The sequence below is a fragment of the Bos javanicus genome, chromosome 7 (genome assembly GCF_032452875.1).
Source record: "Bos javanicus breed banteng chromosome 7, ARS-OSU_banteng_1.0, whole genome shotgun sequence".
NCBI classification, from domain to species: domain Eukaryota; kingdom Metazoa; phylum Chordata; class Mammalia; order Artiodactyla; family Bovidae; genus Bos; species Bos javanicus.
The window spans coordinates 66,092,392-66,164,480 of NC_083874.1; the positions used below are offsets into that span (position 1 = coordinate 66,092,392).

Below are 72,089 nucleotides of genomic sequence, written 5' to 3' on the forward strand. Positions count from 1 at the left end.
AGAGTTTGAGAAGGATAGATGTTAACACTTCTCTAAATGTTCGGTAGAACACACCTGTAAAGCCATCTGGCCCTAGATGGCTTTGTTTGTTGGGAGATTTTGATTACAGTTTTGATTTCCATGCTTGTGATTGGTCTGTTCATATTTTCTATTTTTTCCTCGTTCAGTTGCAGAAGGTTATACTTTTCTAAGAATTTGTGCATTTCTTCCAGGTTGTCCATTTTATTGGCATATAGTTGCTGATAGTAGTCTCTTATGATCCTTTGTATTTATGTGTTGTCGGCTGTAACTTCTCCTTATTTGTTTCTTATTTTATTGACTTGAGTCTTCTCCCTTTTTTCCTTGATGAATCTGCTTAATGGTTTATTACTTTGATTTCAATTTTGTATTTTTTAGTTGCATTTTAGAAACAGCTTTACTGAGGTATGATTAACATACAAAAATTTGCAATACTTAATGTAAACAACCTGATTAAGTTTTGAGATAAATATACATCTGTGAAACTTTCACCACAATCTGCCACAAATGTATTTATCACCTCCAAAAGTATAATTTTTGGAAGTTTAAATGATATGGTTGTTGTCACACTATAACTTATTTTTTGGTCTGCCTATTTTTCTTTAGTATTGTAACTAATATTTCCCAAGGTTCTTGAAGAATATAATATTTAATATACTTGTCATATAAAATAGAAAGTTCTTTTAGACTTAATTTACCTTAAAATTCCTCAACTGGACCTTTGGGTGATTATTTGTTATGAGTATTTCCAGTTTTCTTTGAGAAATAACACTGCAGTGAACAATCTTTAAACAATAGGTGTACATTAATTTTTACTAATAGTTTTTTACTCATAAAAATGTAGTATTTTCTGAAATCCTGATGTGATATTTTCTCCAAGTCTTTACAAAGTTGTGTAACACAAAATTTCTTCTTTACTTTCTCTTCCTGAAGAAATGCTTCTTCAGATGCCTTCATTTGTGAAGTTTTCCTAGGTCTTATAAGATTGATAACTCCCTCCTATAGGCTCACACAGGCCTTTGTTTAGCCACAAATCACAGAATCACATTGTGATGACTTAGCCCAAAACTTACTTCTTGGAGATCCCCATGATCTCTTTGTCTAACTCTAGATAAGTACCTTTGTTTAATGTTCATGTAGTGGCTCTAGACTTACCCTGCATGGCATGTACTATAATTACAGTTAATTAGCTAGTTGGGTGAGCCTTTATTCAGGCTTGCCTACTTCACTGGAATGTAAGTTGACTGTTTCCCTCCTTGTTCCTGCTCTGTCCTCAGAGCTTCACACCAATGCTCAGGAAATAGCTGCTAAATGAATGAAAGGATTGGAAGGAAGGACTTTCCAAAACCCTTTAAACAAGAAGTTAACATATGATCCTGCAATTCCACTTCTGGGTATATATCTGGAGAAAACGCTAATTCAAAAAGATGCATGCACCTCTGTGTTCATTACAGCACTATTTACGATAGCCAACACATATTCAGTTCAGTTGCTCAGTTGTGTCCGACTCTTTGTAACCCCATGGACTGCTGCACACCAGGCTTCCCTGTCCATCACCAACCCCCAAAGCTTGCTCAAACTCATGTCCATTGAGTCAGTGATGCCATCCAACCATCTCATCCTCCATCCTCCTCTTCTCCTCCTGCCTTCAATCATTCCCAGCATCAAGGTCTTTTCCAATGAGTCAATTTTTCACATCAGGTTACCAAAATACTGGAGTTTCAGCTTCAGCATCAGTCCTTCCAATGAATATTCAGGACTGATTTCCTTTAGTATTGACTGGTTGGATCCCCTTGCAGTCCAAGGGACTCTCAAGAGTCTTTTCCAACACCACAGTTCAAAAGCCAACACATGGAAGCAACCTAAATATCCATTGACAGATGAATGGCTAAAGAAGATGTGATATACACACACAATTGGATACCACTCAATAGTGAAAAAGAATGAAATAGTGCCACTTGCAGCAACGTGGATGGACCTAGAGATTATTATACTCAGTGAAGTAAGTAAGACAGAGAAAGATAAATATATGATATCGCTCATATATGGAATTTAAAAATGTTACAGATTAACTTATTTGCAAAACAGAAATAGACTCATAGACATAGAAAACAAACTTATGGTTACCAAAGGGGACAGTGGGGAGTAGGAGCAGAGATAAATCAGAAGTTTGGGATTAGCATATACACACTGCTATGTATAAAGTAGAAGAATAACTGTATAGCACAGGGAACTATATTCATTGTCTTGTAGTAACTTATAATGGAAAGGAATCTGGAAAAGATACACACACACACACACACATATTATACATATACATATATAACTTAGTCACTTTGCTATACAACTGAGACTATTAATAACACATTATAAATTAACTGTACTTCAATAAAAATGATTAATAAAAATGCATGTATTTTTAAAAAGGGGACAAAAGTAAAAGGTCTCTAGAGAAGAAGAAAATATAAATAATATCTGTATTCCTTCATAATCCAGATCAGTTTATAGACATGCACTGAGGGCTAAGCTATGCTAACCTTTTTACATATTTTACCTATTTAAACCTTGCATTAGTTTTACAAGTTGGGTATTGCTCAGCCCTCCTCAGTAATAGATAAAGAAATGGAGGCTTAGTTAGAGAGGTCATATAACTTGTCCTAAGTCACACAAATTGTAAGAGGGGAGCTGGGATTTGTCTGATTGAATTTGAGTTCTTAGTCACTATGAAAGATTCCTGTTATGTTCTTTTCACATTGGACTGGAATTTCTCTCCTCATAACCTCTTGCTTGGTGGAACTAGATCTCTGTCTTGAGCCCTGGGAAATGGGCTGATCCTCCTTCTTCATCCCAGCTCTCCCCACACACAGATTTACCCCTGCTGAAGTATCCCCTGTGTGCTCAGTCACTTCAGTCATGTCCAACTCTTTGCAATCCTATGGACTGTAGCCCTCCAGGCTCCTCAATCCAAGCGATTCTCCAGACAAGAATACTGGCGTGGGTTGCTATGCCCTCCTTCAGGGGATCTTCTCCACCCAGGGATCGAACCCGCATCTCCTGCATCTCTTGCCTTTAGGCATATTTTTTTTTTACCACTGAGCCACTGGGGAAGCCCAAAATATCCCCTACTCCAGGCATAATCGTTTCCATTCCTCCAGCCATTTCAATTTGGCTATAGCATAAGCTTTCCTCCCCTTGTCTGATGCTTTTATTTTCACTTGAGCACTTTATTTGCTGTGGAGAATCAGTCAATTCCTGTACCTGGAGGAGAGTAAGGTGACTAGCAGGGAAAGAAAGAATAAAAGAAAAAAAAAATGGAAGTGATATGTTAAGAGAGAAGTAAAGATTAAAGTCATCAACTCTGGAGGCAGACCACTTAGGCTTAAATCTAAGCTCTGCCTCTTCCTGGCTGTGTGAGCTGGACAGACAGTTAAATAAGTTCTAAATCAGCTGATCAGATTCTTGGGTAACTGAGTTGAGTGCACGACAGCAAATAGATTGTATACCACCCTCAAGCCATCATCATTAAAAAAAAAAATTATATTTAGTTTTAGTTGATTGATGATTGCTTTACAATATTGGTTTGATTTCTGCCATACATCAGCATGAATTAGCCATAGTTGAATTTTTGTCCCCTCCCTCTTGCCCTCTTCTTGCAACCGAGAGAGGCTATTATCTTCCACTATCCTAGAGATGTTTACTGAGAAACTTTCTAAGTCCCCATTCCTGTTAAAAACACTTTGCCTGTATTGACTAGCCTGATCCTCATAGCAACCTATGAAGTGGATTATGCTATTATCCTCACATCACAGATGGAGCTGGAATTGTCTTTCCCAACCTCCCATAACTGGCAAATGGAGGAGCAGGTGGTCCAGCTGCAGAGACTGTGTTCCTAACCATGCTACCTTTCTGCCTCAGCTTCATAAACTTATCTTCAGGGCCGTTCACAGCCTGCACGCATGGACAACTCACCTTATGTTCCTCCACTTCGAGACATTTGATTCCTCTGGCAAACTCTTGTTTCCTGGCCAGTGTTGGCTGTCCTTGCCTGCCCTCTCTTACGAGAGTTGTTAAAATGGGAGCATGGCCCACAGTGATTGATGGCCTGAATGCTGATCATTCCCTACCTCTCCAGGCTCACGGTAAATATTTACTTTTTGTTACACAGGAACAATGAGGTTTCATACAGGAGATGGATGTCGGGTGTATATATAATATTATGCTTGTCTGACTCCTTTGAACACCCAACTCTCATTTCCCAGGCTTACTCAGGCAAGGGAAGCAGACACTGCAGGGTGAGCTGTTTGACTTTTCAGAGGACACTCTGAAAGTTTGCAAGCTAGATGGAGTTTTTGGTCTTTTTTTTTTCCTTACTGAAAGACTAAGAAACATGATCTCTCTCAATAATCTGGTCAGGAGCTACTAGCTATCCGTGTATCAAGAATTCTACTTGACCCAATATTGTCCGTAATATTGATTCACATTTTTAAATGTTAATTTTGTTTTTTATTATTTTTATTTTTACATTTTTTTGGCGTGCTGTGTCTTCGTTGCCATGCATGGGCTTTCTCTAGTTGCAGTGAGTGGGGGCTACTCTCTAGCAGCTGTGCGTGGGCTTCTCATTGAGGTGGCCTCTCTTGTGGAGCTTGGCCTCCAGGGTGGGCAGGCTTCAATAGGTTTGGTGAGTGGGGTTAGCTGCTCCGCAGCATGTGGAATCTCCCTGGAGCAGGGATAGAACCCATGTCCCTTGCATTGACAGGCAGATTCTTAACCACTGGACCACCAGGGAAGTCCTTTAACATAGATACATAATTTAGCTTAACCGTAAGCCATGACGTCCCCCAAATCATGGATGCCCTGTGGTGATTTTCCTAATACTTATTGCAGGATGTATGTAAGTGTGAGAATGCAAAATGCTCCCTCATGTCCTTGGGACCATGTTACTAGGACTAGTTGACAGGTAACTTGTATGCAGCTCTCAGCGCTGCCACGTCCTTGCTCAGTGACCCTAGGCAAATCACAGCTCTTTTGGGGACCCTTTCTCTCCATCTGCAAAATGAGGCAGGCTCTTAACATTCCATCTTTCTACTCTTGTGTTTTGTCTTTCCAGCTCAAAGTAATGTTTATAATGGAGAAGAGTTCATATAGGTAGACAGGCTAATCTAAAATGTTTTCTCACTTACATAAAGGCAATTTCCAATCTTTACCTTGAGAGTAGGTTGGTAGTTCTTGTCATTCATCTATTATTGCTACTCAGGAAATACACGAGGAGGGATGAAGCTGCTGAAAGATTTGGTAATGCAGTTAGAATGGAATCTAAGTTGAGGGGAGCAGAGCAAAGGAGCAGCTCTGAGTGAGCTAGGAAATTGCAAACTCCACCTTTTAATGATGTTGCCCCAACTTTGAGCGAATTCTCTCCTTGTATTTTCTTCCTCCTTGCTTGTCCCTCTCCTCTCTTCCATCTGTGGATCTCCTTCCCCTTCCTGTCTCCTTTCCCTCCCTTTGTTTCTCAAATGCTTTTCCATTACTTATGACAATGTGAAAACGCGCATTTCTCTCCACATTGGGATCCTCTGGCTCTCACAGCCTGGCTCTGGTGCTCCAGTCTCTGCAAAGCTTACCTCTTATCTGTCCTGCTGCTTTGCCACAGCCAGAAGGGCCTCGGAAATCATCTCAACCACACCCTCATTTTATAGGAGGGGAAACTGACCAAAGGGATAAACTTGCCTTGGATTCCTATACTTTCACTTAAAGGCAGGAATAGGGCTAAGCTTTTTTTTTAGTATAAACATATATTTTTAAAAAACAGAAAACAATTTATAAGAACTTTCAAGTAAAATGCACAATACTCATAATTTTTTTCTGAGGACTGTCTTACCAGATCTTTAAAGGTCAAAGAGTAAAATGCTAAGACTCACAGAACCTGGTTCTTGCTACTCATGGCTTTTACCAAATAATTTCCTGCCTCAGGTAATGCAATCCTTATGGATCCCAGTTAGGACCAAGGTCTTGTATATGCTAATAACCCCAAGTAATTCTCCCTCAAGGATTCTCACACTTATATTTAGTTAATGCATTGTTAAGAGATTGTATTTTATGCTTGCATTTCCTGTTAATTTTGAAACATCAAGAAGACAGGTATCTGTCTCTTTTTCTGTAGATTATCCCCAGTTCCTGTGACATAGAATAATAATACTAAATCTTAGTGGGCACTTACCATGAGCCTGGCTCTGTCTTAACCCTCAAATGAGAGGTGCTGTGGTTACCACTCTCATTTGACAAATAGGAAACTAAAGTGTGGGGAGGCTAATTAACTTGCTGAAGTCACACAGCGAGTAAGTGGCAGAGCTGGGCTTTGAGCTCAGACAGCCTCATACCAGGGCACACAGCTTACCCATTGCCTGTCACACAACAGATATGCAACACATGTGTACTGACTCAGAACTTTTTCTTAACTATGCTACCATCTATTCCACCGTCACTGTGAGACTCATGGAGGAGGAGGGACAGATTTATTTTTGAGTCACAGATCTCTAGCTTCAGGGAGCTAGTGAGTTGTCTAGGGTTCTTGTTAATGCAGACTCTTTGAACCTATCTCAGATCTATGACCTGAATCACTGGTGGCAGGGCCAGGAATCTGAATTGCTAACTGCCATCCAGATAATGTCAATGGAGTTGGCCTGGGGATGACCCTTTTGAGGGGTATCCTTTTAAAAAGTCTTTCTTAAACAGGTCAGCTTGAACAATGGCCTAACACTTGGTAGAAATGTGAAGCTTCTACAATAACTTTTACCATTTCTTTTTTCTTTAATTAAAAAAAAATTATTTGTTTGGCTACATTGGGTCTTAGTTGCAGCTTCTCCACTGAATCATGTGGGATCTTTTGTTGAGGTGTATGTACTTTCTAGTTGTGGTGCGCAGGCTTAGTTGCTCCACAGTATTTGGGTTCTTAGTTCCCCGACCAGGGACAGAACACACGTCCCCTGCTTTGCAAGGTGGTTTCTTAACCACTGGACCACAAGGGAAGTCCCGCTTTTACCATTTCTCTTTCCCTCACTTAGGAAAAGAATTTCAACTCATTAAGTAGAAAAGCCTGGTGCACAGGATCTCTAGTGTGGGGGTAGCAGAGAACCAGCAGGGTCAGCAGTCTCTGATTGAATGATTGCAACTAAACCTGAACTGGAGCCATTGCATTAGAGTGTGAAATTAGCCCTCACTTTGATGTTAAAGCAGTGGGGTGACTTCTTCTCTTGGGAGCACTTCAGTACTGAGTCTGATTGTCAGAGGGTCAATGCTCTTCTGAGATCTGTATGTTACCAAGTCCAAGCTTGTACTGCTCACTGCACAATAGGCCGATAAATCAAGAAACAAGTTGTTGGGGCAAGAAACAGTGACTTCATTCAGAAAGCCATCAACTTGAGAGGATAGGGGGACTAGGGCTCCAAAAAACCATCTCCCTGAGGAAGAATCCAGGCTTCTTTTATACATAAGGAGGAACAGTGTAGTTGGTTGTTGCAAACTTCTTGGTTCCAGTGTCCTTTGTTCTGTGAGCTGTCCACACAGGTCTGGCCATAGAGTTCTTATAAACCTCCAACAAAGGCAAATGTTATTTTCTCTCCTGCAACTTTTTACCTCTGTATGAATGGAAGTGCCATACTTTTAATGGTCAGAGCCTTGAGAATGGAGACAAAAGTCTTCTCCTATCCAAAAACTTGTTCCAAAGTCATTTGAATGCTAGTCCCCTGTTATGTGTGACCAGAGGGGATCCTGTTGCTTTAGTATACACATATTCTCCACTGTCCATGTAAACCATTCACAGAAAACTCAAAATGGACCTCCTACTTCTCCTACTCATAATACGAATTTCTCTCGCTTACCCATGCATGCATGCATGCATCCAACTATCAAACACTCGTCAAATACCTGCGGTATTCTAGACTCTGTTTCAGGCACTAGAGCCTAGTGATGAATATACAGAGAGGCTGCCCTCATGAAGTTTTCTCTGTAACACAGCTTCATGGTCCTTTGGGTTTCCTGTCACCTGTTTCCCAATCGCTCCTCCATAACAGGTTAATATTTTATTGTCCCATTCATTTTTTTTTTTGCAAGACAAATAGGTCAGTATCCCACTCTTGCTCAGATATTTTTTATATATGTATGTGTATACGTAGTAGAAGTGTATATCTACACATGTATATACATACATATATATACACACACACATGTATATACATTGGTACAACACACACATACACAATAAATATGTAAACTTAGCAAGCAAAGATGGATTCTCAAAGGTCAGAGCCATAATTTACTCTTTCAACAAATATTTAGGTGCTACTGTGTGCTAGTCACTGAGTAAAGCCAGTTTTGCGTTCAAAGAACCTTCACCCAACTCCTCAGTATGGGCTCTGTTCCATTTTCAGGGCAGGTATGTGAGAAAGAACTGCCAGGTGAATGCCTGCCTGTTTTTCTTTGTTTGTGTCATTTATTAGAGTCATGGAAAGAGAAAAGGTCCCGTTATGTTTTCAACTGAAAAAACAGATAATTAACCCCACTGGAGAATCATGTTCTATGTAAATGTCAATAAATTGTTTCACGTTAGAAGATCCAAAAAACCAACAAGGTAAACCCCAGATACCATCTTGATGCTGAAATGAAATTCTTGCCATACCCTCCAATATCCCTAGTTGCAAAACACAGCCTTTGGGGAGATTTATTGGCAACAAATTAGCTTAAATTTATTGCAGATTATTGATTTCTACATTCAAAGGTTAATGAGGTTTGTGCCTTCATTCAACACTTCTGCTCTGGGGAGGATAATGAGATTGCCTGAAGACACAAACCATTCAATCAAAATAAACAGAAGACTGTAATGTGCATCCTGGCTATATCCTGATACTTTTCCCACTTGTCTTGTCTTTCTCAACTGTATTTCTAAGGTGATTTTCATTTTTGCATGTCAGCAGATGATAAAGATGATCCCAGGCAGCACTCTACCAATCATAGATGGTTCCCTCATGGACCCTTACGTGGAGAAGGAGAACTAATCTGTACAATCTATCAAGGTTTCTTTCCTCTGATATGCCTACACACATTTCGGTGTCTCAGTGATAGAAATTCAAATTGATTGATGCTCAATTAGAAACCTCAGACTGACAGGAAGATCCAACTATCAGGCTGGCAACAAGTTCATTCAGTTTTTCCACAAGATGTTATAGGAAAACCTGAATGAGCTTTTTGGCCAAGCCAGTACATTATTTGAAGCATGAGGTATTGTGCCCCTAGATACTGGCTAACAGCCTTTTAGCCAATACAATGCTGGGCTTAAGTAATTTCAAAGTATTGTTTCTCTGACCATTACAGATTTTCTGGCTTAATAATTTATCTGTAAGTAGTTTTGGTTCCATCTTTATCTGCATGCTAGCACACATGTTTTACAAATCACTAACTTAGTTCATTTATTTAACTCTAGATGAGACTGTAAACTTTGCAGAGAGCTCAGGGTCTGTATTCTTTTCAAGGGCTTTTGTGAAGCAGGCCACAGCCTGAGTTAACTAGGAAGAACTTCTCTATTGTCTGTATCTGACCCAAAGCCTTAATGAAATGAAAACCTGGCTCCCCTGGAGAGACACTTATGAAGAACACAGGAAATTGTTCTCTCAGCAGTAACTTTATGTCTATCCAAAGACGAATTACATCTTTGCTTGTGTATTCCTTTGATAGTTTCTCTTTGATTTAGTTCTCTGGGGGCACAGACGGAAAGCAAGTTACTAGACCTAGTTCACTTTTAAGTCATGAAGTGTAAGGGCTGAGAGGAAGCCTAAAGTTCATTTGAATCCTTTCCCTCATTTGTCACTGGGGAAATAAAGCCCAGAAGGGAGCATTCAAGTCCAAGGTTGTGCAAAGCCAGCTCTCTGATTCTTCTTAACCACCAGAAAATCCAGGCATTCCGGTCTCATCCTGATAAGAATGGACCTCAAAACCCTGAGGCTGTCTTCACACCTAGATTGATTTCTTGGGGACATAAGGGACATAGGATACCCTGTAGCTCCTTCTTCTGTCAGTCAGACACAGTTCTTGTTGTGAAACCACTCAGAATACATTTTGATTACAAAGCCATGCACTGATTTGTTGACAAAGGTCAGCTTAAACATTCTTCTTTAAAGTATAAGTCATGAGTGAAACTAAAATTTGTAAAATGTTAAAGAACCTATTGGATCCTTGGGAATCTTACACTTGGAAAACATCCTAGAAATAACTTGACTCTTAACATACCTCAATCCACTTTATAACAGAAACATTTGGATATGACTGAATACACTAAATCCAGTAAAGCACATTTCTTAAGTTTTTAGTGTTGGATGACCTTCTGTAATGATTTTCCTTTCCTGGGATTTCCCCCCTATTCTCTTTCTTTAAAATGGCATTTGGGAGACAAGCTTATTACCAATAGAGCTTACACTAATGTAACATAGTCACCAAAAACTTGCCTTATTTGGAGTGAACTTTCAGTTCAGTTCAGTTCAGTTCAGTTGCTCAGTCGTGTCCGACTCTTTGCGACCCCATGAATCGCAGCATGCCAGGCCTCCCTGTCCATCACCAACTCCTGGAGTTGACTCAGACTCACGTCCATTGAGTCAGTGATGCCATCCAGCCATCTCATCCTCTGTCGTCCCCTTCTCCTCCTGCCCCCAATCCCTCCCAGCATCAGTCTTTTCCATGAGTCAACGCTTCACATGAGGTGGCCAAAGTACTGGAGTTTCAGCTTTAGCATCATTCCTTCCAAAGAAATCCCAGGGCCGATCTCCTTCAGAATGGACAGGTTGGATCTCCTTGCAGTCCAAGGGACTCTAGAGAGTCTTCTCTAACACCACAGTTCAAAAGCATCAATTCTTTGGCGCTCAGCTTTCTTCACAGTCCAACTCTCACATCCATACATAACCACAGGAAAAACCATAGCCTTGACTAGACGGACCTTTAAGCAATGTCTTAAAAAAGTTTTGGACATGACCCCTAGCCATATTGCCGTTCTTGTCCACCAGGGATTGGAGTTTGGGATGCAACATGAGAAAGCAATTAACCAGAGTGATCTGACTTTCCCCATGTTCTTTCAGAGAAAATGTCGGGGGATATGCTAAGATTTTAAAAATCTGGGTGCTGTGATGTTAGAAACTTTTAAAATAAGCATTTTATGCAGATGGAACCTTGACCTGAAACAAATAGTAGCTTTTTGAATAGAGAACTAAATCTCAAGGGAGAGTATGGTAGATGGTCCTGATTTTCCTTCAGGAATGAACGGCATCTTCCTACAGCTGTTGGGAGCTCTGCAGACTGCCAGTTCTTATAGGAATTTCCCAGTTGAAAAGCTCCTCCTTGCCCAGGGTCGTGCCCCCTTCTTGGGAGAGACCCTAACCAAAGACCAGAAGGTATGGGGTATATATAAAGGTTTGTCCCCTGCTCACAACCCGGTACAACTCTGAAGCGTCACCAACTGAGACTTTTATTGGGAACGCATCACACTGAGCTTCCTGCTTTGTCCAGTCTTGCTTCCCGCCTTTCCAAAGGTGTCGACCAATGAGAACTCATCTTACTAAACCCCTTACAGGCCAATTTCTATGTCAGAAACTACTTCCAAGGAAACTCAACCTGTAACAGAGAGATTGCTCTTTCAGGATCTCTCTAGAACGGGGATCAGCAAATTCTGGCTCACAAAAATAATGTTGTTCACTGTCTGTTTTTATAAATAAAGTTTTATTAGCACATAGGCATAGTTATGTGTTTACATGTCTTCTATGCTGCCTTGTTGCAGAGTTGAGTAGTTGTTAAAGAGACCACATGGCCCTCAAAATCTAAAACATTTATTACCTGATCTTTTACAGAAAAGTTTGCCAGTTGCTGCTATTGAATACTGGAAGACACACAGATAGTAGATGATAGAGAAATCCAGGACAGGAGTCTATCAGAACATGATGCATTCTGGATGGAGTTTTAAGCATCTGTTTTCTGTCTTTGATCTGTTCTTTTCTAGTCATATTCATGTCTGAACTTTGCTCTATCTCTCTCCTGGGTTGATATGGAGAAAGTAAAGAACATGAATTTATGATCTTGAGTTTGAGTTTTAGCATAATAAAAATGAACTTCTCTTCTCTTGTGCTTTAGTGTTTACAAAAACATTTTTATACTCACCTGTTTATCTTGAGGTGTACAGAGCACGGTCTGCCACCTTCATTTGATAAAGACTCTGAGGTCCAAGAAAGTTAAGTTGTTGCCTATTATCATGTTTTTAAAATCCAGAACTATGGTCTCATATTTCACTTCTTTTTATATTTCTTAGCAAAATAAATGGAAAAGCATGAAAGAGTCATTGTTGGGCAATGAAGTAGTGAGTGGAAAAAAAAAAAGCTGTAGTGATTTTTTGCAAGAGAAAAATATCCTTCTCTGATGATTGTTTATATATTAATCCACCAAATGTTTATTGTAGCACACTTAGTTGGCATGTGAAAAAAATCTGGTATCTCGAAAAAGTTCTACAGACAGTTTTAATTTGAATTCATAGTTTGGAACCAGAGGTCATGCCCTGATTGTAATGCCTAGTACCTTTCAATGCGTCTTGTGCTCATAAAGGAGGCAAATTTATTTTTCTTCTTTTTAAAAAATTGTTAATGTAAAATTTACATACAGTGAAATGCATAGAACTTAAGGGTATAATTTGAAGAGTTTTGACAAATTCACATATCATTTTCAAGATAGAATTTTTCCTTCCTACCATAGAATTCCTTCTTATCCCTTGCCAGTCAACACTCTTAAGGAGGCAACTTTAACACCCCCAAATAATACTTTTATGTTTTCTTCTTTTGGTTATTAATTTCTTTCTTTACCCAACAAGTAATTATTAAGTACCTATCATGTACTAGGCAGTGTATGAGAACATAAATGATGAACAAGCTAAATGTGGTTCCTGTCTATGTGGAGCACATAGTGCGTCAGGGAGAGACACAATTAAGAAAGTGATAAATACAAAGTGGAGAGGGGCTCAAAGAGGGGAAAGTACAGGCTGCTGTGTATGTATCTATGTGGGGTCCAGTAAAGAAGTCACATTTAAACGAGACCCAAAATATGAGTAAGAATCAGCCAGGTGGAGAGGCTGGAGTGTGTGTTAAATAGAAAGAACAGAATAGAATAGTCAAAGGCCCAAGAATGAGAGAGAACATGATGGAGTAGAGGCCGTGACAGAGGCTCATTTAGAACAGGGGAGAAAGCTGGTGAGAGACGAAGCTGAAGGTACACAGTACAGAGGGCAGTTCATGAGGGCTTACCTGCAGGTCACAGGACATAATTTCAACTTTACTCCAAGGGTATCAGGAGTCATTGAAAGGGATTAAACAACAGAAGGGAGCTAAGTTTTCCATCAAAACATAACCATTAGCTAGAACCAGGTAGCTGTCTTCCACACAGGAGCCAATGGTACATGAAGCCTGATTAGAGAAGCCAAAGTTAGAGGCTCAGACCCTCTCAGTCTAGGCAGGAATGAACAATTCAAGTCCTACCTGCCCTGCAGTTGGCAAAACAATTCAAGTCCTACCTCTGTAACACCACAGTCTTGTTTTCTGAGGCTCCTCTCCTTGAGTTCTGAGACCCGAGTGAAAAGGGCATTGCTGTCTGCACTCTTTTTCTGGCCATCAGCATTTTGATGAAAGTCACTTACAGGTCCTTAGCTTTGAATGAATCAGATTGAAGTCTCGACTAACCAGGCCCAGTCCTTCAAGGAGTAAGAGTGAATCATTTCTGCTAGATTCATGCATTACTCCTTGACTCTGAAAAAGGGCAAGATGCAATTTTCTGATAAAATTACACTTGATTGCAGATCATCACACTGCTGCCCATTGGACCCATTTCTCCCTTACTTACACACCCTACAGTTGTGTGTCGTCAGGAAGTAGTAGATAGCCAAGGGAAAGGGCAGGTTTACCTTTGATGCCTAAAGTCTCAGTTGAATAAGTTGAAGATCCTACATTACTTATGAATTGCAGGCATAACTCAGGCATAGGCTAAAGCTCTGGGGGTTCATAAGTGGCCTCCAGTTTCCATAAAATGAGATGGTCGGAATAAGGTTTTTAAGTTGGAGGTGTAATTTCACTTTTCTGTGCTTTCATTTATTTTACTTCTTTTCCTTAGATCTTGAAAGACAAATACACGGGTAAGTGATGGACAGGACAATTTTTATTATCAACAATCTACTGAAGTGATATAAGCAAAGAGTCTTAGGGGAGGATTTAGAAGATCCTTAATTTTCACATGTTTGAAGATTTTCCTATTGTTTTTCTGTTATTGATTTCCAGTTTGATTCTATTTTGGTCAAAAAAATAGCCATGTGATTTAAATTCTCTTAAGTTTAAGACTTGTTTTGTGACTTAGGATGTGGTTTGTCTTGGAGAATATTCCATGAATGTATATTCTTGAAAAGAGGTATATTACATTGTTAGGAAGACTATTCTATTCAACATTTTTGTCAGTTAGATACAGACAAAATATGGTGTTGTTAAATTGTATATGCTTGCTGATTTTCTTGGGCTTCCCTGGTGGCTCAATGGTGAAATATTCACCTACAATGTAGGGGACACAGGTTTGATCCTGGGCTGGGAAGATCCCCTGAAGGAGGAAATGGTAACCCAATCCAGTATTTGTGCTGGGAAAATTCCATGAAGAGAGGGGCCTGGTGGGGTACAATGCATAGAGTTGCAAAGAGTCGCCTGTGACTGAGCATGCACACTAATTTTCTGTTTAATACTTCTGCTAATTGCTGAAGGTAAGGTATAGAAGTCTCCAAGAATAATTAAAATTTTGCCTATTTATCTTTTTAGCTCTATCAGTTTTTGCTTCAGTTTTTTTTTTTTTTTTTTGCAACTCTATTGTTTGTTATATCCATACTTAGCATTGCTATGTATTCTTACTGGATCAACCTTTTAATCATTATGTAAATGTCCTCTCTGTCTCTTATAATTTTCTGAGCCCTGAGGTCTACATTGTCTTATACCAGTATAACCATTCCTGCATTTATAAAAAAAAAATCAGTATATGCACAATTTTTTGCAATAATAATTTGCATCTATCCTTTTCTCATCCTTTTGCTTTTAACCTGCTCATGTTATGTATGAAGTGAGTTTCTTATGGATAGCATAATTTGGTCATAATTTTTTATTCATTCACTTTTCATTGATACAGACAAATAAATCCTGTCTTTTAATTAGTGTATTCAAACCATCTACAGTTACAGTGATTACTGATGTGTTAGGGCTCCCACTACTGTCTGTTTTCTCCTTCTTGTTCCTCTGTTCTCTCTTCTTACTTTCCTGTAGATTACTTGAATGTAGTACTGGAAACTCTACCCAGAGAAATAGGCAAGAAAAAGAAAGAAAAGGCATGTAGACTGGAAAGGAAGAAATAATACATCTGCATATAATACAGATAACACAATTGTGATAACACTGAATATTGGCAGGGAGGAAGAGAAACTGGATTACTTACATATTGTTGATGGGAATGTAAAATGGTACCATTGCTCTAGAGAACAGTTTGGCAGTTCCCCTTAAAACTAAAAATTGACTTACTGTACGACTCCATGATTACAATTGTGAATATTTATCCCCAAGAAATTAAAACTATGTTTATAAAGAAATTGTACATGAATGTTCACAGCAGTTTTATTCAGTCCCAAACTGAAAACTACCCAAATGTCTTTAAATGAATAAATGATTAAACAAACTACATTTTATCTAATCACAAAATACTACTCAGAAATAAGAAGAAATGAACTATTAATAAATAGATACAGCAAATCAGTATGTCTTGGATAAACCTCAAGAAAATTGTGCTGAGTAAAAAAAGGCAATTACAAAAGGCTACATACTTTATGATTCCATTTATATAATATCCTTAAAAGAACACAATTGTAGATAAACAATTAGTGCTTTCCAGGAGTGAAGGATGGGAGGGCATACGGCTACAAAGGTGTAACACGATGGAGCTTTGGGATGATTTTGTCTTGATTGTAGTGTCAGTTACAGGAAGCTACACATGTGACAAAACTGCATAGACCCCTCCCCCCCCACCCCCACACACACTAACAAGTTCATATATTTGATTAATGTCAACCACATAATTTTGGTATAGTACTATGCTATGCTATGCTATGCTAAGTCACTTCAGTCATGTCCGACTCTGTGCGACCCCAGAGACGGCAGCCCACCAGGCTCCTCCGTCCATGGGATTCTCAAGGCAAGAGTACTGGAGTGGGGTGCCATTGCCTTCTCCGATATAGTACTATAGTTACACAAAATGTTAACACTGGGGGAGCCTGGGTAAAATATGCACTGATGCTCCCTGAACATTTCTTTGCAACCTCTTGTGAATCTATAATTACTTCAAACTAAGAAGTTAAAGAAGATATTTATTTATGAATATGTATTCACACACATGTATGTGAAAATCCACCAGTTTGTTTTGTTCTTCCCAGTTCATTATTCTTATCAGACCAATTGGGGTTACATATGGGTTCTAGAAGCTAAAATAAGGAGAGATTATCCCTTTCAGAGTGGTCATAGGTCCATTTTTAAGGATATGGCAAGCAGAGAGATCTTAACAAACTGAGGCAATAGCTTTGAGACAATTTATGGAAAGAGTGCAGTTTGGTGACCGTTCTGAAATACGAAAGTGCATTAAGGGGAAACTTAATGGACCCCACTCAGAGAGATTCTAATTTCAGTCTTTGTAGGGTATGTATCAGAAGCCTGCATTTTAAATAAACACAGGTAAACCTGAGGTTTGTGGTTCTTTGACCACACTTAGCCGCCCGCACTAAACCCCATATCCAAGGTCATGTCTGGTGGCTGGGAGGAGCTACCCCACGCCTGAAGCCAGGGGCGGCAGCCGGGAGGACCTACCCCACCTCCAACAAGCGGTGGCTGCGCGGGCACAGGAGGGCCTAGAGGAGCTATTTCACGTTCAAGGTCAGAAGGGGCGGTGGTGAGGAGATACCCCTCATCCAAGGTAAGGAGCAGCAGCTGCACTTTGCTGGAGCAGCCGTGAAGAGATACCCCATGTCCAAGGTAAGAGAACCCCAAGTAACACGGTAGGTGTTGCAAGAGGGCATCAGAAGGCAGATACACTGAAACCATACTCACAGAAAACTAGTCAATCTAATCACACTAGGACCACAGCCTTATCTGACTCAATGAAACTAAGCCATGCCTGTGGGGCCAAGACAGGCAAGTCATGGTGGAGAGGTCTGACAGAATGTGGTCCACTGGAGAAGGGAATGGCAAACCACTTCAGTATTCTTGCCTTGAGAACCCCACGAACAGTATGAAAAGACAGAATGATAGGATACTGAAAGAGAAACTCCCCAGGTCAGTAGGTGCCCAACATGCTACTGGAAATCAGTGGAGAAATAACTCCAGAAAGAATGAAGGGATGGAGCCAAAGCAAAAACAATACCCACTTGTGGATGTGACTGGTGATAGAAGCAAGGTCTAATGCTGTAAAGAGCAATATCACATAGGAATCTGGAATGTCAGGTCCATGAATCAACGCAAATTGGAAGTGGTCAAACAAGAGACGGCAAGGGTGAATGTCGACATTCTAGGAATCAGCGAACTCAAATGGACTGAAATGGGTGAATTTAACTCAGATGACCATTATATCTACTACTGTGGGCAGGAATCCCTCAGAAGACATGGAGTAGCCATCATGGTCAATGAAAGTGTCTGAAATGCAGTACTTGGATGCAATCTCAAAAATGACAGAATGATCTCTGTTCATTTCCAAGGCAAACCATTCATTATCACAATAATCCAAGTCTATGCCCCAACCAGTAATGCTGAAGAAGCTGAAGTTGAACGGTTCTATGAAGACCTACAAGACCTTTTAGAACTAACACCCAAAAAAGATGTCCTTTTCATTATAGGGGACTGGAATGCAAAAGTAGGAAGTCAAGAAACACCTGGAGTAACAGGCAAATTTGGCCTTGGAATACAGAATGAAGCAGGGCAAAGACTAATAGAGTTTTGCCAAGAAAATGCACTGATCATAGCAAACACCCTCTTCCAACAGCACAAGAGAAGACTATACACATGGACATCATCAGATGGTGAACACCAACATCAGATTGATTATATTCTTTGCAGCCAAAGATGGAGAAGCTCTATACAGTCAGCAAAAACAAGACCAGGAGCTGACTGTGGCTCAGATCATGAACTCCTTATTGCCAAATTCAGACTTAAATTGAAGAAAGTAGGGAAAACCACTAGACCATTCAGCTATGACCTAAATCAAATCCCTTATGATTATACATGGAAGTGAGAAATAGATTTAAGGGACTAGATCTGATAGATAGAGTGCCTGATGAACTATGGACTGAGGTTCGTGACATAGTAGAGGAGACAGGGATCAAGACCATCCCCATGGAAAAGAAATGCAAAAAAGCAAAATGGCTGTCTGAGAGGCCTTACAAATAGCTGTGAAAAGAAGAGAAGCAAAAGGCAAAGGTGAAAAGGAAAGATAAGCATCTGAATGCAGAGTTCCAAAGAATAGCAAGAAGAGATAAGAAAGCCTTCCTCAGCGATCAATGCAAAGAAATAGAGGAAAACAACAGAATGGGAAAGACTAGGGATCTCTTCAAGAAAATTAGAGATACCAAGGGAACATTTCATGCAAAGATGGGCTCAAAAGGACAGAAATGATATGGACCTAACAGAAGCAGAAGATATTAAGAAGAGGTGGCAAGAATACACAGAAGAACTGTACAAAAAGATCTTCACGACTCAGATAATCACGATGGTGTGATCACTGACCTAGAGCCAGACATCCTGGAATATGAAGTCAAGTGGGCCTTAGAAAGCATCACTACGAACAAAGCTAGTGGAGGTGACAGGATTCCAGTTGAGCTACTTCAAATCCTGAAAGATGATGCTGTGAAAGTGCTGCACTCAATATACCAGCAAATTTGGAAAACTCAGCAGTGGTCACAGAACTGGAAAAGGTCAGTTTTCATTCCAATCCCAAAGAAAGGCAATGCCAAAGAATGTTCAAAGTAACACACAATTACACTCATCTCACATACTAGTAAAGTAATGCTCAAAATTCTCCAAGCCAGGCTTCAGCAATACGTAAACCATGAACTTCCAAATGTTCCAGCTGCTTTTAGAAAGGCAGAGGAACCAGAGATCAAATTGCCAACATCCACTGGATCATGGAAAAAGCAAGAGAGTTTCAGAAAAACATCTATTTCTGCTTTATTGACTATGCCAAAGCCTTTGACTATGTGGATCACAATAAACTGTGGAAAATTCTGAAAGAATGGGAATACCAGACCACCTGACCTGCCTCTTGAGAAATCTGCATGCAGGTCAGGAAGCAACAGTTAGAACTGGACATGGAACAACAGACTGGTTCCAAATAGGAAAAGGGTACATCAAGGCTGTATACTGTCACCCTGCTTATTTAACTTATATGCAGAGTACATCATGAGAAATGCTGGGCTGGAAGAAGCACAAGCTGGAATCAAGATTTCAGGGAGAAATATCAATAACCTCAGATATGCAGATGACACCACCCTTATGGCAGAAAGTGAAGAGGAACTAAAAAGCCTCTTGATGAAAGTGAAAGAGGAGAGTGAAAAAGTTGGCTTAAAGCTCAGCATTCAGAAAACGAAGATCATGGCATCTGGTCCCATCACTTCATGGCAAATAGATGAGGAAACAGGTGAAATAGTGTCAGATTTTATTTTTGGGGCTCCAAAATCTCTGCAGATGGTGACTGCAGCCATGAAATTAAAAGACGCTTACTCCTTGAAAGGAAATTATGACCAACCTAGACAGCATATTGAAAAGCAGAGACGTTACTTAGCCAACAAAGGTCCATCTAACCAAGGCTATGGTTTTCCAGTGGTCATGTATGGATGTGAGAGTTGGACTGTGAAGAAGGCTGAGCGCTGAAGAATTGATGCTTTTGAACTGTGGTGTTGGAGAAGACTCTTGAGAGTCCCTTGGACTACAAGGAGATCCAACCAGTCCATTCTGAAGGAGATCAGCCCTGGGATTTCTTTGGAAGGAATGATGCTAAAGCTGAAACTCCAGTACTTTGGCCACCTCATGCGAAGAGTTGACTCCTTGGAAAAGACTCTGATGCTGGGAGGGATTGGGGGCAGGAGGAGAAGGGGACGACAGAGGATGAAATGGCTGGATGGCATCACTGACTCGATGGACATGAGTCTGAGTCAACTCCGGGAGTTGGTGATGGACAGGGAGGCCTGGCGTGCTGTGATTCATGGAGTCACAAAGAGCTGGACACTACTGAGCTACTGAACTGAACTGAACTGAACTGACCACACTTAGAACCACATGGATGACTGGATTAAAATTCTATACTTGCCCTTATTTACTGAGTGAACTTCAGCAAATTACAAGTCTTATTTTCCTTATCTATAAAAGAAAAGCATTGTCCTCCTAGAATTAGAAAGGGCTGGTGCTTAGGAAATGATTGTGATGTCACTGTCATCAGCATCGTCATAATTGTTATGTCATTAACGATAGTTCCACTTGGTAGATCCCAGTGATGCCCTGTTTGTAGTGTTGCACGAAGATGCATCTCATGCCATTTAGTACCACCAGGGCTTTTGACTAATTGCATTTTATAGGAGCTTCCCTGGTGGTTCAGTGGTTAAGATTAGCCACCAGGGGCTTCCTGGTGGCTCAGTGTTAGAGTCCACCTGTCAGTGCAAAAGACACAAGTTTGATCCCTGATCTAGGAAGATCCCACATGCTGCAGAGCAACTAAGCCTGTGCACCAACTATTGAGCCTGTGCGCTAAAGCCTGGGAGCCAAAACTACTGAGACCACGTGCCACTACTGCTGAAGCCTGAGCACCTTGGAGCCAGTACTCCACAACAAGAGAAGCCGCAGCAGTGAGAAGCCCACACACAAGTAAGAGTAGTCCCCACTCTTGGCAACTAGTGCTTTCTTTGACCTTGCCATTTTTATTGTTAATCATAAGGGCAGTTAGAAGTCTTTGAGGGTTTAAGGTGATAGAATGACTTGATGAGATTTTCATTTTAGGTTTTTTAAATTCACTTCTTGGGGATTGTGTCCTTATGCTGTACTGAGATGTGAAAAGGCGAGGAATTCAATTGCTTCTCTGCTTTCCAAGAGTATTCTAGCAGGATCTTGAGGTGAAGTTCATCCCTGCTTCTTCTTGGTGCTGACATTCCAAGTTCAGAAAGCCTAACATAAATCCTGCCATTAACCTTTAGAAAAGTACCCCTTCTTCCCTCACTCCTTTATCTCCCTAGGATAGCTCCTGATGTACAGAGTTTCTACTTGATCCTTGCCACTGAGGGAAGAAATTCACAAGTGTATTTCCCTTCAAATATGGGGAAGAAAAGACTTGGGCCAATTTGTAAATTAGTGAACTTACTCTTCACTTGATGTTACCTGAAATTGACCATGGGCCATATACTGTGCTCTCAGGGTGTTCTTTAGGGAAGCAGCTAACCCCCCACCCCCAAACTCCCTATCCAGTTCCTTACAGAGGTCATACTTGCAGCTCCTATTGTATATGACTAAATGGTATCCAGGGCCTAGAAGACACAATCATATATACCATTATACTCCTCTGGCATGCTGCTGTCTGATCTTTGCTCTATATCAGAGACGGTGGGTCTAAAACCCTGTGACTTCTGATAAAACAGGTGATGCATGTGAGAAGTCAGGAGGAACCATCATCCCAGTAAGTCAAGGGTGCCTTCTACACTAGGGATTATATCTTCTGGATATGGTAACCTATAGGTACTCCAAGGTGTGTCTAATTGGAAAACAGAACAACTATTGTCTAATTGGAAAATGGAACAACTATTAGGGAAAATATGGAAAAATACTATAGAAAGAAAAACAGAAAAAATTTAAAGGTGTGAGTATAAATATGAATATTGTGGATTTTATTCCAAAAACATGAATACAAACTTGCTTGTATTAAACCAAGCTAAAGCATAATCCAGAGAAACCCAAATATTTCTTTGAAATATGTGACATCCAAACCACAAAGCAAACAATGCTGTTAAAGAAGGAAGGCAGAAGATGGCAGAGGATTATGTGGATGTGGAGTACATCTCTCTCCATGGGTACATTAGGAAAACACCTTTAGACACAGAAGTGCATGCAGAGCACCAGCTGAGAGAGGACAGGAGGACCTGACCAGTGGAAAAGAATGTATAGAACCATACAAAAGGAACTAGGGGGAAAACCCAGAATATTAGTAGGGTTGGACCAGCCCTTGGCAGGTGGGGGAACTGAGGCAGGGCAATTGTCTGAGTCAGAGGAGAAACATTTAAGGCTGAGAGTGAAACAGCTGATCTGTGGCAGCCTAAATGGAATGAGAATCAGACAGTCCTTGCCACAGCCATACATACCCCAGACAGGGACACAGGTCCCCTGGAAGGTGCAGCAGCTAGGAGCTGGAGTGTAGGGATTGTGGAGCAATCCCAGGGCAAGGGCTGCTGTTGACTGTGGAGAAATGTATCGAGGGGATATGAGGGAGGAAATTGTGGTGGTAAATGCCTGTGGAGGAAAGCCAGGCAGCCATGGAAGCAAGACATTACTACTGAGTCACGTGTAGAGGGTGGAGTCATCACCGTAGCTTCTCTCTCCATGCGCCAGTATCAGCAGCTGAACAGTAGAGAGGCTGGCCTATCAAATGCCTGACGCACCGAACTACAGAGTAGGACCCCACCAACGGTGCTCCTGTAAGTGCCTGATGCGCTGGTCTACAGAGTAGGACCACAGTCAGGGGTCCCCTTCTATGTGTCTGATGCACCAAACAACAGAGAAGGACCCCAGGCAAGAGAGCCCTCCAAGTGCCTGAACAGGCAGAGCTACAGAGAAAGACTGGCCAAAGAGGCCTCCTGACTGCCAGCTACAAGAGGCTCAAAAAAAGACTCTGACAGGGCCATAACTCCTGTGGTGGAGGCAGTCCATGTCCCTGCACACTTGGTACCACCATGGTCCCCACAAGCCAAGCAGCTGTGCCACCTTCACGCTCAACTCTCACTGGGGCAGAGCTGCCACAGGCAAAAAATGTCTTGTGTCTATGCCCACAGGGTCACTTTGGTCGTGTCCAACTCTTTGCAGTCCTGTAGATTGTGGCCTGCTAGGCTTATCTGTTGTGGGGGTGGGGCGGGATGGAGTTCTCCAGGCAAGAATACTGGAGCATATTGGTCAATACTGGTTGCCATACCCTTCTAGAGCGCTATATTTCCTGCTTCCCTAGCTGCCAACTCCCCTGAGTACCTGGTGCTGCCAGAACCCCTGCAACCCAAGCAGTTGCACCACCTCCACACCTGGCCCTCACAGGGGCAAGCCCAAGCCCTCCAGGGCAGCCTCAGGAGCAACCCCCAGTGGACAACCCACATGCAGAGGTGAAAGTAAAACCACAATTGAAAACCACGGGCAGTGTGGCTAAGGAAGAAGACCCAAAACCTTCCCACCAGTTGTACAAGCTGCAGATTAAATCCACATGATCAATTAGGCAGACTCTGGGTCTATGCAGTATAGAAAAGGACATTGAGAGCTACCACAAAAGAAAATGCACTAGTTCTCATAACTATGGACATTGGAGGCAAGAGCACAGGAGTAGGAGCATATTAGAATCTGAGCTTAGAATCTGAGCTGCCCCCACAGCAGGTTCAGAGATCAGCACAGTGTTGGAGGGCATCCTAGGGAGGTGAGGTGGACTGTGACTCCCAGCGAGGGAAAGGACTCTGACAGCAGTGACTCAAGAAAAACATTTATTACTCTTATGTTTTGACTTGTTCTGTAGATTCTTTGGGATTCCTCCCCCACACAAACACCCAGCCCCTGCCTGTTGTAGTTGTCAATTTTATTGGCACTATGAAATCTAATTAAGCTTTTGAGCTTTATTTTTCTTTTTTTTTTGCAGTCACAATTTTTTATTGTTGTTATAAACCTCTGCCTTTATGTTGGGCTTTTGCAGTTCTGTGGAGTTCCCCTTCTTATTTTTTTCAACTTTAATTTTTCAGACCTATTATTTTTTCTACATTTATTCCTTTGATTGCTTTTCCCTCTGTTCTTTTCCCTTGCAGTTAGTCTTTAATGTAGATAAATCTTCTTTATCTACCTCTATTTAACTTTGCATATCTATTCTTTCTTTCTTTTCTCTCTTTCCTTTCCTCTCAACATATTTGTTAGTTTTGTTTTCATTGCTTTATTCCCCACTTGGCACCTTGCTTTAGTTTTGTTTTCCAGTTTGTGCTTTATTTAGTTTTGTTGTTAACTGGTAGATATAATTTTGGGTTTCCTTTGTTTGCCAGGTCAATGTATTGTACTTTATTTTTGTTGAACTGTTTTGATTTTGCTTATGGCTGTATATGTGTATATTCAGTCACACTTTTTATTGTTGTCATAAACCTCTGCCTCTACGTTGGGCTTTTGCAGTTCTGTGGAGTTTTCTTTTTTTTCTTTCTTCTTCCTTTTTTTTCTTTCCTCTTTTTTATAATTTTTAATTTTTTAAATCTATTATATTTTTTCTACATTTATGCCTTTGTTTGCCTTAACTACTGTTCTCTTCCCCTTGCAGTTAACCTTTAATGTATATAAATCTTCAGCTATGTGTATTTAACTTAGCATAATTATTCTTTCTTTCCTTTCCTCTCAACATATTTGTTAGTTTTGTTTTCATTGCTTTATTCCCCACTTGGCACCTTGCTTTAGTTTTGTTTTCCAGTTTGTGCTTTAGTTAGCTTTGTTCTTAACTGGTAAATATAATTTTTGATTTCCTTTGTTCACCAGGTCAATATACTGTACTTTATTTTTGTTGGACTGTTTTGACTTTGCTTACGGGTGTATATGTATATGTGTATATTCCATTATTTTAGTTATTATTTGCCTGATTTTGTAATTGCCATTTGTCTGGGGTTCATCTTTGGTTTCTTATTTTTGAATATTTGTTTTAATCTCACTTAATGCCATAACAAACCACTTGTGGAATCTTCATTCCTGACCAGAGATCAAGCCCTGAGCCTTTGGAGTGGGAGTACTGACTCTAAGGGAATATCTTTCCTTTTCTCCTTTGCTTTTTGCTTCTCTTCTTTTCACAGCTATTTGTAAGGCCTACCCAGGCAGCCATTTTGCTTTTTGCACTTCTTTTCCATGGGGATGGTCTTGATCCCTGTCTCCTGTACAATGTCATGAACCTCTGTCCATAGTTCATCAGGCACCCTATCAGATCTAGTCCCTTAAATCTATTTCTCACTTCCACTGTGTAATCATAAGGGATTTGATTTAGGTCATACCTGAATGGTCTAGTTGTTTTCCCTACTTTCTTCAATTTAAGTCAGAATTTGGCAATAAGGAGTTCATGATCTGAGCCACAGTCAGCTCCTGGTCTTGTTTTTGCTGACTCTATAGAGCTTCTCTTTGGCTGCAAAGAATATAATCAATCTGATTTCGGTGTTGACCATCCAGTGATGTCCATCTGGTCCCATCACTTCATGGGAAATAGATGGGGAAACAGTGGAAATAGTGCAATACTTTATTTTTTGGAACTCCAAAATCACTGCAGATGGTGATTGCAGCCATGACATTAAAAGACACTTCTTGAAGGAGAGTTATGGCCAAACTAGATAGCATATTGTAAAGCAGAGACATTACTTTGCCAACAAAGGTCCATCTAGTCAAGGCTATGGTTTTTCCAGTAGTCATATATGGATGTGAGAGTTGGATTGTGAAGAAAGCCGAGTGCCAAAGAATTGATGCTTTTGAACTGTGGTGTTGGAGAAGACTCTTGAGAGTCCCTTGGACTGCAAGGAGATCCAACCAGTCCATCCTAAAGAGATCAGACCTGGGTGTTCATTGGAAGGACTGATGTTGAAGCTGAAACTCCAATACTTTGGCCACCTCATGTAAAGAGTTGACTCATTTGAAAAGACCCTAATGCTGGGAAGGATTGAGGGCAGGAGAAGGGGAGGACAGAGGACGAGATGGTTGGATGGCATCACCGACTCGATGGACATGGGTTTGGGTGAACTCTGGGAATTGGTGATGGACAGGGAGGCCTGGCGTGCTGTGATTCATGGGGTCACAAAGAGTCAGACATGACTGAGAGACTGAACTGAACTGAACTGACTCCAAGACCCTAGACTACCAGAGAACTAACCCTAGGAAGTATCAGATAGTAAGAACTCACACAAAGGAAACCACCTGAATACAAGAGCCAGCATCACCCAACCACCAGTAGAACCCTGTGCAGGATGCCTCATCTAAACAACAAGCAAAACTAAATTTAAGCCCAATCATCAGCAGATAGGACTACCACCTCACTCAGCCTTGTCTATCAGAGGAAAAACAAACAAACAAACAACAAGAAAAAAAACTCAGCACACATCCCACCCTATATGAAGCTTACACAAACCAATGGACCAACCTTAGGAGGGCAGAAACCAACAGGAAGAAATAATTCAACCTTGAATTCTGGGTAAAGGAGACCTCAAACACAGTAAGTTAAAAAAAAATAATGAAAAGGCAGAGAAATACTATACAAATGAAAGAACAAACTAGAAACACAGAAGTACAAATAAATGAAGGGGGAAATAGGCAAACTGCCTGAAAAAGAATTCAGAATAATGCCAGTAAAGATGATCAGAAACCTTGAAAACAAAATGGAGAAAATACAAGAATCAATTAACAAAGACCTGCTGCTGCTGCTAAGTCGCTTCAGTCATGTCTGACTCTGTGCAACCCCATAGATGGCAGCCCACCAGGCTCCTCTGTCCATGGGATTCTCCAGGCAAGAACACTGGAGTGGGTTGCCATTTCCTCTTCCAAGGCATGAAAGTGAAAAGTGAAAGTGAAGTCACTCAGTCGTGTCCGACTCTTAGCGACCTCATGGACTGTAGCCTACCAGGCTCCTCCATCCATGGGATTTTCCAGGCAAGAGTACTGGAGTGGGGTGCCATTGCCTTCTCCAAACAAAGACCTAGAAGAATGAAAGAATAAACATGCAGGGACAACACAATTACTGAAATTAAAAATACTCTAGAAGGAATCAATAGCAGAATATCTGAAGCAAAAGAACGAATCAGTGAGCTGTAAGATAAAATGGTGGAAATAACTTCTGAAGAGCAGAATAAAGTAAAAAGAATGAAAAGAACTGAGGATAGTCTCAGAGACCTCTGGGAGGATATCAGATGCACCAACATTCGAATTATAGGGATCCCAGAAGAAGAAGAGAAAAAGAAAGGGTATGAGAAAATTTTTGAAGAGATTATAGATGATAATTTCCTCAACATGGAAAAGGAAATAATCAATCAAGTCTAAGAGGCACAAAGAGCCCCATACAGGATAAACCCAAGGAGAAACATGCCAAGACACATACTAATCAAGTTGCTGCTGCTGCTAAGTCGCTTCAGTCGTGTCCAACTCTGTGCAACCCCATAGACGGCAGCCCACCAGGCTCCCCCGTCCCTGGGATTCTCCAGGCACGAACACTCGAGTGCGTTGCCATTTCCTTCTCCAGTGCATGAAAGTGAAAAGTGAAAGTGAAGTAGCTCAGATGTGTCTGACTCTTAGCAAGCTAACAAAGATTAAACACAAAGAAAGAATATTAGAAGCAAGAAGGGAAAAGCAACAAATAACATATAAGGGAAACCCCATATGCTTAATAGCTGATCTTTCAGCAGAAACTCTGCATGCCAGAAAGGGATGGCAGGATGTATTTAAAGTACTGAAAGAGAAGAATCCACAACCAAGATTACTGTACCTGGCAAGGATCTCATTCAAAATTGATGGAGAAATAAACTTTTCAGACAAGCAAAAGTTAAGAGAATTCAGTACCACCAAACCGGCTTTATAACAAATGGACTTATATAGTCAAGAAATACAAGAGAAGAAAAAAGATCTACAAAATCAACTCCAAACAATTAAGAAAATGGCAATAGGAACATATATATCAATAATTGCTTTAAATGTAAATGGATTAAATGCTCCAACCAAAGACACAGACTGGCTGAATGGATAGAAAGACAAGACCTATATATATGCTTTCTACAAGAAACCCACTTCAGACCTCAAGACACATATAGACTGAAAGTGGGAGGATTGAAAAGTATATTCCTTGCAAATGGGAAGCAAAAGAAAGCTGGAGTAGCAATCCTCATATCAGATAAAATAGACCTTAAAGAATATTGCAAGAGATAAGGAAGGACACTACATAAATGCTCAAGGGGTCAATCCAAGAAGAAGACATAACAATTGTAAATATCTATGCACCCAATATAGGAGCACCTCAATACATAAGACAAACACTAACAGACATAAAAGGAGAAACTGACAGTAACACAATAATAGTATGAGACTTTAACACCCACTCACACCAATGGACGTATCTTCAAAACAGAAAATTAATAAGGAAACACAAGTCTTAAATGATACATTAGATGAGCTGGATCTCACAAGACATTCCATCCAAATCCAGAAGAATACACTTTCTCAAGTGCACATGGAACATTTTTCAGGATAGACTACATCTTGGGTCACAAATCAAACCTCAGTAAATTTAAGAAAATTGAAATCATATCAAGCATTTTCTCTGACCACAATGCTATGAGACTAGATATCAATTAAAAGAAAAACACTGTAAGAAACACAAACACATGGAGATTAAACGATATGCTTCTAAATAACCAACAGGTTACTGAAGAAATCAAAAGGGAAATAAAAAAATTTCTAGAAACAGATGACAATGAAAACATGAAAACTCAAAACTTATGGGATGCAGCAAAAGCAGTTCTAAGAGGGAAGTTTATAGCAAGACAATCCTACCTCAAGAAATAAGAGAAACATCAAATAGACAACCTAACTTTATACCTAGAACAACTGGTAAAAGAAGAAAAAAAGCACAAAATTAGTAGAAGGAAAGAAATCATAAAGATCTGAGCAGAAATAAATGAAAAAGAAATTAAAGAAACAATAGTAAAGATTAATAAAACTAAAAACTGGTTCTTTGAGAAAATAAACAAAATTGCAAACCTTTAGCCAGACTAATCAAGAAAAAAAGAATAATCAAATCAATAAAATTGGAAATGAAAAAGGAGAGGTTACAACAGACAATGCAGAAATACCAAGGATTATAAGAGATTATTATGAACAACTATATGGCAAGAAAATGAATAACCTGGAAGAAATGGACAGATTCTTAGAAAAGTTCAACCTTTCAAGACTGAACCAGGAAGAAATAGAAATTATGAACAACCCAATTACAAAGACTGATATTGAAGCTGTGATCAAAAATATCGCAGAAAACAAAAGCCCAGGACCAAATGGCTTCACAGGAGAATTCTATCAAACATTTAGAGAAGAGCTAATTCCTATCCTTCTAAAATTCTTTCAGAAAATTGCAGAGGAAGGAACACTTTCAAACTCATTCTATGAAGCCACCATCACCCTGATACCAAAACAGACAAAGACAACACAAAAAAAGAAAACTACAGGCCAATATCACTGATGAACATAGATGTAAAAATCCTCAACAAAATTTTGGCAAACAGAATTCAGCAACACATCAAAAAGCTCATTCCCCATGATCAAGTTGGGTTTATTCTGGGGATGCAAATATTCTTCAATAAACACAAATCAATCAATGTGATACACCATATTATTAAATTGACAATAAAAACAATGTGATCATCTCAATAGATGCAGAAAAAGCCTTTGACAAAATTCAGCACCCATTTATGATTAAAACTCTTCAAAAAATGGGCATAGAAGGAACCTACCTCAACATAGTAAAGGCCATATATGATAAGCCTACGGCAAACATTATTCTCAATGGTGAAAAACTGAAAGCATTCCTCCTAAGATCAGGAGCAAGACAAGGTTGTCCACTTTCACCACTATTATTCAACATAGTTCTGGAAGTCCTAGCTACAGCAATCAGAGAAGAGAAAGTAATAAAAGTAATCCAGATCAGAAAAGAAGTAAAGCTCTCACTGTTTGCAGATGACATGGTATTATACATTAGTATCAGAAAATTACTAGAGCTAATCAGTGAATTTAGCAAAGTTGCAGGATACAAAATCAATACACAGAAGTCACTTGCATTTCTATGTACTAACAATGAAAAATCAGAAAGAGCAATTAAGGAATCAATCCCATTCACCATTGCAACAAAAAGAATTAAATATCTAGTAATGAACTTACCTAAGGAGACAAAAGAACTATACACAGAAAATTATAAGACACTGATGAAAGAAATCAAAGACAACATATACAGATGGAGAGATATTCCTTGTTCCTGGGTAGGAAGAATCAATATTGTGAAAATTACTATACTACCAAATGCAATCTACAGATTTAATGTGATACCTATCAATTTACCAATGGCATTTTTCATAGAACTAGAACAAAAATTTTCACAATTCATATGGAAACACAAAAGACTCCAAATGGCTCAAGCAGTCTTGAGAAAGAAGAATGGAGCTGGAGGAATCAACCTTCCTGACTTCAGATTATACTACAAAGCTACATTCATCAAGACAGTATGGTACTGGCACAAAAACAGAAATATAGACCAATGGAACAAGATAGAAAGCCCAGAAATAAACCCATGCACCTATGGGTACCTTATTTTTGACAAAGGAAGCAAGAATATACAATAGGGCAAAGACAGCCTCTTCAATAAGTGGTGCTGGGAAAACTGGTCAGATACATGTAAAAGAATGAAATTAGAACACTTCCTAACACCATATACAAAGATAAGCTCAAAATGGATTAAAGACCTAAATGTAAGACCAGAAACTATAAAACTCTTAGAGGAAAACATAGAACATTCAATGACATAAATCAAAGCAAGATCTTCTATGACCCACCTCCTAGAGTAATGTAAATAAAAACTAAAGTAAACTAGTGGGAAACTTAAAAGCTTTTGCACAGCAAAGGAAATTATGAACAAGGTGAAAAAACAGCCCTCAGAATGGGAGAAAATGAAACTGACAAAGGATTAATTTCCAAAATATACAAGCAGCTCATACAACTCAATACCAGAAAAACAAACAACCCAATCAACAAGTGGGGAAAAGACATAAACAGACATTTCTCCAAAGAAGACATATAGATGGCTAACAAACACATGAAAAGATGCTCAATATTGCTCATTATTAGAGAAGTGCAAATCAAAACTACAATAAGGTATCACCTTACACTGGACAGAATGGCCATCATCAAAAAGTCTACAAACAATAAATGCTGGAGAGGGTGTGGAGAGAAGGGAACAGTCTTACACTGTTGGTGGAAATGTAAATTGATACAGCCGCTATGGACGACAGTATGGAGATTCTTAAAAAATTAGAAATAAAACCACCATATGACCCGGCAATCCCACTCCTAGGGATATACCCTGAGGAAACCAAATTGAAAAGACACATGTATCCCATTGTCCATTGCAGCACTATTTACAATAGCTAGAACATGGAAGCAACATAGACACCCATTGACAGATGAATGGATAAAGAAGTTGGGGTACATATACACAATAGAATATTACTCAGCCATGAAATGGAATGCATTTGAGTCAGTCCTAATGAGGTGGATGAACCTAGAACCTATTATACAAAGTGAAGTAAGTCATAAAGAGAAAGATAAATATCATACTAATGCATATATAGGGCTCCCTTCTAGCTCAGTTGGTAAAGAATCTGCCTGCAGTGCAGGAGACCTGGGTTTGATCCCTGGGTTGGGAAGATCCCCTGGAGAAGGAAATGGCAACCTACTCCAGTATCCTTGCCTGGAAAATCTCATGGACAGAGGAGCCTGGTGGGCTGCAGTCCACGGGGTCGCAAAAAGTCAGGCATGACTGAGCGACTAACACTTACTTACTTACTAATGCATATATATGGAATCTAGAAAATGGTACTAAAGAATTAATTTACAGGGCAGCAGTGGAGAAACAGACATAGAGAAAGACTTATGGATATGGGGAGATGGGTGGAGAGGTTGAGATGTTTGGAAAGAGTAACGTGGAAACTTACATTACCATGTGTAAAATAGATAGCCAACGGGAATTTGCTGTATGGCTCAGGGAACTCAAATAGGCACTCTGTATCAACCTAGAGGGGTGGGATGGGGAGGGAAATGGGAGGGAGGTTCAAAAGGGAGGGGATATATGTATATCTATGACTGATTCATGCTGAGGTTTGACAGAAAACAACAAAATTCTGTAAAGCAATTATCCTTCAATAAAAAATAAATTAATTTAAAAAAAAGCAGAGGGTGGGAGGGAAGTGCAAGAGGGAGAGGATAGATGTATATATATAGCTGATTCATACTGTTGTGTAGCAGAAGCTCACACAATGTTGTAAAGCAATATATTTCAATGAAAAAAATTTTTTTTAATTAAAGCAGATTATGTGCAGTGTTCAAAAATGAAAAAGCCAAGGAAGGCAAATCAGAAAGAGATAGGGGTCTCTGATAAAGCGTTCTCCGTGAGTCCAGCTTTACATGTCATTCCTTTTCTTTTTAGGGTGTCTAAATTCATTTAGGACAGAAAACCAGAAATCCCACCTGGCTAGCCATGTCCTCTCAGGGTACCCTTCATGTTTCTGATGACCAGTGGCCTTTTTAGCCTTTACCTGTACTGACAAGAACCTTCTGCCACCAGCTGGAAAGCCCCTCAGTTCAGTTCAGTTCAGTTGCTCAGTTGTGTCCAACTCTTTGCAACCCCATGAACTGCAGCACGCCAGGCCTCCCTGTCCATCACCAACTGCTGGAGCCTACCCAAACTCATGTCCATTGAGTTGGTGATGCCATCCAACCATCTCATCCTCTGTTGTCCACTTCTCCTGCCTCCAATATTTCCCAGAATCAGGGTCTTTTCAAATGAGTCAGCTCTTCGCATCAGGTGGCCAAAGTATTAGTTTCAGCTTCAACATCAGTCCTTCCAATGAATACTCAAGACTGATCTGCTTTAGGATGGACTGGTTGGATCTCCTCACAGTCCATGGGACTCTCAAGAGTCTTCTCCAACACCTCAGTTCAAAGGCATCAATTCTTTGGTGCTCAGCTTTCTTCACAGTCCAACTCTCACATCCATACATGACTACTGGAAAAACCATAGCCTTGACTAGACAGACCTTTGTTGGCAAAGTAATGTCTCTGCTTTTTAATATGCTATCTAGGTTGGTCATAACTTTCCTTTCAAGGAGTAAGTATCTTTTAATTTCATGGCTGCAATCACCATCTGCAGTGATTTTGGAGCCCCCCAAAATAAAGTCTGACACTGTTTCCACTGTTTCCCCATCTATTTCCCATGAAGTGATGGGACCAGATGCTATGATCTTAGTTTTCTGAATGTTGAGATTTAAGCCAACTTTTTCACTCTCCTCTTTCACTTTAATCAAGAGGCTCTTTAGTTCTTCTTCACTTTAGCAGGAGCAAATGTGGCCACACTGGCTTCTGCTGAGTTTCCATGCTGAACTGTAGTGGCATATAAAACTCCTTAGAGAATGAGCTTGTGCCAGGGCAAGAGAGTTAGGTTCATCCTAGAGATTAGCAGTTATTGTTCTTTGCTCAAATGGGTGAATCTGCCAGATTCCACACGAGGAGATAAAGGTGTTATTTCCATCAATCCAGAAAATGGTGATAATTAATTTTATGTGTTAACTTGCCTGAGACAGTGTTCAGATATTTGGTTAAACAGTATTCTGGATATTTCTGGGAAGGTTTTTTTGTTTTTGTTGTTTGGTTGAGTTGTTTTGAATGAGTTTAACATTTAGTGTGGTGGGCCTTGAGTAAAATAGTTTACTCTTCATAATATGGCTTTATCCAATCCAGTTGAAGGTTTTAATAGAATAATGACTGACCTTCTCCAATCAAGAAGGAATTCTGTCAGCAGAGCACTTTTGGACTTGAACTGCAACTCTTCCTTGAATTTCCAACCTGCTGACTTCCTTATCCGTCTGTGGATTCATTTGATAAGAATTCCTCAGGAGTAAACAGAGTCCTTGTGGTATGGCCCATGAGGTAAGGACACGAGCTTTGGAGACAGGTAGGCTGTTTTGATCCCAGTTCCACCATTTACTATGTGCATGATCTTACACAACTGAACATTTTTTAGTATTTTGTTTCATAAAAGACAGAGACAGTAATAGAACCTACTTATAGTCATTAAGAATATATCAGCACCAAGTGAGAAAATGCAACTCAGAAGGGCTGAAGGTAGTGCTCCTAATACTTTAATGGGCATGCAGATCATCTAGAAATCTTCTTGAAATGGAGATCCTGATTCAGTAGGTTTGAGGTCTAAGGGAAAATATAAAAGTGGAGAGGTTTTTTTGCGGGGGGATAGGAGGGATGTCTGTGTACTTGGAAAGTGCAGGAGTAGAGCTTGCTTCAAGTACAGCTGGATCAAGTGTTTAAATAGCATTTTCAATAATTTGTCACTTGGATTTTTTGGCTGTGCTCACCTCTTTGTTGGTATTCCATGCTTCTAAAAACTCCAAAATTACAACTTACCAGCTCGAAAAGCACAGAGAAGATAGAGCATCTTCCGCAATAGTTCCAGAAAAGTCATTTCATTGGTTTGGCTTTATTTTCTTTCATTTAGATCATGGTTCACTTCTGAGTCAATCACAGTCATCAGGTGAACAGAGTACCTCAAGCCAGAGAGGCTGATCTTTGTTAGACTCCAAACTCTAATCCTGAGGAATTTGGCTGTCCCTGGCCAACATGACCCAGGCTTTGAAAAAAACATGTTGGATGTTTGAAGCCCTGACTTTGGATCTAGTCTGCACAGTGAGATATTTTGCTTATTAAGGAGTTCCCATTAATGAAGTATTTCTTAGGAGGTATCCAGAACTGTTTTTTTTTTTTTTCCTAAGTGAAAGTTTTAATTAAGTTTAAATTAGACAATGTGACTATAAAATGGGAGAAATAAAATAGGACAAATAAAAGAAAACCTACAGAGGAAATTAAACTAAGAAAATGCATATTGGGCAGGATCATTTGGGTGATCTGGGATTAAATGACTCATCTTTGAGAAGGACCTTGGCTCCTTGCTTTAAGTAAATGACCTCTCCAATGAACTAAATGATATCCTAATGGCCTAAAAGCCTTAATATACCTCCCCAATTTAATCCCCACTGATTAGTAGGCCCTCCAAATATAATGCACTTTCTTACATACACACAGTAAATGACTAGAAGATGAAAATATAGAAAGAGTTATTAAATTTTAAGCCAACATTAAGATTTATGTCATGAACTTTTGCTTTTTCACAATATGTTCCCTGACGGACTTCATTTTAAAAACTATGAAACACTCCCAGCTTATTTCTCAAAGGCTTTTTCAAAAATATAAATGATTGGATAATGACCTAGGTCACCTGAGCATGTTGGGAAAGATCTTTGCTCAGATACAATTTCAGGGGACTTAGCTAAGGGAAGCTCATTATAGGTACCAATGATTACACTTTCGTGATTTTTCATCATGACCCCTAGAACCACACATCAGTCACTGTGAGTCAGAGTGAATTGCAAAAGCAAACACATTCACATTCATCAAGCAAGTGTATTTGTTTTCTGGACTTATGGAGAACAGTTCCTGAGTGCTAAGTCAACCATGATTTGTGCTGATTCAGAGAGAATGACTGGTCCACTTGGCAAAGCCAGTTTTATCCTCTCTTTTACCAATCACCCGGAAGACTGTTTGGCAACATTTATTTCCTTTGATGGGTTCATTCAGCTCTGGCAAAAGAAAATGCTTCTGTGTTGCCTGTGGTTGCAGTGTAGAACTCTGCTGTTGCTGCTGCTGCTAAGTTGCTTCAGTTGTGTCCGACTCTGTGTGAGCCCATAGATGGCAGCCCACCAGGCTCCGCTGTCCCTGGGATTCTCCAGGCAAGAACACTGGAATGGGTTGCCATTTCCTTCCCCAGTGCATGAAAGTGAAAAGGGAAAGTGAAGTAGCTCAGTCGTGTCCGACTCTTCGTGACCCCATGGGCTGCAGCCTACCAGGCTCCTCCGCCCATGGGATTTTCCAGGCAAGAGTACTGGAGTGGGGTGCCACTGCCTTCTCTGTAGAACTCTGAGGGTGTGCAAATAATTCCAAATGCCCTTTGGAAGGAGCTGACTTAGGTGGATTGGTTTTAGATGTTAAAATGAACCCAAAGGTTACCTTGTCTTGGAGTTCAGTGAAAAGCATAAAACTTTAATTATTCCTCTAACATGCATTAATTTATTCAGCAAATATTTATTAATTACCTATTAAATGGTGGTCATTGGGCTTGTTACAGAGAATACTGTGCTAGGATAAAATTAGACATAATTTCTTTCCTTGTGGAGCTTACTGTTTCATGAGAGTCAGATTAAGAAATACACAAATGAATCTGTGATTTCTAATTGTGACAGTGCAATGAGGCAAATGATTTGGGCACTGGGCAGAAGATAAGAGAAACATAATATTGATGAGAGTGGAGTGGGGAAAACATATATATTTGGGCAAGAAGAAATTTCTCATGTCCTAAAGAAATATTAATTAATCCCTCTTCAATTCCATATTCAAGTGAAAAATGGCTTCAGGCAATGAAGGTACTTTGGACACAAAATTATTTAGCATTTGTAAGATTATATGAATTTTTTGAGTTGTTTTTTAATAATCATGGAAATTGCCAAAATGGATTAAGAAGGCCAAGTATGTTTTTAAAATTGAAATGAAAGCTTCTACTTACTTAAAAAATAACCCAATCAAGAATGAAAGATGTTTTTTTGCATCTATTCTTATGGAATATAATTTAAATATCTTTGAGTTGTGGATAACATTATTTTTGTGTGATTAGGGGGAACTAAACTCTGAATTATTTAAAACTGGTTTACTAGCTTATACTTTTACACACTTGGCATTTATATCCTATCAGCTGGTATTTTCTTATGATCATCATCAATAGGACAACATCATTTAATTCTTAAGAATTTATTGAGCAGTGAGTTAGCTCAGAATATCACAGACTAGATGTCTAGAACAACAGAAATTTATTTACTCATGATTTTGGAGGCTAGATGCCCAAGATTAAGGTGCCATCCAGGTTGGTTTCTGGTGAGCTGAGTTATAGGCACCTGGCTTCAAGCTGTGTACTCACATGGCATCTATTCTGTGAACACACAGAATGTAAGCTCTGGTATCTATTCCTCTTCTTACAAGGACATCAGTCCTATTGGATCAGAACTTCATTTAACCTTAATTACCCACCTAAAGGTCGTATCTCCAAATATAGTCACACAGGAAGTTAGTTTCAACAAACAAATTTGGAGGAGCATAATTCAGCCCATCATAAACACTTGCTATGGGGCAAACTCTGTGATAGGCACTAACGTGAAGTGCTGAAAGAGGCAGTCACTATCGTTCCTGAGAGAGCTTCTAGACTAGCTAGGTGGGAACACAGGAAATAGATAATTGCATAAATAAACATTTCTATCCTAGTGAGCACATCTTGGGAAAAGAACAGGTTATATGCAAAGCCCTCAAATAGCACTTGTCCAGAAGCTTTGGGGTTAATATCAAGGTTAGCAAGAATAATGCTATGAATAAGTCCCTAATTTAAAGTCTTGGAGCAGATTATATATAGTGGACAAAGAAAGATAATGAGCTGCAAAATGGAAATACAGCGTTTTTTTTTTTTTTCCCCCTTAGAATAGCATTGTGTTTCCATCCCACATTTGGAAGTGCCTCATTTAATGTAAAAAATCATGAGTGAAGGAGTTCATTTTATAACTTTTTTTTTTTCCCCAAAGAACAGATTATGGTGCTTTCTTCCTAGTTATTTCAAGCCAATCATTCTGTTATCCAAATTCAGTCTTTGTCATGAGAAACAATACAAAAGGAAGGAGCCTAGTCATTTTAGGCTCTTAAGCAATCAGGATGTTTCTTCTTTCCAAAACATTGCCAAACTACTAATTTCCTTCACAGGTTAGAAGCATAGTCTACTATTTGCCACCCCCCGCCCCCCCGCCGCCTTTCAAATATCTTCCCTAACTTTTGCTTTGGTGTACTTTGACTAAGTTGATAATCACAAACTGGAGTTAGACTTTGCATATATTCACAGGCTCAACTAGGCTCACAAAATTCATCTGCATTGCTGTCCTAGCCTTCCTTGAGGAACCCCAAAGCCAGGACCCAGAAGCACACAAGTTATTGAGCTCAGAAGTCCCTTGGAAAATATCACAGCTATAATTCCTACAGATGGTGATTGCAACCATGAAATTAAAAGACACTTACTCCTTGGAAGGAAAGTTATGACCAACCTAGATAGCATATTCAAAAACAGAGACATTATTTTGCCAACAAAGGTCCGTCTAGTCAAGGCTATGGTTTTTCCAGTAGTCATGTTTGGATGTGAGAGTTGGACTACAAAGAAAGCTGAGCACCGAAGAATTGATGCTTTTGAACTGTGGTGTTGGAGAAGACTCTTGAGAGTCCCATGGACTGCAAGGAGATCCAACCAGTCCATTCTAAAGATCAGCCCTGGGTGTTCATTGGAAGGACTGATGCTAAAGTTGAAACTCCAATACTTTGGCCACCTCATGTGAAGAGTTGACTCATTGGAAAAGACTGATGCTGGGAGGGATTGGGGGCAGGAGGAAAAGGGGATGACAGAGGATGAGATGGCTGGATGGCATCACTGACTCAATGGACATGAGTTTGAGTGAACTCCAGGAGTTGGTGATGGACAGGGAGGCCTGGCGTGCTGCAATTCATGGGGTCGCAGAGTTGGACACGACTGAGCGACTAAAGTGAACTGAATTCCTGCAAATCTGAAAAGTGTGATTAGTACAGTATAACTCACAGATACAAGTCTCCTAGTTGGCTGTTGATGTTCCGAACAACTGAAACAAAAGACTGGAGTCTCCCCATACTCCTTCCCCCTTCTCATTTACAACTATCACAGATGCAATTCTCAACCAAAGAAAAACTAGGGAGGATGTTCTCAACTCAAATCAAATCACAGAATTAGAAGAGAGATAGTGAGGCAGAAAGGAGGGAGAATCCCTGAAAGTGAAGGTGAAAGTCTCTCAGTTGTGTCTGACTCTTTGCGACCCCAGGGACTGAATAGTCCATGAAATTCTCCAGGCCAGAATACTGGAGTGGGTAGCCTTTCCCTTCTCCAGGGGATCTTCCCAACCCAGGGATCAAACTCAGGTCTCCCGCATTGGGGGCGGATTCTTTACCAGCTGAGCCACAAGGGAAGCCCAAGAATACTGGAGTGGGTAGCCTATCCCTTCTCCAGGGCATCTTCCCAACCCAGAAATCGAACAAGGGTCTCCTGTATTGCAGGTGGATTCTTTACCAACTGAGGTATCAGAGAATCCCTGAAGAAAGCTTTAAAAAGGGAAGCATCTATTCTGTGATTGCCCAGCTCATTAAGGCTCCATCTTTGTGTTGAACCGAATGTCCCACCTATGTTCTGCTTCCTTAATCATTTCACTGTCTCTTCATTACTCCTCAGACACCTGTAAACATTTACATGGCATACATTCCCATGTCTTAAAAACAATGACTAATTTTCTCATAAATGATTTAAAATAGGTAAGAATGGACACTACTGCAAGATGCCAAAATCTAGATTCATCAGATCTTATTATCATTGCCAGATCTTCATGAGACTATTCTTTTTAAGTAAAGAAATTAAATATTTCAGAAGCAAATAGGAGCTTTCTGTACACCACTTCTCTCTTTCCTCCATATCCTGTAACAGGAGTAATTGCTAGTGTGGGATCAGTGTTTATCACCCACATTATTATATTTTTGCCATAGATTTAGATAGCCATAAATATTATAGAATATTGCTTTGTAGATTTAAAACCTTATATAAATGATAATCATACCTTATATATTCTTCTGAACAGACTTTTTTCCTGTAAATATTATATCATGAAATTAACACAGGCTAATACATGCAGTTCTAAGTTGTTCATTTTTACACTGCTGGGAGGGATTGGGGGCAGGAGAAGAAGGGGACGACAGAGGATGAGATGGCTGGATGGCATCACTGACTCGATGGACGTGAGTCTCAGTGAACTCTGGGAGTTGGAGATTGACAGGGAGGCCTGGCGTGCTGTGATTCATGGGGTCGCAAAGAGTCGGACACGACTGAGCGACTGAACTGAACTGAACTGAACTGAGAGCATTAAGTGAATATACTGTAATTTTCCTCTTGATAAAAATTTAGGTTGTTTCAATTTTGTTGTTGTTGTTGCTATAGTGAACTTCAATTGCAACTTTGTACATTTCTCCTCCAAAACATATGCAAGTGTTTCTCTTGAATGTACGTCTGGTCTTCAGGCTACCACAGCAAATCAGTACAAACTGGGTGGCTTAAAACAACGGATGTTTTTCCTCTTACATTTTTTTGCAGGGCAGAATTGCCTGGAGAATCCCAGGGACGGGGAGCCTGGTGGGCTGCTGTCTCTGGGGTTGCACAGAGTCGGACACGACTGAATCGACTTAGCAGCAGCAGCCCCAAATCAAGTGTCAGTCACTTCCTCCTGAAGTTCTGGGAGAGATTACATTTCTTGTTTCTTCCAGCTTCTGTTGACCTCTGTCTTCACATGGCCGTCTCCTCTGTGTCTCTCTTCTTCTGTGTCTTCTCTTCTTATAAGGACACTTGTCATTGGATTTGGGGCCCATCTAGATAATCCAAGGTCTCATTTTGAGATTCTTAAATTAATTTCATATGCAGAGAATCTTTTCTCAAAGAAAGTCTTTGATAATACTCATAGATTCCAGGTAGAGAAATCTTTTGGGGGCCATTCAACCACCACAGTTTCCCAACCTCAGTACTATTGATATTTGAGTCAGATAACTCTTCGAGCATAGCGATAACCTGTGCTTTGTAGAATGTTTAACAGTTCTTTAGCTTCTCTGGATTGTAGTAATATCCCCTTCCCTCCTCCTTGGCCTTTGCCACCCCAGATGTGACAACTAAAACTGTCTCCAGGCATTGCCAGGTATCCCCTGGATAGGTGAACTATTCCTCTCTTTGTTGAAAAACACTGATTTAGAAGAAAGTTGCTGGCTTGTAAGAGACGAGCTTTTTAAAACTTTACTAGATATTGTCAGTGGTTGTCCAGACTTGTACCTGTTTAAACTGTGCAGTAATATGTGACAGTTCCTGTATCTCTGCAACGTTACTTGTAGTCGGTAGTGTCAGACTTTAACTTTTTCTGTCAATTTGATGTTATCTCATTGTTGTTTTAATTCACACCTTCCCAATCTCTGATGTGGTTGAACATATTTTTATTCATCTATTATCCATTTGGGTTTCTTGGTCTATCAATTGTTTCTCATACTTAGTCCATTTTTTTTTCTGTTATCATTTTATTTTTGAGTTGTAGGAGCTCTTTATATATTCTGAGGACTAGTTCTTTTTCAGGTATGTCCAATGCTAATGTCTTCTCATCTGCACATCATCTTTCATTTTGTTTATATCATCTTTTATGGTGCCAAACTTCTAAATTATAGCATTATCAATTTATCAGTTCTTTTTTATGGTTTGCATTCTCAAGGTCTCTTAATGTCTCTTTTAAGTGTAAGGAGGCAGTCATGCTGCTTGAGGAAAAGACTATAAGACTGATCATGCCTGAAAGAATTCAGTGCTGTGGGTGCTGTCCTGATATGTTGGAAAGACACAGAACAGTGTGTAGACTGCAGGCCTCGCATGCCTAGCATGATTTTCCAATCTGATTTGGAGAAATGACTCAACTGCTTCGTCTTTCCAAGTGCTTGTCTAAAGGGGAAGGGGATTTGAGTCCTTTGCATGACCCTAGTCTATTTAAACACTACACATTGTGAGTTCTCTAAGAGATGCAACCTGTATCTTGGCTATAGGAATCATCTTAACAGCCTTCTAGACTATTGGTAAAATTATCTGGACTGTCAAAAAGGAAAACACACAAAATGGGAAACAAATACAGATAATACAAATGACAAATGAACAATGAAATATCACCTTAAAGCACACACTTTACTTTACTGTTAAATATTTTGGAACAAAAGTTCAGAGAGAACTTCAGTCAGTTCAGTCGCTCAGTCGTCTCCAACTCTGCAACCCCATAGCTTTGATTAGATGGACCTTTGTTGGCAAAGTAATGTCTCTGCTGTTTAACATGCTGTCTAGGTTGGTCACAACTTTTCTTCCCAGGAGCAAGCATCTTTTAATTTCGTGGCTGCAATCACCATCTGCAGTGATTTTGGAGCCCCAAAAAATGAAGTCTAACACTGTTTTCACTGTTTCCCCATCTATTTGCCATGAAGTGATGGGACCAGATGCCAGGATCTTAGTTTTCTGAATGTTGAGTTTTAAGCCAACTTTTTCACTCTCCACTTTTACTTTCATCAAGAAGCTCTTTAGTTCTTCTTCACTTTTTGCCACAAGGGTGGTGTCATCTGCATATCTGAGATTATTGATATTTCACCCAGCAATCTTGATTCCAGCTTGTGCTTCATCCAGACCAGCATTTCTCATGATGTACTCTGCATATAAGTTAAATAAGCAGGGTGACAATATACAGCCTTGATGTACTCCTTTCCCTGTTTGGAACCAGTCTGTTGTTCCATATCCAGTTCTAACAGTTGCTTCTTGACCTGCATACAGATTTCTTAGGAGGCAGGTCAAGTGGTCTGGTATTCTCATATCTTGAAGAATTTTCCACAGTTTGTTGTGATCCACAAAGTCAAAGAGTTTGGCATAGTTGTTAAAGCAGAAGTACATGTTTTTTTGGAACTCTCTTGCTTTTTCAATGATCCAACAGATATTGGCAATTTGACCCCTGGTTCCTCTGCCTTTTCTAAATCCAGCTTGAAAATCTGGAAGTTCTCGGTTCATGTATTGTTGAAACCTGGCTCTGAGAATTTTGAGGTTTACTTTGCTAATGTGTGAGATGAGTGCAATTGTGTGGTACTTTGAACATTCTTTGGCATTGCCTTTCTTAGGAATTGGAATGAAAACTGACCTTTTCCAGTCCTGTGGCTACTGCTGAATTTTCCAAATTTGCTGGCATATTGAGTGCAGCACTTTCACAGCATCATCTTTTAGGATTTGAAATACTGCTGCTGCTACTGCTGCTAAGTCACGTCAGTCGTGTCCAACTCTGTGCAACCCCATAGACGGCAGCCCACCAGGCTTCCCCGTCCCTGGGATTCTCCAGGCAAGAACACTGGAGTGGGTTGCCATTTCCTTCTCCAATGCATGAAAGTGAAAAGTGAAAGTGAAGTCGCTCAGTTGTGTCTGACTCTAGCGACCCCATGGACTACAGCCTACCAGGCTCCTCCGTCCATGGGATTTTCCAGGCAAGAGTACTGGAGTGGGGTGCCATTGCCTTCTCTGAGGATTTGAAATAGCTCAACTGGAATTCCATCACCTCCACTAGCTTTGTTTGTAGTGATGCTTCCTAAGACCCACCTGACTTCTCATTCCGGGATGTCTGGCTCTAGGTGAGTGGTCACACCATCATGATTATCTGGCTCATGAAGATCTTTTTTGTATAGTTCTTCTGTGTTTTCTTGCCTTATCTTCTTAATATCTACTGCTTCTGTCAGGTCCATACATACCATTTCTGACCTTTATTGTGCCCATCTTTGCATGAAAATTTCCCTTGGTATCTCTAATTTTCTTGAAGAGATCTCTAGTCTTTCCCATTCTATTGTTTTCCTCTATTTGCATTGATCACTGAGGAAGTCTTTCTTATCTCTCCTTGCTATTCTTTGAAACTCTGCATTCAAATGGGTATATCTTTCCTTTTCTCCTTTGCCTTTCACTTCTCTTCTTTTCATAGCTGTTTGTAAGGCCTCCTCAGACAACCATTTTGCCTTTTTGCATTTCTTTTTCTTGGGGACTGTCTTGATCACTGCCCCCGGTACAGTGTCATGAACCTCCGTCCATTAGTTAATATCTTTCATGATATCAAAAATATGTTAAATATAATACAGGTACACACTTTTTAGCACAAATATTTAAATTGTATCATTTTCCCTTGTAATTAATTCTTAAATTTGCCAGTCTTGGTTAACCTAGTGATAACCATTTGAGGGTGCTTCTGAAGAGTCTATATACCCTATCTTCAGGGACACTTCACTAATTTATTTATTGATGTTGTGATTTTTATTTTCAGCTAGATCTTGCCAGGTGTGATGTTTGTTGCCTTTGGCCAACTTAGCATTCATCCCAAATCCTCACAAATATCATGAAGTACTTACCTGAAAATGAATTCTTGGATTTTTTCACAGTTAAAAAATCTTTCTTGTTTAGTAAACTCAGCTTAGTACTTTCACTTGCTACTCTCCAAAATTCTCATTTTGTAGCCACCCCCCCACTCTCTGCCAAAAAAAGGTTTTCACCCTTAGTCATAATAAAACTCATTATATGAATTACTTTATGTTCATTATAAGAATATTTTAAGCTAATAATACTGTAACTATTAAAATTCAATGGCCATTAAGTCATAGACTCTGTTAAACATTTAGCTTATACACTGGTTAAAGTGGGGAACTTTCATTTGCACAATTGTGGGTGTGAATTGAGAGCCTCAGTTTTTTGATCAGGCAGCAGTGGCATATGCCAATTTCTCTCTAGTTAGTTTGGGAGTTCGGCTTCCTATCACATTAAACAGAGGTGACACTTCTGGCCTACAATGTGACAGATGACCTTTCTGGAGATCATAACACCTAATGGATCATTTAACGTGAGCAGCTCTGACACATGACCAAACTCCTTAAGCATTAGAAAAACTTCATGCAAGTCAATGCCATGTTGAAGTCTGCTGTCATTTCCAATGAGTGTCCACAACTGCCATTGGCAGCTTTGAGAATTGTTGCCAGTGATGCTGAGGACAGAGAGTCAAGCCACATTCCAGGAGAATGGTCCAAATCTATCTCGAGGGAAGAAAATGATAACTAGAGGAGAAATCGAGGGATGCCAAAAGAGCATTTTTCTTTCCTCTTGACCTTATAGTACAGTTGTTAAACTTGTGTTCATGCAATTAGAGACTTTAATTAGGAAATAAAATTAAGGTAAGATAGGATAGCTTACTGGTATTTGAAAAAAAGCATATATTCAGTAGAACATTGTTAAGGGAACAGTGAGATGACTAGCGAATCATTGCTGTGACTATAGTAATAGACATCTTACGCACTGTCATTTATATTTATTTAAATTTTTATTTTATATTGGAGTATAGTTGTTAACAATGTTGTGTTAGTTTTCAGATGTACAGCAAAGTGATTCAGTTATACATATATCTGTTCTTTTTCAAGTTCTTTTTCCATTTAGATTATTATAGAATACTGAGCAGAGTTCCCTGTGCTATACTGTGAGTCTTTGTTGGTAATCCGTTTTAAATATAGTAGTGTATATATGTCAAGCCCAAACTCCCAATCCCTCCCTCCTTCCAACTTTTCCCTTTGGTAACTATAAGTTTGTTTTTTAAGTCTGTGAATCTGTTTCTGTTTTTGTAAATAAGTTCCTTTGTATCATTTTTTAAATATTTACATACAATTGTCATTTATCCACTTAATAGTTATTGAGTGCCAACATTGTGCCTAAAACTCAGCTAGGCTCTGGGGATTCAGTGAGCACAAACGCTGTCCTGTTTTCATGGAACAGATACTGAAATGCGGAAGAGAACTATTAATTAAATAATCTCAAAAAATTTCAAAATTTCAATTATGCTGATTGCAGAAGAGAAAGGCATGGTGCTTTAAGGACTGAGCAAGGGAGGTCAGGGAAAGGCTTCCCCGAGGAGGTTTGATGGTGAAATTTTGAGTTAGATATAGCAGGAGAGAAATGCAAGGAATATTCTTGGAAGAGAGCAGTGAGTGCCAAGGTCCTGTGAGGTGAGAGAGGTGGGTACATTCTCAGACTGGAAGAAAAGCAATGTGGTCTGTTACCATGTGAGGCTAGAGAGGGATATGGGGATTAGGCTTGGAAAACCCTGGTAGACTGTATTCAGGTACTTTTTTTTCATCCCTAGAAAAACAGGAAGCTGCTACAGAATTTAAGCAGAAGGATGACTTGATCAGATTTAGTTCCAAAAAGATAATTCTGCCAGATGAAGAGTAGGCACTGGCAGGGGTCAGAGCAGGTAAGGGTAGACTCGTTAGGAGGGTCTTCCAGTAGTTCTAATGAGCTCAGGTTTTCTTGAATGAGGATAACTGGGAGGAGAGGTGGAGATGGGGAGAAGTAGAGGAATTCATGAGATGATTAGAAAGTAAATGGACTTGGTAATTGAATGAAAATGGAGGTAAAGAAAAAGGAGCTATTAAGGATGACCAACACCCAGGTTTCTAGCCTTAAGTAACTGAATGGCTGATGATGCCTTTCACTGAAGCTGGAAACGCTGGCAAAGGAGCATATTTAGGGAGGAAGGTTATGAATTTGGTTTGGGACTGAAGTTTCCTCTTGAACTCTCTAGAATTTGGATCTAGCATTGAGAAGAAAAGTCTAAGTTAGAGATACAAAATATGAAACTGGGAGTCATCTGTGTACAAACAGATAGTAATTGAAATTACTGTGGTGGATAGAATAATGGCCTTTCAAAGATGGACATGACATAGTTTTCAGAACCTGTGAACATGTTATCTTATATAACAAAGTGAAAGTCACTCAGTCGTGTCCAATTCATTGTGACCCCATGGACTATACAGTCCATGGAATTCTCCAGGCCAGAATACTGGAGTGGTAGTCATTCCCTTCTCCAGGGCATCTTCCCAACCCAGGTATCGAACCCATGTCTCCTGTACTGCAGGCAGATTCTTTACTAGCTGAACCGCAAGGGAAGCCCAAAGGGGTTCATAATAAAGGGGAATTAAAATAACAGATGGAATTAAGGTTGTTATTCAGCTGATTGTGCAATAGAGATTATCCTGGATTATCTAGGTGGACTTAATCACAAGCGTCCTTAAAAGTGGAAAAGTGCAGTAGAAGAATCAGTTTCAGAGGGATGTGATATGAGGAGGCCTTTGACCTGTCATTGGTGGCTTTTAAAATGGAAGGAGCCTCTAGTCAAGGAGTAGGGGCAGCTCTTGGAGCTGGAAAAGGCAATCGAGTTGATTTTCCCCTAGAGTTTTCAGAAAGGAACATAGCCCTGATAAGACTTTGATTTTAGTCCATTGAGACCCATTTTGGAATTCTAATCTCTAAAACTGTAAAATAATAAATGTGTACTGTTTAAGCTGCCAAGTTTGTGGTAATTAGAGCAACGATAGGAAAATATTACAGTTACTTTGAGAAAAGGTAAAGAGAGAGGGTCTAATGCTGAATCATGAAACTCTAATGCATAATGGTGATATATAAAAAAAGAAACTTACTAATAAGTCAGGGAAGAAAGAGGAAAGGAAAACTGGGAGAATTCAGGGTTCTGGAAGTAAGAGGAGAGACTCTTTCCTAAAGTGATCAAACAGGATGAGATTTATTTGTTTGTGTGATAGGAGCTCACTGAAAACTTCAGAGACAATTGTTTCACTGGAATGAGGGGAGCTGGGTCCAGATTGAGGTGAGATGTGGTGTTATTGGGAGATGAAGAGACAAAGATAAAGACTAGGAGCAATGGTTCTAAGAAGTTTACTTGCACAGTAAAAGGAAAAAATTATAAAAATGTTATCTTGGAACAATATTTCTGAACTTTGGCTTTGTTGACATTTTGAATTGGGTAATTCTTTGTTGTTATAAATCTTGTGTGTTATGGGATGTTTAGTCTTATCTCTTGTTTCTGTCCACTAGGTGCCAGTAGTAATCTCCTCCCTTAGTTGCGACTACTAAAAGATGTCTGTGCCATCGCCTTCTCCGAAAAGATGTCTGTAGCCATTGTTAAATGTCCCCTGGGGATGAGTGATAAAATGCTCCTGATTGAGAACCACTGTTTTGTACAGAAAATAAAGAATCCCCTGAGTTTGATTTTGTCCAAGTACCTCGAATTTCCTTTTTCTGAAGAGTAAAAGGTCATCAAATGAGTGGGACATTACTTGATTGGATCCTTCAGAGCTCACAGTGTAGATAACTTGATTCTTTTTATACCTACTCTGAATTGATGCAAGGTGAATTTGTGTGGATGGTATTGTGCATGCTCTCATATGAGAATCTGATAAGCCTAGGGTGGACTCCAGTTATGTACAAAACTTGTTTTAATTCTGTGCATGCCATTTAATCTAGATTGGTGACCAGACGATAATGGAACAGCATGATTCCAGGAAACTGCCCTTTCCCCAGTATCATCTGCCAATTCTAATAGTGTTAGCTGAAATCTCAAAGCAGGAGCCCATCAAATCAAGATAAAATCTTTTACAATGTTAAAAAAAAAAAAAAAGTGAGACAGTGTCTACATTCTAACATGGTCAATGAGGCCTTTCAGAAATTTATTGGGAAATGCAGTCTAAACCTTGTTTCAGAAGTTTGAAGAAAAGGATTGCTTTTTTGGATTAGATGCATATGATGGATCTCATATGTATGAAGACTATTTCTCTTTCCACCACTCTCAAGATCTTGCTTGTTGGATTGGCTTTTTAGGTGTGCCTAAGGTGCTGAATTATGTGAAATCTGATTAATTTTATTGCTTAATTAAGGCACTCTGTAGTTTTGGGGGAAGAATATGGAGAAAGTCTTGTAAAGTAAATTAAAAGCCAACTTTCATGCTTGATCACACATGTAAAAGTGGAATAATTCAATAAATGAGACATATGCTTTATTAGAGGTCAGTGTTCCCATGGTGGTTATTAAGTTTTTAGTATTTTAATAAGACTGCTTTCTTCCCAACCTCATTTTTCTATCTTTCTGGTGCTGCTTTAAAGTTTCAGTTCATGGAGAACATTCTATGCAGTTCAGTAACTCAGCTGTGTCTAACTCTTTTCAACCCCATAGACTGCAGCAGGCCAGGCTTCCCTGTCCATCACCAACTTATGGAGCTTGCTCAAACTCATATCCATTAAGTCGATGATGCCATCCAACCATCTCATCCTCTGTAGTCCCCTTCTTCTCCTGCCTTCAATCTTTCCCAGCATCAAGAACTTTTCCAGTGAGTCAGTTCTTTGCATCAAGTGGCCAAAGTTTTGGTTTCAGCTTCAGTATCAGTCCTTCCAATGAATATTCAGGGTTGATTTCCTTTAGGATTGACTGGTTGGATCTCCTTGAAGTCCAAGGGACTCTCAAGAGTCTTCTCCAACACCACAGTTCAAAAGCATCACTTCTTCCAACCTCAGCTTTCTTTACGGTCCAACTCTCACATCCATACATGACTACTGGAAAAATCATAGCTTTGACTAGATAGACTTTGTCGGCAAAGTAATGTCTCAGCTTTTTAACATGCTGTCTAGGTTTGTCATGGCTTTTCTTCCAAGGAGCAAGCATCTTTTAATTTCATGGCTGAAGTCACCATCTGCAATGATTTTGGAGCCCCCAAAATAAAGTCTGTAACTGTTTCCATTGTTTCCCCATCTACTTGCCATTAAGTGATGGGACCAGAAGCCATGATCTTCGTTTTCTGAATGTTGAGTTTTAAGCCAACTTTTCACTCTCCTCTTTCACTTTCATCAAGAGTCTCTTTAGTTCCTCTTCACCTTCTGCCATAAGGGTGGTGTCATCTGCATATCTGAGGTTATTGATATTTCTCCTGGCAATCTTGATTCCATCTTGTGCTTCACCCAGACCAGCATTTCTCATGATGTACTCTGCATATAAGTTAAATAAGCATGGTGACAATATACAGCCTTGTCATATTCCTTTCCCAATTTGGAACCAGTCCTTTATTCCATGTCTGGTTCTAACAGTTGCTTATTGACCTGCATACAGATTTCTCAGGAGGCAGGTCCAGGTGGTCTGGTATTCCCATCTCTTGAAGAATTTTCCACACTTTGTTGTGATCTACACAGTCAGAGGCTTTAGCATAGTCAATGAACCAGAAGTAGATGTTTTCCTGTATTCTCTTGCTTTTTCGATGATTCAACGTATGTTGACAATTTGACCTCTGGTTCCTCTGCCTTTTCTAAATCCATCTTGAACATTTGGAAGTTCTCAGTTCATGTACTGTTGAAGCCTGGCTTGCAAAATTTTGAGCATTACTTTGCTAATGTGTGAGATGAGTGCAATTGTGTGGTACTTTGGTATTGCCCTTCTTTGGGATTGGAGTGAAAACTGACCTTTTCCAGTCCTGAGGCCACTGCTGCGTTTTCCAAATTTGCTGGCATATTGAGTGCAGCACTTTCACAGCATCATCTTTTAGGATTTGAAATAGCTCAGCTGTAATTTCATCACCTCCACTAGCTTTGATCATAGTGATGCTTCCTAAGGCCCACTTGACTTCACACTCCATGATGTCTGGCTCAAGGTATGATCACACCATCATGGTTATCTGGGTCTTTAAGATCTTTTTTGTATAGTTGTTCTGTTATTTTTGATACCTCTTCATAGGCTATGTGAACTAAGCCAGACACAGAAAGACAAAACCTACATAATATCACTTTTATGTGGAGTCTTAAAAAAAAGTTGAATTATAGAAACAGAGTGGGATGGTTGTTGCTGGAGGTTGGGGAAATGGGTAGCTCTTGGTCAAAGAGTGCGCAGTTTCAGTCAAGTAAGATGAGAAAGGTTTGGAAATCTAATGTACAGAATGATGACTATAGTTAGTAACATTCTGTTATATACCTGAAAAATTCTGAGAGAGTTAAGTCTGATATGTTCCCACTGCACATACTCTCTGTCACACACACACATACACACACACACACGCACACACACACACATACACATGCACCCACACCATACACACAAAATGGTAACTGTGAGATTATGAATATGTTAATTAGATAATGAATATGTTAATTAGCTTGTGGTAATCATTTCACAATGTATATCAAAGCATCATGTTGTGTGCTTTAAATAAATAAATAAATAAATAAATATATATATATATATATAATGTTTTTGTCAATTATACCTTAGTTCAGTTCAGTTCAGTCACTCAGTCATGCCTGACTCTTTGGGACCCAATGGACTGTAGCACACCAGGCTTCCCTGTCTATCACCAACTCCCAGAGCTTGCTCAGACTCATGTCCATCAAGTCAGTGATGCCATCAAACCATCTCATGCTCTGTCGTCCCCTTCTCCTCCTGCCTTCAATCTTTCCCAAGAATCAGGATCTTTTCCAATGAATCAGTTCTTCCCATCAGGTGGCCAGAGTATTGGAGTTCCAGCTTCAGCATCAGTCCTTCCAATGAATATTCAGGACTGATTTCCTTTAGGATGGACTGGTTTGATCTTGCAGTTCAAGGGACTCTCAAGAGTCTTCAACACCACAGTTCAAAAGCATCATTGATCTTCAGTGCTCAACTTTCTTTGTAGTCCACTTCTTACATCCATACATGACTACTGGAAAAACCGTAGCTTTGACTAGACGGACCTTTGTTGGCAAAGTGATGTCTCTGCTTTTTAATATGCTGTCCAGGTTGATCACAGCTTTTCTTTCAAGGAGCAAACACCTTTTAATTTCATGGCTGAACTCACCATCTGCAATGATTTTGGAGCCCCCCAAAATAAAGTCTGTCACTGTTTCCACTGTTTCCCCATCTACTTGCCATGAGTGATGGGACTGGATGCCATGATCTTCGTTTTTTCATGTTGAGTTTTAAGCCAGCTTTATCACTCTCCTCTTTCACTTTCATCAAGAGGCTCTTAGTTCCTCTTCATTTTTTGCCATAAGGGTGGTGTCATCTGCATATCTGAGGTTATTGATATTTCTCCCAGCAATCTTGATTCCAGCTTGTCCTTCATCCAGACCAGCATTTCTCATGATGTACTCTGCATATAAGTTAAATAAGCAGGGTGACAATATACAGCCTTGACATACTCCTTTCCCTATTTGGAACCAGTCTGTTGTTCCATGTCCAGTTCTAACTGTTGCTTCTTGACCTGCATACAGACTTCTTAGGAGGCAGGTCAAGTGGTCTGGTATTCCCCTCTCTTGAATTTTCCACTGTTTGTCATGATCCACAAAGTCAAAGAGTTTGACATGCATCGTTAAAGCAGAAGTAGATGTTTTTCTGGAACTCTCTTGCTCTTCAGATGATCCAACGGATGTTGGCAATTTGACCTTTGGTTCCTCTGCCTTTTCTAAATCCATCTTGAACATTTGGAAGTTCTTGGTTCATGTTCTGTTGAAGCCTGGATTGGAAAATTTTGAGCATTACTTTACTAGCATGTGAGATGAGTGCAATTGTGTGGTAGTTTGAACATTCTTTGGCATTGCCTTTCTTAGGAATTGGAATGAAAACTGACCTTTCCTGTCCTGTGGCCACTGCTGCATTTTCCAAATTTGCTGGCAATATTGAGTGCAGGACTTTCACAGCATCACCTTTTAGGGTTTGAAATAGCTCAACTGGAATTCCATCACCTCCACTAGTTTTGTTTGTAGTGATGCTTCCTAAGGCTCACTTGACTTCTCATTCTGGGATGTCTGGCTCTAGATGTGTGATTACACAGTCGTCATTATCTGGGTCGTAAGATCTTTTTTGTATAGTTCTCTGTATTCTTGCTACCTCTTCTTAATATCCTCTGCTTCTATTAGGTCCATACCAGGTTTCTGTCCTTTATTTTGCCCATCTTTGTATGAAATTTTCCCTTGGTATCTCTAATTTTCTTGAAGAGATCTCTTGTCTTTCCCATTCTATTGTGTTCCTCTGTTTCTTTGCATTGATCACTGAGGAAGGTTTTCTTATCTCTCTTGCTATTCTTTGGAACTCTGCATTCAAATAGGTATGTCTTTTCCTTTTCTCCTTTGCCTTAACTATATTAATAGTACAGGAATAGCTTATTATAAAAACCACTAACAATGAAGATAAAATAGAGGCCTACTTTCGTATGCATGTGGTTTAGTTGCTTAGTCATGTCCAACTCTTTGCAACCCCATGGACTGTAGCCTGCTGTGATTTTCTGTCCATGGGATTATCCAGGCAAGAATACTGGAGTGGGTTGCCATTTCCTTCTCCAGGGGATTTTCCAGACCCAAGGACTGAGGCCACATCTTCCATCTGCTGCATTGCAGTGGGATTCTTTTCTGGCTGAGCCACCAGGGAAACCCATCTACTTTGATACATCTTCTTCTTAACTTTATTTCTCTTTCCAGACATTAAAAAATATTAGTTTGGGGTTTATCCTTATAAAACTTTTTCAGTCTACTTATGATGATGGGTAATTATCAAACTATGTAAATTTGCTTAGTACATGTGATTCCTTACCAGTATGAAGCTACAGTATACACATAATTTTGTAATTTTCTTTGTCTTTCTTTCTTTCTTTTGTGTGATAAAAGATCTGTGATATGATCCCAGACAGGTTCAGCTCATTCATATTATGTATTTCATAGTATTGATATCACATTCTGTTTAGCTCTTCTTCCATTGATGGACATTTTGGTTATTTTAAATTTTTTACATTATAAACAGTGTTCTACATTGTAAGTAATATTGTGTACATTTATTTTGCATGTGTAAAGCCATTTGTTTGAGATCAATTCCTTTAATTGGAATTACTGAGTTAAGAGTAGACACTTTGAAAAAGTTTTAAAGGCATTTCCAAGGGGATAATGAATTTAGTTAAATGTTTTTTTGGTTAAGAATAAGCAGATATATTTTAAAAATACAAAGATAAAGGAATTTGGATACATTGTAAGAATGGATTCTGAGGTTTAGCAAGTGTCTCAACTTTCTTTAAGCTAGACTTTATTTTTTAGAGTGGTTTTCAGTTTGCAGAAAAATTGAGAAGGAAGTGTGGTGAGTTCCCATATATCCCCTGCCCCTACTCATACACAGCCTCCCCACAATCAACATATCCCACCAGAAAGGTACATCTGTTACAATCAGTGAAACTACATCATTATCACCCAACATCCATAGTTTAAATTAGGGTTCACTCTTGGTGTTGCACCTTCTATGGGTTATGACAAATGTGTAACGGCACATATCCACCATTATAGTATCGTGTAGAGTAGTTTCATTGTCCTGAAAGTCCTCTGTGTCCCACTTGTGTATCCCATCCCTTCCTCCTCCTTAACTCCTGGCAATGCCAGATCTTTTTACTATAAATATTTCCATAGATTTGCCTTTTCAGAATGTCATTTAGTTTGAATGATACAGTATGTAGTCTTTTCAGATTGTTTTCTTTCACTTAGTAACATGCATTAACATTCCTTCATGTTTTTTGTGGCTTGGGCTCATTTCTTTTTAGCACTGAATGTTCTATTGTCTGGATGTACCATAGCTTATTTTTCCAGACACCTACTGAAGAACATGTTGGTTGCTTCCAAGTGAGCATTTCTAAATAAAGCTTCCATAAACATCATGTGCAGGATTTTGTGTGGACATAAGTTTTCAAATCATTTGGGTAAATACCAAGAAACAATTGCTGTATCATATGGTGAGAGTGTGTTTAATTTTGCCAGAAATTGCTGAACTGTCTTTCAGAGTGGCTGTGCCATTCTGTGTTCCCATCAGCAATGAATAAGAGCTCCTATTGCTCCACATTCTAGCCAGCATTTGCTGTTGTCAGTGTTTTGGCTTTTGGCCATTCTAGTAGATGTGTAGTGGTATATCATGTTTTGATTTTCAGTTGTTTAATGACATGTGATGCTCTCCATCTTTGTATATGCTTATTTACTATCTGCATATCTTCTTTAATGAGGTGCCTATTCAGATCTTTGGCCCATTTTAAAGTCACATTTTTCATTTTCTTACTGTTGTGTTTTAAGAATTCTTTGTATATTTTGGTCAATACCTTTTATCAGAAACGTCTTTTGCAAATATTTTCTCCCAGTCTGGCTTGTCTTCACATTCTTTTGAGTTTTTAAACTCAAAAACAGTAAGTTCTTGCTCATCTGAAAGCCTATTAAGCAATGTGAGGATAAATGTAATCCACAGCTTTTTAGGATATTGATATTGAACTTAGCAGAAATGTTAGGAGGTATGGACTTACCTAAACCCTTTGCTGACTTCCTGGGCCATTTACATACTTTCCCATAGCAACATGCAGTGGTTTTTCTCCAGCTGAAAAAGAATTGCAACATGACACCATGACTTTAGTTTGAGAATACTAAATTTGTGAGACCTGAGGTGATTTAATCCATGGCAAAATGTTCTCAGCTTCTCATTTAAGAAAAATAATTAAAACAATTGAGAGGAGTTCACACTTATATCTGGTGGATTTAGAAGTTTCCCTATGGAAGAAAGCTCTGCTTTAATGAAGAATTAATTTAAGCTGGGTGGATTAAGTTGCTAAAATTCATCTCCATAGTAATTTAGTAAGGGAAAAATTAAGATGTTGACCACAGTTGTTATAAATTTGGTTGGAGCTGAAGATATGTGTAAATAACCTTGGGAAGGGTGATACTATTTCCAGTTGATCATTTAACCATTAAATACCAGATTTATACATGGTGGGTCTCTCCTCAAAAGTACTTTTGCTTATGAGTTATACATGTCATTGTAAGTGAGCCAGTCTCATAATTCCTTTTTTGAGTGTTCAGTGACTCTGTACTTTCTGGTACTCATTTTGTACTCATTTCTTGTACTCATCCTGTACTGTGCCTCTTATGTTCTAAGAACCAGTTTAAGTTTTGAGAGGAATACAAGTTTGCATAATGTGAGTTCTGGCTTTAAGAAGTTTTACAGATGACTAGAAGAAAGACAAATATATGGAAATTTCTGTGATCCAAAAGATAGTCCATTTTTCCTGAAAGATATAAAAGAAAAAAAATCCTAGGTTTTTAAATTTTGTTTTAGCTTTACACTGTGCATTTAGGTCCATGATTGATTTTGATTTTTTTTTTTAGGTTGTAAAGCCTAGTTTCATGTTCATTTTAGTTTCTTTTTCTTAAAATATTTTTTTTGCCACACCGTGTGATATGCAGGATCTTAGTTCCCTGACCAGGGACAGAACCCAGGTACCCTGCAGTGGAAGTGTGGACAGGCAAGTCTTTAAAAAATTAGTTTTTTTTTTTTTTTTTTAAACCTGCTTCTAATGTACAGTTGACTTCTCTATGGTGTCATGTAATTTGGAGGAACAGTAAAACTGTGACAATCAACTTGACTGGGTGTGTCTGTGAGGGTGTTTCTGGGTGAGATTAGCATTTCAATCCACAGACTGTAAAACAGGTTGCCATCCCCAGTGCGTGTGGGCTTCATCTAGTTTGTTGAGGGCTGAAAAGAACAAAAATGTGGAAGGGAGAATTTTCTCTCTCTTCCTGACTACATAAGCTGGGACACTGGTTTTCTCTTACACTGGTGTAAGTTCCTGGAACTGGAATTTACACCATAAGCTTTTCTGATTTTCAGAACTTTGGACTCAATATGAAGGATGATTTTTTTTTTTTTTTAAAGACTTTCAAGATAAGAGGAAAAAAAAAAACAAAAAACCAAACCCTCTGTATCCATAGAGTCTCAAGTTGGTTGTTAAAATGACAGATTTCCCCCTGTTTCTCACCCCCAAACTATATCATTTCATCTGAGGATATAAAATTGGGCAACTGAAGATCTTTCACATTGTATTTAGAGGCTCATGCCAGGTCAATTTATTTTAGCATGCATATGGCTAAATTGTCAGTAATAACCATGTCAGGGAAGAACTGTAGGAAAAATCAATATTCCTGCTGAGAGCTTTCAATAGTACTTAATGATTTTATGCATCTTTCACACAGACATGAAGAAGGCTCAATTAAAACTCATAACACAGTAAGCAGGCACTGCCTAAAAAGGGGGGAGGGGGGAAAACTATGACAAAACCACAAGATAAATAAGACTAGCAGACTAAATCTTAGTTTCAGTGGACAAGTAAGTAAGATATGTTGGAAACTTACAAATTTGATCATGGCAGGACTGTGCCTCAGTTTCCTTGTTTGTAGCATAGTTATACCAAAGTACCTTCCTCCTAAGATTATGGTGAAGAGTCAATGAGGTAAACTAGTTGAAGCTCTTAGAACAACACCTAGCTTATAAGAAATGGTTCCTACACTTTTGGAAAATAAAGTTTAGTTGTGCTTCAGAGACCATCTTATAGAGATGGCCACTCTGAACTTTATTTCTAGACTTCCCTCTGTCTCTTTTGGTGCCTTTAAAATTGAAAATGTTTTGATTGGACAGCATTGGGTCTTTTCAGCAACATTACACCCTTTCTCAATAACTAAGCTTCCTTGAAAGTGGGACAGAAGCTGCCATAATCTTAGAGAAAGTGATGGAAAATTGGAAAGATCCATGGCAGGCTGGCAGAGGAAAGAGGTGGGGACTTTCTTGAGATGGGTGGAGTCTTTAAGCAGGTCCAGGCTTTTTCTCCCTTGGAGAGTTGTTTGGTGGTTTTCAGAGTAAATCCTGGATTGTGATTTGAGGATGGGGAGCTGAGCTTAGAGCTCCACCTTCTCCTAGTTCCTGTGAGGTTGTCTGTGGGGCTGAGTTCCTCTAGAAGCTTTTCCCATTGACTGGAATCTAGGAAAATGGTCTGGGCAGCCAATTAATGGTATAAATTCTAGAATTTATTTAATAGTAGAGATGTTTAAGACAATAGATATAAACTGATCTCACTTTCTCTTCTTATATGTGAGGAGACTAAGGCTAGATTAATAAACTGACTTGCCCAAGGTCACTCAACCTAGAGAATGGCAAAGCTGTCACTGAAGTCCAGATTTCCTGACTCCACCTTCTGTACTTAAAGAAGACACCTGTGAAAGAGAGAGGGAAAGAGACTAGGTTGACATTTCTCCATAGGTGCACCATACTAAAATTTCACATCATAGATAATAATGACATCTGTCAGTTATCAAATGTTTACCATGTGCTTATCACTTAATGCATATATCTAACTTTATCCTTATAACAGCATCATGAGGTAGGCACTATTATTATGCCCATTTTATAGATGAGGGAATTGAGGCTTGGAGAGGTTTAGCAAATTGGTCAGCATTATGCAGTTAACAAGCAACAGAGTTAAGACTAGAATAATGAGTATTGGCATATCATGTTTCAGATGACATTAAAGCCATTTAAGAGTCTCAGGGAGAGCCTTGGTCACTTCTCCACTCTTAAGTTTTAGTTTACACGTTTAAAAAGTGCAATAGATGAGCTCTAAGATCCATGAATGAGTTGAAAGTAAAAGTCGCTCAGTTGTGTCCGACTCTTTGCAAGCCATGGACTATGCAGTCCATGGAATTCTCCAGGCCAAAATGTTACAATGGGCTCCCTTCTCCAGGGGATCTTCCCAACCCAGGGAAGACCCAAACCCAGGTCTCCCACATTACAGGTGGATTCTTTACCAGCTGAGCTCCTAGAGGAGCCCAAAGACTGGCTTGTCAGGAATGAAATGAATGAATTATTGTTCTGTTACTTTATTTTTCCTGGTGTTTTGACTGCACAAAAGATTTTTCTAACTGAAGTCAGAGAATAAGTATGCAAGGTTTTAATTCCTGATAATATGAGGGTTAAATGATGCGGCAGCTAGTGCTAAAAGCCTTGCTGACTCTTTCTCAGGTAGTCACATGTCTCCCAGGACAGCCTTTCTAGGCCTCCTTCCACTCTGTTATTTCAGGTTGATGGATGGATATTACTAGGATATTACCATATTCCTGCTTAAGTATCTTGGTGCCTCCATTTTTTCTAGATTAAATGAGGTTTTAACAAGGCTTATGGGATTATTCTTCGTCGTTAAAACAACAAATGGATTGAAAAAGCCTTCTGTCTCTTTGGAACCCACCACCATCAATGGACCATAATCCAGCTGGTGATGAAACAACAGAAAGCCATGAAGCTATCAAAGATTGGGAAAAGTGTAAAATTCCCTGTGACCTGTCACTGGGAATGGAGAATCTCAGATGTTTTGGAGAATACATTCAAATCCCTGGCTGTTTGACTTTCTAGAACAAATTTTTAAAAATGTGCAGTGGGATTAGATCAGGGCTATGGGATGTCTTGAAAAACATTCCTACTTTGATGTTTTTGACTATATCGCTGGTTGAGAGGCCAGAAAAGTAATAGATTGCATGTTTATTCTCCTGTGGAAACTATGGAAATAAGTAGCATAAGAACTTAAAATTTTAGAACTAGAGTTTTAGTTCATCAAAAAAAAGTTGAATTGAATTAGAACATGGCTGCCCCTAGCCAGAGATGCTAATCTAGAGCTAGGAATTCTGATCTAGTCTGTGAAGCTGTCTAGGCAGCAGGAATTGGAATATTAGGTCCTGGGGGCTGGACTCACATGTTGCCTGGAGCAGACCCCCACCAAAGGAAGCAAGATCAACATCAAAACCAAAGAATAATTCCACTTCCTGTTTCTGATCCCATTTAAAAAAAAATGATTTAGATCAATACTGATACCATCATGAGAAAAATATGTCTTTCAACAAACTACTATTTGAAACTTACAATAAATGACTACAGTGAAGATGTTGAATTCAGGTCAATTTAAGAAATTAACTGATGATAGCAACAGAGACCACAGTAAATGATACAATTCTGAAACTGGTAGGAGTTGAGATGGAGATTATAGTAAATTATGTGCAGAAATGGGATTAGCTACTCCATTCAGAATAGACATAGAGAAGCCTCAAACTTCAAAAAGCTTTCTCTCATCCTCATTTTTCTGATGGCTAGTTGTGTGATCTGGGCAAGCTTCTTCTCTAAAGGGACTTAAGTTTCTCCATCTATAAAATGGGGAATTTGGCTGGCTCATCAAAGTTACTTCTACTTCTCACTTATTTTTAGATTTGCTACCATGAATGTTTGCTGGCAGAAATAGGAGCAGTAATACATTTTACTTACTACAGATTTTTATTTATTTATGAATAAAATAAATTTTATTTATGTTCAGAGAGTAGACTCTTTCCCATCCACTCAAGTTCATGGCTCTCTCTCTCTCATCCTTGGACTCCAGAGTGTTTGTGGCTGGTATCCTTAATTGATACCTATCAATATTCTGAATGGTTGTTGGCAACTTGAAGGGCAAGATTTGTACCTTATTTCATTTTGCATCCTGGATGCTTAGCACAGTAATTGCAGTTAGTACCTACTACCACTACTATTGCTAACAACGATAAAAAATTATAATATCAATAGTAATGGTTACTATGTATTTAGTACTTACTCCTGTGGTAGACATTGTGCAAAGTACTCGATATACATGATCTTATTTAGGCCCCATAAGAGAATAAATTGGAGAAGGCAATGGCACCCCACTCCAGTGCTCTTGCCTGGAAAATCCCATGGACAGAGGAGCCTGGTAGGCTGCTGTCTATAGAGTCAGACACAACTGAGCAACTTCCCTTTCACTTTTCACTTTCATGCATTGGAGAAGGAAATGGCAACCCACTCCAGTGTTCTGGCCTGGAGAATCCCAGGGAGAGCGGAGCCTGGTGGGCTGCCGTCTATGGGGTCGGACAGAGTCGGACACGACTGAAGCGACTTAGCAGCAGCAGCAGCAGAGAAGAAACAGAGAGATTGAGTTACATGCCTAAGGTCACAGAACTAGTAACTGGCCGAGTCAGTATTTGACATGTAACCCAAGTCTGTATGTTTCCAAAGCCATGATCTTACCTACCATAGTATGCTGCCTTCCTCCAAATTTCTCATCTTCTATAGATGAGAAGAAACCTTAACCTGAAAATTCAAGAAGTAAGAAATAGAAGCATATTATTTAGATATATGGAGGGGAAAAATAAAAAAAAGGAACAGCTAAAATACTTGAGAATGATTGTTTTTGAAAAGGAGGTGAGGTGGGAAGAGTATAGAAGAATCCTATTTTTTGGTAATAAGTCTCAGGAAATTATGTGAATCTGTAAATTATGTAAGAGTCTAATTTTGATGAAAATTTAAATTTGAAAACAAAAGAATTTTGATATACCAGTTTAAAAAAGCAAATGGGGAAATAGGAAATGGGAGTCAGACTAGGGAGATGGGACCTGTCCATTTTATACAGAGCATTGCAGATTCAGAATACTTGAAAGGAGAAATCTGGGAGCCTTTGGGTGATGGGCAGTTTACTCTAGACGTGGCATAGTGTTACACAGTACCACTATTCAGTGTAAATCTAATTAAACCACATATGTAATTGAACTTTTTTTGGAAGCCACATGAAAATACATAAAAAGGAAATAAAACAAGTTCAATAATGTATTTGTTAAACCAATATTTCCAAATTGTGATCTTTTCAACAGATAATAAATATAAAAATTATTAATGAGAAAAAAACAACTACTAATAATCATCCTTAACATTTCCTGCTAGACATCTTAGAAACTCTTGGTTTGGCCATCACATTTATGGATTTTTTCAATGGTGCTCCAAAGACATTTCAAGTTGGAGATGATAGTCCTGGCTGGATGTATTCTGAAAGTAAATGTTTATATGTGTTTTTTTTTTTTTTTTTAAGTTGTAAGTGAAAAAAAAAATTAAGCTAGTTTAAGTAAAGGAATAGTCTGGGGGAGGTCTAGTTTCAGGTAAGCCTGGATCCAGGTGACTTGGTCATGACATTTCTTGCTTGATCCTCTCTTATCCTTAGTTCTGTTTTATTTGCTTTTTTTCCTAGCAGAGTCTCTTTCTGTGGCAGAGAACATTGCTCCAAGAGTTCCAAACTTTCAGAATCCATATGGTTTAAGGCTCTAAAAGAAATACCTTTCCTGAAAATTTGTCAAAAATCCTCAGGAGGACATCAGCTGATCTGGCTTGGGCAATGTTAAATGTATGTCTAGAGAAGATGAAGCATTCTAACTGGCAAGGCCTATGTAATGTGACCTCCCTCGTGACTTGGGAGGATGGAGCCTCAGCCAAACCATGTGAGCTGAATTAGAAGACAATGAAAGGGGAGGGTAATTCTCCAAATGGAAGGATGATGCAGATAATTATCATAGGTCTGCTCTAAAATCTCCAACTTCTTCATTGTTTTAACAAATGGTGTTCTTTTGACTGCATTGGAAAGAGCATTGGACTGATGTAAAAGGCAACTTGATTCTGGTTCTCTTTATGCCTCTGAATAGCTATGGAGCCTCAGACAAATAATTTCTCCTCTTTTGGTTTTAGCTCCTTTATTGGTAAAAATGCAAGGTAGAATGATTTGTTCTTTCTGAACTTTTCCCACTCTGGCATCCTAAGTGCTAGTGATGATGATCACATCCTCTGAATAGCAAAAAAAAAGTCAATTGCTGGTTTTAATACAGATTGATGATTTCATACTTTCTTTTAAAAGTCTAGTTATTATCTACAGTAAATTAATGCATCCTTCTCATTTCTGACATCTATGCAGCATACCATTGACGATGTTAGATCTACCATGGTGAGCTGTTCTATGAAAATGGTGCAAGGGATGTGTTCTTAGTTTTCTGTCCTTTAATAAAAAAAGCTTTTGTGTGGTTAATGTGAGCTCCACAGGGACAGTAATCATATTGTCTTGTTCAGTGCTGAACCTCCTATGCCTAGCTTAGTCCTTGATGTGTAATCTATACTTAGAAAATATTTGTTGAAAGACTAAAGTGTAAAAAAATGAAGATATAAAATTTCTTAAAGCTTATGCATAGTACAGCCTTCTTGAACGTGAGTGATTGTATTATATATAACCAAAATAAATATTTTAGATAGGAAAGACAAATAGTAAATGACAGCAATGAGATTGAAAACAGTTAGCCCAAGTATACAGCTCAGCAAGTTTGTAGCTCTATCATGTTGCTTTCAGTGGGCCTCAGAGGTTAAAGTCCAGTACTTCTGGCCCTTATGATTGATGGTCTCCTTTCTAACACCCCAGACAGATTCTGCTATTGAAAAGCAAGTTGAAAATTTCTATACCTCTTTTGCCTTTTATGTCTATCTAATTTTAGCATGTTTTCTTATAAAAGTATCATTTTTTGATCATTTGTTATTACAATCATGCTGATCCATTCTTTAGGGAGAGTTTGGGTCCTGTTATCTTCTGAGTTTATTCCAAATTTTGTTCTTTATGTGAAGGTTACACTGAAATATCATGGCTTGGTTGTTTCTTAAAAATATGGCTTTTTTCATGTCACTTTCTTAATCAAGAATTAAGTTTTCAGCTTTGGCTTTTAGCTCCTCCTCTCTTGGTCTCAATTCACCTCTCAAATTTCGTTTCCCAGTACTCTGCCTGAGGATCTCTGGTCTAGATGGTCCAGTCATTTTACATATCATCTAACATGTACTTTGTACGTGTACCTCGTTATGAGCTCTTCTTGCCTTAAAACTACCTACCGATCCAAGGCCTATCCATCATCCAGTGCTTTGATTAAAATCCATATTATCCTTTAACTAAGTAAAGTGAAGTCGCTCAGTCGTGTCCGACTCTTTGCAACCCCATGGACTGTAGCCCATCAGGCTTCTCTGTCCATGGGATTCTCCAGGCAAGAATACTGGAGTGGGTTGCCATTTCCTTCTCCAGTGGATCTTCCCGACCCAGGGATCAAACCCAGGTCTCCCGCATTGCAGGCAGATGCTTTAACCTCTGAGACACCAGGGAAGCCCATATTATCCTTTAAGATTTCTCAAAGTATAATCTAGAAATTTTATTTACTTAAATTTTTATATCATTTATGGACTAAAACCATCATTTCTCATATTGCTCTGAAGAACACTCTTCAGACTGGAAAAAAACGTTCCATGGTAAAAGTGGTTTGAGAAATTTTACTGTCTATGGAAAACAATTTGGAAAATAATACATCTCACTGTCAGTTTCTCAAAGGCAGGGATTAAATGTAATTTATTTTTTCATACTCAGTGGCTCATATATTGCTTGTCCCATAAGCATTTAACAAATGTAGAATAACTGCTGCTGCTGCTGCTGCAAAGTCACTTTAGTTGTGTCCGACTCTGTGTGACCCCATAGACTGCAGCCCACCAGGCTCTTCTGTTCCTGGGATTCTCCAGGCAAGAATACTGGAGTGGGTTGCCATTTCCCTCTCCAATGCATGCGTGCATGCTAAGTCACTTCAGTCATGTCCGACTCTGTGCGACCCCATGGACAGCAGCCCACCAGGCTTCTCCATCCACAGGATTCTCCAGGCAAGAGTACTGGAGTCAGTTGCCATTTCCTTCTCCCCGTAGAATAACTGAGTGATTGCTGAAAACTTTGCTCTTCATTGTGTGCTAGATTAGATTAATTTCCTTTAGGTTTTGTATTTAAATCTTATTTCACCAGGGAGATAGAAATTTTAAGGACAGTGCTATTCTTGCAAGTTTGTATTTTTTGTAGCATTTAGTTCAAGACTTGTCGTCTGCATGATAATAAATAAGAACTTGTGTTGTTCTAACTTGACCATGTGAACCAATCTGTATCAGGATAGTGCAATCAGTTTTATTTTGACAGTTGGAATTTGGTATAACACTTTTGATTACTATTCCATCTTCCAGAATTCACTCTGAAGCAGCTATTTCAATATTACATTTGGCTGAATATTTGGAGGTCCTTTTCTCTAACTAAAGGCTTCTCTGGTAGCTCAGTCAGTAAAGAGTCTGCCTGCAATGTGGGTGACCTGGGTTTGATCCCTGGGTTGGGAAGATCCCCTGGAGAAGGAAATGGCAACCCACTCCAGAATTCTTGCTTGGAGAATCACATGGACAGAGGAGCCTGGTGGGTTACAGTCCATGGGGTCACAAAGAATCGGACATGACTGAGTGACTAACTTTCACTTTCTCTAACTTATTGTAACAAGCTTATTGTATTCATTTTATTTCTACTCTTACAAATCTGTTAAGCTTGGACATATGTGATCAATATGAGAAAAATGATGCACTGAATAGGTCTTTCAGACTGGCTTTGTATAAACCAGTGAATGTTTTTATACTCCTGAAAGCATTCTGTAGAAAGGATTTATAAATAAGAAATTAAGATTTCTAAGACTGAATGCCAAGGAATTTTTGGCAGAGAGTTTTCTCTAAAAACCTCTAACCACCACCCTACCATTCCCTTAAGATTACTCTTCTGAATTGGAAGCAGGGTTTTCTATAAGAATTCATGTATTTATAGCCAGTTTTCTTAGGCTTGTGTTCCTGTGGCTGTGTGCTATTACTCCAGGATATGATGCAGTATATTTCAATTTGATTTTTATAGTCTCAGATTCATTATTTGCTTGTCTTATTTATAGTACCTGGTATAATTAATTTCAATAAATTCTATTATTCCTAATGATTATCTAATAAATATTCCAACGAGTCTAAAAGCTAAAATTTTGTTTCAATAAATTTCTAACAATTGTCATTAATTTATACTATTATATAGCCTTAGGAAATCCAGGAAGATGGGCATTTTCAAATAAACCAGTTAAGTAACTGTGACTATCCTAAGTCTAGAGAATTAACTCATAAGAGGATAGTTTCCAGAAGACAAAATCACCCTTTCTTCCAAGATTAACAAGACAAGTTCTCTAGCTCTTTGTCTCTTCAGAATGGAAGGCACAGGTATGATCTCATAATGAGCTGACCATTTTATAATAATTTCCTTTGTGAAGCTTCACAGGAGAATATTATGTATGGGAAAACTTTATTTTCTCTAACAATCCCTCTGAAAGGGCTCAGATTCAGAAGCTTCAATTTTCAACCAAAAGGACAATTAAACCTGGTGTCCATGGAGAAGGAAATGGCACCCCACTCCAGTGTTCTTGCCTGGAAAATCCCATGGACAGAGGAGCCTGGAAGACTGCTGTCCGTGGGATCAATGAGGGTTGGACATGACTGAGCGACTTCACTTTCACTTTTCACTTTCATGCACTGGAGAAGGAAATGGCAACCCACTCCAGTGTTCTTGCCTGGAGAATCCCAGGGATGGGGGAGCCTGGTGGGCTGCCATCTATGGGGTTCCACAGAGTCGGACACGACTGAAGCGACTTGGCAGTCTTTCTTCTGCCATAGACTTCTCAATATATATCTCTGGCACCTCCTCCAAATTCTCCACTTTTACTTTTTAACTAAATGTTTAAGCCTTTTGTAACATATTAGTGGCAATATAAACCATTAGTTGGTACCTCACTAGGGCTTTGAGACTGCATGTTCATCTGACCACAACATTTATGAGTGGTTGACAACAAAAATTCTAAAGTTCTGCTTACATTTGAAAAAAATGGCACCATTAATTTTTCACCTAGGAGCAAAGAGGTTCTATATCCTTATGGAGCTTTGAGGGATTTGATCCAACCACCACACAGAGAAACAACTGAGGATAAGCAGTATCGTCTCTGTTTAACATTGGATTTGTCTTTTATCCCTTTGACAAAAGATGTTCAGTGTTCTGGGCAACCTGCTTTACTGCAAAGGAAAGCAAATCTGGAGACAGGAGACCAGCATCTTTGGGAGCTCCTGACTTCTGATGACATAAAATTGGTTAGAGGAGAACCGTGCATAGCGGCTATTGCCACAAAGCAGTGCTAGTTAATTTCATGCACTTCCTTAGCTTCTTGCAGGCAGTGAGCAGGCATAGGACTTAACACTTACACAAGCAACTGCGATAGGTTATTTATTTTTTTTCTTTGAGATGTGTGTGTGTATATTAGGTGGAGAAATGATATGAGCTACAGTCTTAGTCTGCTCAGGCTGCTATGAGACAGAATACTATAGACTGGTTGACTTATAAACAACAGAAATTTGTTTCTCACAGTTCTGTAGGTTGGGAAGTCTAAGATCAAGGCATCAGCAGATATGGTATTTGATGAGGGCTCACTTCTTGGTTTATAGGTGGCCCTCTAAATCCCATGGATGGAGGAGCCTGGTAGGCTGCAGTCCATGGGGTCGCGAAGAGTCGGACATGAGTGAGAGACTTCACTTTCACTTTTCACTTTCATGCATTGGAGAAGGAAATGGCAACCCACTCCAGTGTTCTTGCCTGGAGAATCCCAGGGACGGCAGAGCCTGGTGGGCTGCCATCTATGGGGTCGCACAGAGTCAGACACAACTGAAGCGACTTAGCAGCAGCAGCAGCAGCAGCTTCTGTCTGTGTCCTTACATGGTAGAGGGGCAAGGGAGCTCTCTGGGGTCTCTTAAAAGGGCACCAGTTCCATATGTGGATTCTACCCTCATGACAATCATCTCAAAAAGGCCCCACCTCCAAATACCATCACACTGGAGGTTAGGATTTCAGCACATGAATTTTAGGGCACATAAGCCTGCAGTTCACAGCAGTAACCTTTTACACAACAGCTCACACTGAAGCCATTGATGATAGTGACAACATTTAAATAGAACTTTATAATTAAAGAGTACTTTCACTAAGATTTTAACATTTGTTTCTAATACCAGCTTTGTATTCAGGATACTTCGAGGTAGTGGCCAAATGCCTTCATACGGTTTAAGAGGTTTCATGAATAGAGAAGGAAAGAGATTTTTCCCGGCCAGCCCCTTTAGGTGATACCTGGAAAGTGCTTTGGTATTGGCTAGGGTCACAGATCTAACCTGGACCAAAGACTGTGGCCAGCGCATTGCCATATGATAAACATTAACAGGATTAAATTCCATCTTTGTGTCAAAGTTTTAGGGTCCCTTTCTAGAACAAGATGGTATGAGGGGAACTGGAATAGAAGTCCTGGGCAAAGACAGCAGCCACCACAACCATAAACATAATCTCCCCAGGCCTAAGTATGCTCAAGAATTCAAGAGAAAAGCCCCATCATGTGTCATTATTCTCTGCTGGAAGTGGTGTCATTCATAAACAGGTGTTCATGTTGACATTATTAATGTTTCAATGTGCATCATTTCTGCCTTCATGGATTGAGGGCCTATTTGGGAAGCACATCTTGTTTCCATCTGTTTTTTCCCCCTTCCTTCATCCAGACAATCCACATTGTTGAACCCCCTTGGCTTCCAAACTCAGAATAACTAAAAGTTAGTTAGGTGGGTCCTATCCAAAAAGGATTAGGATGGGTTAATGCATGGAGGCAACCATTAGAACAGGAGAAATTGTGAGAGAGTCATCTCTTGATTTATCATTGTTACCAATCCTGAAAAGTATATTTTACTTCTCTAAGCCTTAGGTTTCCCTTCCTCCTGTGCTATTTGGGATTTTTTTTTTTTCCTTCTGTGATGATATTGCCTTTTTAGGTTTCAAGTTAAAAACAGAACTAAATTTTGGTGCTGGCATTAGATGCCTCCTTTCCCTTTCCCCCTTCCCCAGTGCCATCAAATTAACTTTAGGTTAGAAAGATCTCCAGGGATGGATCAAGGTGTTTTCTGACAAGCCCAGCGAGCCTGGGAGAGTTTGTGCGTGGGAGTTCTGCCTCTATTCCTTGTAGGAATAACTATTTCTATATTTACATAAGGGATTCAGGCTGCCATCCTGTGTATCCTCAGCTAAAGAGCTGTTCCTAGAATGCTGATTAGGGTGAATAAAAAAATCACTTTTAGGAGGAAAGAACAGATATCTCTTATCCATATTCTCTTTCCATCTGTTACTACTTGAATACTCTCTCCAGGTCCTAATAGCAAAGGCAAAAAAAGAAGAAGAAAATCAGAGAACTATCACCATCATCACTATATATTGGGTTGGCCAAAAAGTTCATTCATGGTTTTCTGTAACACCTTATATCCTTATTTTAAGCATGTAGCATGTGCCAGATCTAACCCGAGGATAAATGTATGATGTGGTATCATCTCCATTATCCAGGTGAGGAAAATGAAGAGATTACATAACTTGTCTCAGTTATATAAGTTGCTGTTACTGGGGCTAGCATTTGAACCTATCTGACTCACCTCTTTACTTCTGTGACATTCTGTCTCTTGCATCTCAGGGGAGGAAGGGATTTTAGAGATCTTGTAATAGTATCCTAATCATGGAGAGGTGCACAATTTATCTTTAGTTGAATGAGTTAATTCTCATGGTGAGAGAATTGAAGCAAAAAAAAAAATACATATATATATATATATATATATACACACACACACACACACACACATATCCCTAGGTAATACGTGAGAAAATGAGGATTCCTGGGCTTCACTTCCTGGAGATGTAGATTCTGAGAGTCCTGGGGCAGGAGTAAGAGTTAGATACAGAGAAATCTGGACACATACAGATGATCATTGGTCTGTAAAGATGTAAATGATCTCATGATCATTACATTTTGAGAAAAGCTGCATTGGCTTATCCATGTTGTCATTTGTTCTGAACTCATTCTCTGTTGGATCAAATTTGCTTTCATAACACACACACACACACACACACACACACACACACACACACACACACATGCCTAAGGAGAAGGGAATGGAAAAAGAAGGAAAACCATGAAAAGATAATTAGGCCATTAGGAGAAAGGAATGTCTCACTGGGGTAGACTGAGGGATCAGCCATATACTTTTCCTTTAGCCCAGTGACCGTTTCACCATGCAGCCCAGGTATGTATAGCTTCTTGTTTCAGTGAGTCTCAAAAGTGCTGCCCAGTTCTGGTCATTTCTGGGCCACAGACTGGAGTTCAACTTTAGCCAGCTTTCTTATAAATATTACTTTTGATCTCTGGGGAGATGAAATAATGGATCCACACAGTCATTACCACTCTAGTCAAAAAGTAGCAGAAGATGCCTTTCTAATGGGGTGTCAGGAGTACTGCCCTGCAGTGAAGTGAAGTGAAAGAGCACCTTCATGCTTCTCTGTCTCTCCTGCAGAAACCCCAGGAGCTGCCCTAACTCCCTTCTTCCTCTCTTTATAGCTAACCAAAGTGCTCCTTTTATAAATGTGAAACAAATAAAACTTCTCTGTGTTAGAATCATCATCTAGAATGTGAGATCCAGGAAGATGGGAATCTGGTGGGTTTTTATTGTGCTGATGTCTTCTCAGTGCCTAGAGTGGTACCTGACCTAGAGTAGGTGTTCCATCAGTCACTGATTGACAGAGTACATATCTGAATGAACTCTCCAACGGCTTCTGTCGCTTGTAGAACAAAAGCCACCTTTCTTAAAATGGCCTTCAAGCCCCTTCCTACCTTTTGTCTTCAGTTTGCTCTCCCTGTCTTGCTTTGGTTCAGCCTTCTCTCATTTCTCTGAATCTATCAACAGCCTTCCTGCCTCTAGGCTTCTCAGCTGCTGTTCCTTCATATGGAATTCCCTGCTCTACACTCTTACATGAAAGCCACCTTCTCTTCCTTCAGGTCTCAGCTTGATTATCATTTCCTTGGAGAGGTCTTCCTTGCCTTCTTTCTTCTGTCTAAAGTAGATTCTCCCTATTTTCCTTCCTGGGCTTCCGTGGTGGTTCAGTGGTAAAGAATCTGCCTGCCAGTGCAGGAGATGCAGGTTTGATTCCTGGTCCCAGAAGATCCCCAGGAGAAGGAAATGACAACCCACTCTAGTATTCTTGTCTGGGAAATCCTATGGACAGAAGAGCCTGGCAGGCTACCCAGTCCATGGGGTTGCAAAAGAGTCAGATAAGATTTAGTGATTAAACAACGGCAATTTTCCTTCTTAGTATTTCTTCTTTTTTGGCTCTGAACACAGCTTGTCCTTATTTGACTCTTCACTAGGTCAGTGTCCATCTCTCCCACTGGACAAGAGGCTCCATTAGGGCAATGGCCTCTATATTTACCTCCCTTCTGTATACTCAGGGCCTGGCAGAAGGTCAGGCACAGGAAAGACTCAGAATAAATAAATATTTGTTGAGTGAGCAGACACATTTTTAGCTGCAGAAACCTCCAGCTGAAATAATAAGTCACAGCTAGGAATGTTGGTATCCTGCATTCATGAGAATGAAGCCAAACACTGGTCTAACCCAGATTTGCTAAAGGGAAAATGGTGAGCCTGTCATTGTGTGAGGATGTCAGAAATGATGGAGTTGGTGCAGACATGACAACTGACCGGTCCTGCTGGTAATTAGTAGCCTCGGGCTGAGCTTATAGCAAGTGTGGGCGGGAAACAACTGGTAATCACCCAATTAAAAGGCCGTGTGAGCTTAAATTTAGAAGCTGTCTGTGGCCATGCCATGGAAACCATGCTGAGGAGGACAGTCAGGCATACAGCTCTTGCTCCAAGGGCTGTTCTTGCATGTCAGAGAGATAATTAAAGACACTGTGACTCTGCACATTTGGAGATTATGTCCAGTGCCTCTCCTGTCCTGATCAGATGAGAACACCATGCATTAGGGTCCAGGCCACTGCATAGGAGATTCTGGGTCAGAAAGTATTTAAACCCCTCCTATTTGAAAAGGAAAAGAACATTTTTTTATTGATGCCAATAGATAAGATACACAGAATGTATCACTACTCTGAGCTGGGAATTGGGGGATGTCTGTGAACTCCCTCATCCAGTTAAAGTCTTCACAACCTTGGGCAAGACCCTCAGCCTCTTTGAGAATCACTTTGATACACTGAGAAAGTTAATATTCTTTTGATTATAAATGGCAAAAAATTTGACTGGTTTTTAGGTGAAAAGGGTCTTAATTGGCTCCTATAACTAAGGACTGATGGTGGAGTATGCTTTCAGCCTCTCTGGTCACAGGAACATAAACAGTTGACCGGGACTTGATTTCTCCTGAAAAGTTGTTTAGTGTTTCCCAGCTCTGTTTTTCTATCTGGTAAAGCAAACAAAAGAGCCCCGATCCACTAACTGGTTGTTATGGGGATAGGATTGGTGGTGGTGGTAGTTTAGTAGCTACATCGTGTCCAACTCTTGCAACCAGATGCACTGTAGCCTACATTCTCTTCTGTCCATGGGATTTCCCAGGCAAGAATACTGGAGTGACTTGCCATTTCCTTCTCCAGGAGAATCTTCCTGATACAGGGATTGAACCCATGTCTCTGGCACTGCAGGTGGATTCTTTACCACTGAGCTGCCAGGGAAGCCCAAGGAGAGGATTAAGTGACATAATTTGGAAAAGTGCTTTATACACATAGCAACATATACAATAAGAACGAAATGTTATTTATTTGTGTGTGTTTGCATGTATAAAACCTAGAGTTGTGCAAGATTCCATTCGGGGAATTTGCATAAGTCTTCATCATTCTCTTATATTCAGGGTGCAGAGTTACAGGGATAACCTTGAATGTGCTATC

The 72,089-nt window shown here is 39.6% G+C and overlaps 1 long non-coding RNA gene across 1 annotated transcript; it reads right to left on the bottom strand.

The window, feature by feature from the left end:
• Positions 1–15,214: 15,214 nt before the first annotated feature.
• Positions 15,215–57,023, bottom strand: LOC133252053 (uncharacterized). Its single transcript, XR_009737793.1, has 3 exons — positions 56,949–57,023; positions 55,070–55,140; positions 15,215–15,400 (listed from the first exon to the last, which is right to left on the bottom strand). It is a non-coding gene; the product is annotated as an uncharacterized LOC133252053 (long non-coding RNA).
• Positions 57,024–72,089: the final 15,066 nt, after the last annotated feature.